The following is a 72,089-nucleotide window of genomic DNA, read 5'->3' on the forward strand; positions in this document are numbered from 1 at the left end:
ACCCGAAATAAAGTCAGGCAGGAGGGAAAACGAGGAGGAAGAAGGAGACCTCTTTTCCCCAGGGAAGGAATTTGTCAAGGCCACTCAAACGTTTCCCCGAGGCTGCGAAGAAGAAGAGGTTTGTTTTTCTTTTAAAAAAGACGGAGCCCTTTTCCCTACTGGGCTCGATTTCTAGTAGGGGAGACCCGCCTCTTGGGGCCCTTGATTGGCCCAAATGTTTTTCAGACCATTTATGCCAGCATCCTCTCCGCCCGATTGGCTCCCCTGCTCAATTCCTCTGGGAGTCGCATCCTACCTGGTGGGGAGGTGTATCTCCTTCTAACACTCTCCCTTCTGGTGGTACTCACTCACCCGGCTGCAGCTGAGGTGGGAGAAAAAGTCCTGGCTTGGAGAATTGAGCGGAAAAAGCGATTTCGATGGGTTCTTGGAAAGCTTTTCTCTTCTCCCCTTTTCTTCTGTGGAGTCAAAGTAGAGGGATGAGGCTGATGTTCCTGTTACTGACCCTGCATTTGGGAAACTGGTAAGTAAATGCTGGGACTTAAAACTACTCTTGGGTGTCTAACTCCTTCCTCCTCATTTCTCTTTCTTTCAAAAATCGTTCTAAGTTAAGTCATTTGCATTTCCCCAGGTACAGGTGCGATATTTTTACCATTACTTTCTTTTCTAATTAGGATTCTCCATTTTTGGATAGAATAAAATGAACCCATGTGTGAAGCATGGAGGTTAGTCCAGTTGTTTTTTACTTGAAGCACAGTCAAAACTAGTAAAGGCTCTGTTACAGGGAATGGGGAGGAGGAGTAGAAATGATTTTGCTACTAAATTTAGTGAATGAATGCCACTGATGAACTTTCCGATAATTCTGCATTTTAATGGAAAAGTTATCTCAGAAACTAACAAGTTTCTTAGCATGGTATGTATGATGCTTTTCCATATACTGATGTTATTTATCCCCCCCCCCCTGTTTTTGCTTTTCTGAAAAAAAAAAAATCCCGAAGTTTTACATCAAGAACAATGATAAATACGGCTAAAATCTATCCGGGTCATGTGTTATATTTATGTTATATATAACTATATTTTATTAAGACAAATTCCAATAAGTTTTATTTTAATTGTCTGTCTACAAGTGAATAAAAATTGTATGGTGATATAAATGATGTCCTGGTTGTGTGTGTGTGTGTGTGTGTGTGTGTGTGTGAGAGAGAGAGAGAGAGAGAGAGAGAGAGAGAAAGAGAGAGTGAGAGAGGGGGGGAGGAAGGAGGATTAACAGCCCCAAGTTGCCAATGTAATAAGAACAAGACTTGGTCTTCTTTGGTTGTGATATTTTTCAATAAAACTTTTAAATTATTCTGGAAATAAAATACATTGCTCAGGTATTGCATCTGTCTATAGGAGTAATTGATGAACAAAGTTAAGATATATTGATTAAGACATAGACTCTATAAAGGTCTTGAACACACTACTCATATCACATAACTGTGTTTCATATGAATGTATATTTAAAATTATATTAATGTATGATATGTTTATGCTTAGAACTCAACAGTAAATGCAGTTGTTATGTAGATGGAAACATGCCTTTATAATTATTGCATAATTGCTAAAATGGATTATTATTATGATCAATTTCAGTATATATCAAGAGTGAATATTTTTGTTAATACCAGCAGGTTTAACAACTATACTTTCTCTCTTAAAATAAAGAATAATTTAAAGTATGCTAAGTAATATTACACATGCCAGAAAGCTTTTTTAAAGTAATACAGTTTTAGTTTATTTACCCTCTTTCTTAAAAAACTTAAATGTTCTGCTTGCACACAAACATTATTTGATTAATTATTCTTGTTATATAAGTTGTGTCATAATGGCATAGTTCTTTGAATATGTTATAGAAAAAAATTATAGAAGAAATTTTGATAAAATTTGTGTCAGTAATCTCATGCATCTCATAATACTACAGGTGAATCTGTGTTCTCATAAATAAAAGCAGATTTTCCAGTGATTTTCTAAAATTACAACCTGTTTACTCCTTTATCATTGTTAAGTGCAAGTTTCCCTTGCAATTTAATAGGCAAGCTGCTTATTAAAGGCCAGAAAGAGACATTTTGTTTAAACAGAATCTTTTGTTTTTGACAATAAGTTATGCTCCAGAATTCTCTCCAAGCTGCTCTGAATTTAAAGAGTTGCATGGTGTAGGGGACAGAGATAGATTCTGACAATCTGGAGACATGGTTTTTATGAGAGTCTTTAACCTCTGAAGAGTTTCTTCATCTAATAAATGAAGGGCATTAGTAGATCGTTTATGATGGCTTCACCTTTTCACATGCATTGTGTCCAAGATTTAGACTGAAACATAAAGTAACTCAATAGTTGTTTCACTGGCTTTCTTTCCACAGTACTTTTCAAGACGAAAGTTCTAATGAAAAATTCTATATACTTTTTGTACCACATGTATGAGTGAGTGAGACAGAGGGGTTATGCAGTTCAAATTGATCATTCATTTTATCATAGTACTATAGATCATTTGAATTATTCTAGCCAGTGGAGATATACATATATTTTAAAGCTATATGCTGTTGTAATAATTAACTCCTAGAGCCTCAATTATGAGAGTTTATGTCTTTATTTTTTATTCTTTTTGAAGTTTTTTTATTTTTATTCATTTTAATATATTATGTTAACATTGATTCAAGTATCCGACTCAATATAACACCCTCACCCCCAATCCCATGTCCCTCACTACACCCTCTTTGCCCGCTTTCCCCTAACTCCCTCCCCCTTCCCTCTGGGATTTGCTGTCCTGTTTTCTGTATCTATGTGTTATGTATATATAATTTCACTAAACCCTTCACTTTCTCTGATCCCATCCCCTCATCCCCCTTCCCTCTGACTGCTGTCCCTCTGCTCCCTGTGACCCCACCTCTGCCTCTATTCCATTCCTCAGTTCACATGTCTTTACTTTTGAAAAGTCGCTACATCTTTTTAGTATTTAGTTAGAGATAACTGATGTCTACATGAATAAACCATATACATCTATATTTCTTTCTCCATTTCTTCTTTTGAGGAACCTTTTCAAAACGAAACATAGATGGTTTGTTTATATGAATTTTGTGTCTATTAATGGTTTCTATAGTAATTCAACAAAGTCATTTGTTTTGAGTTTTACCCACTTGGAAACTGTTATTGCTTATATCTCATTAGGGACAAGAGCTTGTTTACTCATTAGTTTCTACCAAGAATACAAAAGAGAGACAGAATATTGATTTTTATATTGCTGAACTGTGTAAACCTATCTCATGCTTTAACTAAAGCTATAGTCATGGCTCCGGTGTTTCATTCTCCACGAAGCTCTATGGCCTCTTGACAAGTTGCTTAAATTCTCTTTAACTTGATTTGACTTATTTTTAATGTTGGAAAAATATCAAATTATGATCATGTTTTTAAAAAGAGTTGAAAAATGATTTGATATTTTAGCTGTTTTAAAAGGTAATTTATAATAAGCTTTGACTAAGAAGTTTTGAGAGAGCTCAAGAAAAATAATTTTTTATTTTTAAAAATAATTTTATCAATCGGAATATACAATTTAGCACTCAGTTGCCCAAGTAAAAATATTCAAATACACTTGGTTTATAAAATGTATAATTTCAATTATATTTTGCATTTTGTGGAAGTATTTGTGAATGAATGAATTTTTTTAATCATCCAGATTTTTGTTTAATTTTCTAATATGAAGGAGAACTATGCAAGGTTAAGAACAAAATAGCTAAGTATGAGTCTTCACAAAAATTAGCTATTCAAAAGACTGAGAGAAAATGATTGTAAAGCTGAAATTCAAATGCTATAATTGATAAATCCCTTATGTATAAAGTCTTTTAGGTATACCTATTTTATTTTATTTCTTATGTACTACGAGACACACTTTTGACTAAACAATGAAAGAAAACATTTGACATTTCATTCAAATATTAAGTAGACTAATTTAATATTGTATTAAATTAGAGAAGTACCACAGTGGAAAACTAAAAACATGACTCAAGGTATCATTAAAATATGCTAAACCTCTGCTTTGGGGTAAGGAGATGAATGGGCATAAATTGAATGTACTGGGCTCAGGAGAATAATTCACATATATGCATAATGCCAGTAGAAAATCCTAGATTTTACAATGAGATTTTAAATTCTGGTTTGAGCTCTAGCATTTCTCAACAGGGTGATTTTAGATAAATATTTGAGGCAGAGAGTTCTCATTTGTAAAAAATAAAAATAACAACTATCTTTCCATATTGGTTCAAGATCAAGATAAAACATTTTTGAAAAAAACATATAACACTTAAAATTAAATATATAATAACAGCTACTTTATGGAATCACATTGATTCTAGTATAATTTATCCTAGTTACAGTAGTTTTAAGTGCAATAAAGTGAAATCTTTGGATTCCTGTATATTAATATCTTTTGGATTTCAGACAGATCATTCTTTTATAACAAATATTTATTGACTACTTGCAACATACTAGGTTTATAGTAGAGAATGGACTAGACATGAATTATATATATATATATATATATATATATATATATATATATATATTCACACTACAAAGACCTAGGAAAAAAATCTTGTAGTCAGAATAAGGAAATGCACCTTCATAACTTCAAATGTAAACAGAAGAGTCTAAATTTTTAAAGATGAGGGGTGCTGATAGAATAGATCACATATGATCAAGGAAAAAGAATTCGAGAGCCATGAGATTCCTCACAGTGGTACCAGAAGACTATGAGAAAAATGTCTCCAAATCTAAAGGCAAATGTTCAGCCTAAGATGTTATACTTAACAAAGTTACCAATCAAATATGAAGGGAGAATAACCCCTAGATACTATTAGTCTCTCTATTTTACAGATGGGAAAACTGAGGCACAGTTCTATCTAAGACTTTACTAAAGATCATCTTGCTGATTGGGTTCTGAGTCTAAGACTCAGATCCATATGTCCCCTGCCCAGAGTGTGCATTTTCAACCACCATACTTCTCAGCTTACAAATACTATATAAGTCAAACCAAAGAACATGACTGTGGATGAAGGGAGCAAAAAGAGAGGGAAAGAAGAAGGGAAAGGGAAGGAAGAGAGGACAGTGCAATGAGAGAAGCACAATAAATACACAAATTTACTGTGTATCTATCAAATAAACTGACATTATGTACACTCTTAGACTAATTGTTTTCTTAAAAACTAACAATCTGAAATACTTACTCTATTTTAAAAATCATAACATAAAGTGTACAAAGCAAGACTTTTAGAATTTAGGTAAGTTTGAGGAATCAGATAGCCACTTATTTTTAGAGATGTCATATAAAATCATAGTTAAAATTTTTGGCCTTTGTGAAAGAGACAAACCGTAACCAAGTAGTGAAAGCCATGTGAAGGATTTTTCTTTTCTTATAAACACTCTGTAACAAAATGAAGGATGCCTTTTCACTAGGCTTATTCATGCAGAAGTTTGGTAGAGTTATTGTACTCTGTGGGAGGCAAATGACAATATATGGCATATTTTTACTTTTAAATATCTCAGAACCTAATTCTATCAGTACTCAAATAGTTTAAAACTACCAAAGTCCCATGTTTCAGGGAATACTGTTAGCTATTTATTCATTCAGTAAACATTTATTGAGCATCGTCATTCATTTAGTATCACTATGTGGTAAGTATTAAGTAGAGTTCTGGGACCTGGAGAAACAAACAGTGGTAAGCAAGACATAACCCTTGCCCTAATAATGTTTGTGCAATGTATATAGATAGGACATATATATGAGTGTGTATATGCTAGATGCATAGGACAAAGAGGGCAGTGACTCTGCTCCCAGTGAACATAAATTCTAGAACTTTATGTTGAGACTTGTTTATTAACATAAACAAGTAAAGATGATAAAATGCTCTAATTTCTACCCAGAGTTCTAAATGAGCTATAGTGAGACACTCAAAAAGCTGGCAGTTGCAACTCTGAGAAAAATATAAATATTCTCAGCTTTCCTAGGGATAAGTTTGGGCCAGTGTTAGTGAAAATAGAAACAGAAAGATAATATTGCTATTATGTGACCAGAGTTCTGATCTCAAAATTTGGTAGACCTTTTGAAAACAATATACCTACATCTTTTAGGAGATCCTTTATTCTAGTCACCTAACTTGGGTATTAAAATGGCAGTAGCCACCTGACCAGGTGGTGGATCAGTGGATGGAGCATCAGACTGGGATGCAGACAACCTGGGTTCAAAACCCTGAGGTTGCCGGCTTGAGCACAGTTTTATCCGGCTTGAGCATAGGCTCACCAGCTTGAGCCCAAAGGTCACTGGCTAGAAGCCCAAGGTCATTGGCTTGAGCCCAAGGTCACAGGCTTGAGCAAGAGGTCACTCACTCTGCTGTGTTACCCCTTCTCCTGTCAAGGCACATATGAGAAAGCAGTAAAAAAAACAACTAAGGTGCCAGAACGAAGAATTGAAGCTTTGCATCTCTCTTCCTTCCTGTCTGTCCCTATCTATCCCTTTCTCTGTTTCTCTGTGTCGGAAAAAAAAAAAGAAAGAAACACTCTGTGAAAGGTTATAGTATACAGTTTAATGGTAAACTTCTAAAATGCAAAAAACCTTTCTCCCCAAATATAGTGCATTTACCGGTTTACCATTTCTCCTTATTTTCAACCAAATACCATATTCCCCATGTATAAGACGCACTTTAATCAAAAAGTTTGGAATCTAGCCTGACCAGGCGGTGGTGCAGTGGATAGAGCATCACACTAGGATGCGGATGACCCAGGTTCGAGACTCCGAGGTCGCCAGCTTGAGCGCGGGCTCATCTGGTTTGAGCAAAAAAAGCTCACCAGCTTGGACCCAAGGTTGCTGGCTCGAGGAAGGGGTTACTCGGTCTGCTGAAGGCTCGCGGTCAATGCACATATGAGAAGCAATCAATGAACAACTAAGGTGTCGCAAGAAAAAACTATGATGGATGCCTCTCATCTCTCTTCATTCCTGTCTGTCTGTCCCTATCTATCCCTCTCTCTGACTCTCTCTCTGTCCCTGTAAAAAAATAAAATAAATAAAATAAATAAAAAGTTTGGAGTCTAAAAACTGGGTGCATCTTATGCAGTGGTGGTAGATATTTTTACTTGCATTTTCCGCTTTTTCATGCTTACTTTTGCTCTCACTGTTGAAGACAATGATTCGTCATCAGACACAGATGAGGACAAGCTAATTGATGGAAGTTTTGACAGTGATGAAGAGTTGTATGAATTTTATGATGAATAAAACTTGAGTTCAATAACTTCATATAATATATATATTTTTAATTTTGGGCCCCAAAATTAAGGTGCATCTTATACATGGAAGTATCTTACCCATGGGGAAATCCGTTTTATACATGGGTGTAAAAAACCCTTTGAGTAGTAAGGTTTTTTCATATTTGCTGACTCCCGGGAGTGAGTTTTTTTTTTTTTTTAAATGAAATTAGTTCTAGTTACAGTTTCATTAAATTAAAATCATGTTTGTTTGATAACTAATTTATGGTAACAGAAGAACATACATTTGCCTTTTTTTAATGTTGCCTTACACATTTTTTAAATTAATCGATCGTACTCTGCATGGTCAGGAGGCATGAGAACGTACATGAATGTTCATACTACTCAAAGGGTTAAGTAAAACAGTGGAAGAGACTGTTTTAAGTAGTAGAGATATATAAGTAAAATTAATATGCACCTTGCTTTCAAATCTGTAACTGGATGAGCACATCAGAAAGTGTATGATTAGAATATAATGGTTGTTAAAAAATTCAAAAGTAATTTTGAAGATCTAATTGGCTTTATTCATTATTTATCAATTCAGCAGCATCCCATCTAGTAACTTAAAAGGTGTTCTGAGGGATTGCACAAATTGGAAGATTTTTATAGAAAGAGAGCTGGGGCAAGGGAGCTATTAAAACCGAAAAAGAGAGAATTATTTTTAGACCAAGGGGAAGGTGGGAAATACAAGGGATTTTTATCAGGCAGATTGTCTCTTCTTGCTGTGGGGCCATGATAAGCACCCATTTGACAGATTGACTGGTTGTGTTGACCAGAAAATTCAGACTGGTTGATTAAGCTTATATTTCACAAAAAGTTGAAACAGCAATAATCCAGAGATTGTATCTTAGTTTGATAAAATAAGCTTTAGCACAAGTAACACCATTATGGGTTTGTGGTTTTCTCTTTAACATGTGTTTAACATAATGATTATGTATAAGTATGCTCATATAATATGACCAGGGGTTTTCATGGTTCTCCAAATAGCTTCAAGTCTGCTAGAATCAGGCTCTGGCCAAAGAGTTAAATATTCTGGGCATGCTTTTAGAGCCATCACTATGGTTGCACAATTTGTGAATTGCTTAAGTACAAGGACATTATTCACTTCTCAGTCATCCTAAATGTATCTGATTAATAGAATAATTTTTCAACACTTGTAGTAGAGTGTATTGAACAAGGTTTACCTGTTCCACAAAACAGCCATAATAACTAGCAAGCACAAAGGAGTTCTTTCTCTGGATTAAATTTATGTTACCCAGACATGTGTTTTACAAACTAATTCATTGCTTTGTGCAGGTAGGTGGCTTATGAATGTGTATTTTTCTACTGTTTCCTTAATAATATTTTTTAAAAAATATTTTCAAATTATCATAACAAGGATTAATTAGAGTGTTTTGTTGTTTTTGTTCAACTCACTTGTATTCTCTCGGTTTTGAAATGAATGGTCTGAGGAGATCCCAATATTTTATCTCATTTTATAATTCCAAGATTTAGAGGAAAAGGTAGTTATTTACACATTTAGAGAATCTAATTCCTATTTCTATTAGTTAATTTTAAGATATTAAAATATGCTTTCTAAGCTAACAAGTCTCAAAATTATGCTTCCACCTTGTGAAAATTTTTAGCAGCTTTATAGAATTTACTTGATGCAGAAGAGCATTAAAAGCTTAGAGAATGTAATGTAATGAAGAGTTGTATTGTTTCTAAGTCCAATTTATGTTCAGTCAATTTCAATAGATATAAATTAGAAGAATAGGGAATTTGATGTTCATTTTAATATACTTTTAACCCATTGGTAATTTAATAAAATAGATTATGGTTTATTTATCTTCCTCAAAAGTACAAAAAAATGATCCCAATAGAAAATTTATAATTTTCGGATACTTATCACCTTCCTGGTGATTATTCACTAGACTCATAATTTCTCATTTCTAACTTTTGTAAAGAATAGAGTTGGCTTGCTTTAAAAAGTAAATAAAAAATAGAAACAATATTCTTAAATTTGACAAACTACATTGTCTTATTCCTGGTATTTGCTGTGATATTTAAGGTCAATTGGTAAACTACAGAAATTTCATACCTGTGATCAAAGATGTTAAGAAATAAAACCCTCCGTTTTATATTTTTATCTTTTCTAAAAATATATTACTATAATAACTATAATAATTAACTTTTTAAAATTCTATTCTGATATCAATTTGTCCTTTTTCTCATTAACTAATAGAATTGTACATTCTTACATTTAATAATAGTAGATCAAACTATGTTCTAATGGATTTAGGATTTGTATAGATCTATTTTCGAAACGAACAGTGAACCACTCTGTGGCAAAAGCAATCTTTATTGCCATTTATTTTCTAACTTTAATTTGAAAGTTTTTGTGTATTCTACCTACCAAGGAAACTACATAAAATTCAAAATGAATGAAGATGTCTCACTTTATGTTTTTCCTCCTAGATCAATGTTCTGCATCACAAATTATGGAATCTTTAATGTATAGCCTAATTCCGTGATGGCGAACCTTTTTATAAAAACCTCCCACTTTTGCCGAGCTGGTCAACCTGGCCCCTCCCGCCCACTAGTGGGCGGTCCAGCTTTCATGGCGGGCCAATCGCGGCGACGTTCGGTTGCTCTGCTACTGCCCACTTTTATAAAAGCTGGAACGCCCCTTTTTTAAAAAGCTGGAACCTTTTATAAAAAGGTTCGCCATCACGGGTCTAATTTGTGTTCTATTCTCTAAATATATTTTACATTCTAATTTTTCATCACAAATAGTTTAAACATTTTTTTTTTTAAGTGAGAGAAGGGGAGATAGTGAGGCAGACTCCTGCATGCGCCCTGACCGGTATACACTTGGTAACCCCATCTGGGGCCAATGCTCAGTACTGAGCTATTTTTTTTTTTTTTTGTATTTTTCTGAAGCTGGAAACAGGGAGAGACAGTCAGACAGACTCCCGCATGCGCCCCACCAGGATCCACCCGGCACGCCCACCAGGGTCCCCCCTCCTCTGCCCACCAGGGGGCGATGCTCTGCCCACCAGGGGGTGATGCTTTGCCCCTCCGGGGCGTCGTTCTGCCGCGACCAGAGCCACTCTAGCGCCTGGGGCAGAGGCCAAGGAGCCATCCCCAGCGCCAGGGCCATTTTTGCTCCAATGGAGCCTTGGCTGCGGAAGGGGTAGAGAGAGACAGAGAGGAAGGAGGGGGTGGGGGTGGAGAAGCAAATGGGCGCTTCTCCTATGTGCCCTGGCCGGGAATCGAACCGGGGTCCCCCACACGCCAGGCCGACGCTCTACCACTAAGTCAACTGGCCAGGGCTACTGAGCTATTTTTAGCAGCTGTAGCTGATGTACTCCGAACAACTGAGCTATGCTTAGAGCCCTGGGCTGACACTAGAACCAATCAGGCCACTAGCTACGGAAGGGGAAAAGGAAGAGAAGGGGGAAAGGGAGGCAAGGAGAAGCAGATGGTTGCTTCTTCTGTGTGCTCTGACCAGGAATCAAACCTGGGATGTTCATATGCCAGACTAATTCTCTATTCACTGAGCAACCAGCCATGGCCTTATTTTTTTGTTATTTGATTGAACAAATAATTTAATTATTTTTAAGTGATATATATTAATATCCAAATGTATGTATGTATCTGTTTTTGTTAACATATATAAGAAAAGAAAAACTGTTTTCTCCAATTCCATACTGTTTTTGATCCTATAATATAAGTAATATCTTTTATTCCATCCCACTCCTCATAATTAGTAAGTTGGAGCTTATCCTTCCAAAAGTTTTCCTAAGTTTAAGCAGGGATGTGCACACACATTTGTCTGTTTAATTTTACTGTATAGATGAAATCTAACACTTGTTTCTGTCACATACATAATATTAATGACGGCTTGGCTCCCTTTCTCTACTAGTTTTCAAGTCATTCTTCTCCATGTATGTTAAATGGTGGGTCCCATATTACTTTGTGTTAAAATTGTCACCAAATTGAGTGCACTGTTATTTTACCTCGCTGACATTCTGAGAGTTGAAGTGAATAACTCTGTCATGTATCAATTTTCACTTCTTTTACTTACCTACCAACATTTATGAGTAATACAAATGATTCAGAGCTAAAATGCCAGGAATAAGTTTTTGTACAAAAGAATTTAGTAACTCCAATATAAAGACAAAAAGAAAATTACAAAAATTCACTTTTCTTAAATTTCTTTTAATATTTTACTTTTATTTTCTTTTACTTCCAAATCTAAAGTCGTGCTTATACCTACTCTTTAAAAGCTAGCACTTATAAGTTTTGACATTAGGATATCTTCTACTCAGAAACATTCTAACAGGTATGTTTTTTTTTCCTGGAACTTGTTACTTGACTACTATGCTTATAAAAACTAATGTAAAAAATAAACGCAATTTGATTTGTCATGAGCAACAGATCACAGAAAAGGCCTTGCTTTGGAGTTTCATCTGCTTTTTCATAATAGATTAATGAAAGAGTCTTCCCCAGGTGTCAGAACCAGGACATTCACAGTCACCTTTATGTGAACTATATTCAAGGTGACTATATAATTTATCATTTAAATTAGGTCACTCTGCCAGTGAAAGAAGGTGATATTAAAATTATTCCAGGAAAACTGGCATAAACCAGGCCATAAACCTGGGTAAAACATGAATGTTTACAGTGTGAATGAAAAATAGTTTATATTACTTGACTGAAGTACTCTGGGTCTGGTGCAAGCATAAGAGCTATGTCCATCTGGCAGGATAATTGAGTTGCAAATTTCTTGATAGATTGTAAAGCTTTGCTTCTCTCTATAAAAGGCTCTATTGAATTATTTATTTTTATGAGTAGAAATTTATTTCAGAGTACTATCTGATAGTGTATAGAAAAAATAATGATTAATGCCAAATTAACTCATTTTGTGTATTTATATTACAAAATTATACAGAAAGATTATAGTATACCACTAATACACAGAAAAAATAAATTTTGTATGACTTCACTATTGTAGCAGACTTAGTGTATTTATTATACTGTATTTCTCATTAAATCTTTAACCATTTTATATGTCGCTTTTAATAAATGTAAATTTATATGTTATTTTTCATATAACTAAATTATTTAAAAAATTACTTTTGATGCTATTCATAATCAACAGACCCCACCTATTACATTATATGGATATATTATAATTTACTTAAACGTACTCTTAGTATAAGTTTAAAATTTAGCTACCATAGAAAATATCATGTTAAAAATCTTTGCATATAATGATTTTTCTGTATTATTTGATTAGTTTTCATCTTTATCAGAAAATAAGGTCATCTAGATCAGGAACATAATGTTAGTTATCTCTATATTTCAGCATTTAGCACATTTGTAGGACATAGTATTTTTGCTATAAGTGATTTAAAGCATTGGTTAGATATTAAACATACTTTAGAAAGTCTTTCTCATCAGAGGGAATGTGTGTGATTCCTTGAGATTTTTATTTTAAATTCTCAGAATTCAAAGGCAGAGACAAAGCACCCTACCCATGCATAATCCCAATGCACTTCAAATAAATGTTACATGTTTTTATGAATTAGAAAAGTCCAAATCCATCCACCCTGGTTTGTTTAATAAAGATAAAATGACACAACTAAGTGGATCAACTAAATGGAATAAAGAGTTGATGCTTTTCTTTCTCTCTCTCTCCCATCTTCTCCTCTTCCTTCCTCTACTCACATCAATGGAAGAATTTTAGAAAAAAGAAAGATTAAATGAAATGATATTGTAGAAACACCAAAGGAAAGAGAAAACAAGTCTTCAAATTATATCAACATAATCTTAAATCTTGGCTGTATTATTTAATATTGTATGTCTTGGGAATTCTATAAACCTATTTTCTTTTGTCTGTAAAATAGAAATATTAATATTTATTTCAAGGGATTACTCTGGAACAAATGATATAACATGTAAAGAACTTAGAACACGGTTCTATAAACACGCTAAGCACTTGATGTTGCATTGTAGGCATCAGTAACAGGTGATAACAATAACACATTAATCTTTGAAATAAACAATTAGTAAATGTATATACTAAAGAGCTTAAATGTATCTACACTAATGATAAAATTATAGTTATTCAAAATATTTCAAAGAAATTCTTGAGCATGTCTAGAATTTTTCAGAATATGACTTAATATCATGATTGTTTTCCCCAAATTAACACTCACTCACTCAACATATGTGTTTAAAATAAAAATCTGTCAGCCTAGAAAGGACATTGAAACTTCAAATATGTTACACAATATTTTAAAAATTATGACAAGGACATTTTAGTCACTAAAGTAATACCAATATGATATTCAAGGTACCGTAATTAATCAAGAGTTTGAAGATAATTTTAAAAGCTTGGAAAAAACATGTGGAAAAATTAACCTTAATAAATTTTTCCTGTTATTGCCAAAAATGAGGAAAGATACCTTTGTAGTGTCTTTGAGGTCAATTTTCATATTACCTCTGAGCTGGCTGAGAAAAGGGGAATATAAATCACTATAAGCATGTGCTTTTTGGAATACCAAGATTTTGCTACTATAAAAATACAAACATGTCAAAGAAAATTACACATACCACTGTATCAGTACTATATATTTTATGAAGTTAAACAAAACACAGCAATGAATATAAATGAACACTTCATTAAAATTTTGTTAACTAAATGTACCCTAGTAATTTACATAGAAATAAAAATTGTATATTGTGGTAATAAACTAACCCCAAATCTCAGCCGCTACATGTCCATGTGTGTGAACTATGGCTCTGTCCATGTTACCTTACTCTGGGAGTGAAGTAATGAAGTAACCTCTTTCTGAGCATGGATGGTCTTCTGGCAGAAGGACAAGAGATATATGGTGACCCATGCACTAACATTCAATGTTCTGCTTGGTAGTGACACATATCACCTATTTTCCATTAGTCAAAGCAAATCATAAGGCTGCATGAGCTCAATGGGACAATGATGTATAATCCTCTTGCAGGAAAGAGTATTTGAAGTCATATGTATAACTTGGATGTCAGTGGAGTGAAAGTATAAATTCTCTGATAGGAGAGAGAAGAAAAAAGTGGGGAAAAATAATTCATTCTATTATCTGTTGATAATAATTATCAAAAGATTTATTGTGAGGATAAAATAAGGTAGTAGAGAAAAAGAAGCCCTCATAGACACAGCCAACAGTATGAAGATTACAAAAAGGACAGGGGTTGAGGAGCGGTAGAAGAGGGTCAAGGGAGAGATCGTGTTGGAAGGAGACTTGACTTGGGGTACTAAACACACAATACAATATACAGATGATGTAGAATTATACAGCTGAAACCTATATCATTTTATTAACCAATGTTATTCCAAAAATTCAGTATAAACTTAAGAGGCTTTACTTATGTATGTATGTATTATGTATTTATTTATTTATTTTAGAGAGTAGCGAGAGAGAGGGAGAGAGAGAGAAAAACGGAGGGGAGGCAGGAAACATCAACTCCCATATGTGCCTTGACCAGGCAAGCCTAGGATTTTGAACCGGTGACCTCAGCGTTCCAGGTTGACGCTTTATCCACTGCACCACCATTGTAAAGCTAAAAAGAACAAATGAGGTAACAAATACTATAAAGGTTAAGTTTTAATTGGTAATAAATTTATAAAAATAAGGATGAGGAGAGTGAATGTTAACTAAACCTATTCTAGTAGTCATATTTTTCAATATATACATATATGGAATTATTATGTTATATACCTTAATTTTTGCAACCATATTATATGTCAACTATATCTCAATAAAACTTAAATTTTTTGAAGTATAAATGGGGTGAGGGCTGCATTAGCTAAGATAATTAGGTCCAAAACAAAATAGATTTGAATGGATATTGTAAAGGTTTAAAGATAACATAAACTTGAATATGCACTACTGGAGAGAAGCCAATCTTTGAAATATATGTAAATAAAAATTATATTATGAATTTACTAGTATAAGTGTTTAGTATTTTCACTCTTTTACTGTAGAACTAAGGTTTACTAAAGTAGAATGTTTTAAATGTAGAATGACCTTCCTTGAATGAAGATGGGTTTGCTTATGGGTAACAAAATAAGAGTAGCCTGTTAGTTTTAATTGTAGATGAATATCTATCTGTATTACTGGATTTTCTACTACGATTCAGAAATAAGCTGAATTCTTAGGGTTATTAAACACACTTCCTGTAGCAGGAAGCATTAACTGGAGAGTTAGAACTTGATTCTCAGTTTTGCTAATACTAGGGTTGTGCTTAGTTAAGTCCCTACGTCTTCAGTTTTTCTCATATGTATTATAAAGGGAGTGGGCTAACTGATTTTAAATTCTAACTTTTAGTCCTAAAACTTAACAGTTATATCCCCCCAAATATAAGAGGAAGGTGAGTCACCCACCATTGATTTGAGGATAAGACAATCTTTGACGGTGATTTTGGAATAAGAAGCCTGAGTTCTTTTGACTTAAAAAGAAAAAGCATATAGTACTTGTGTTCAATACTTATTTCTTCTTACTACAACCCTTTCTTTATTTTTCCTAATTTTTCTTTTGTATACATGCATTTTATACATTTTACCAAACTGATTGTTACAACTTTTCCTGTATTTATTTATCTTTTAATTTTTTTATTTTTGGGGTGTGGCAGTTTGGAATCACCACATATGGTTTTCTAGATTGTGCAGTGCACAAACCTATAGCCAGCTTCTATGGCAAGTGTGGGGGTGGCCAAGATTTATTTTATTTTAATATTATGTGTTATATTTCTTGTAATGAATTCTTAATTTGGGGGAGTTATTATATTAGGACAGTTCATATGAAAGACACTAGTCTTACTGAATATAAAATATTTCTAATACTTTTTCTCCTTCTTACTGTTCCCTAACAAAATTATAATAATCTTAAACTATTTTTTGAAATATACAATTTGGTTCAACTTTCTATCATCTTTTTTTTTTATTTTTGGAACTCTTTAGTGTTGATAAAGCAGATGATGAAGATGATGAGGATTTAACAGTGAACAAAACCTGGGTCTTGGCACCAAAGATTCATGAAGGAGATATAACACAAATTCTCAATTCTTTGCTTCAAGGCTATGACAATAAACTTCGTCCGGATATAGGAGGTATGTGTCAGTTTTCTTTCTGAGACTTGGGAACTATGAAAACCATAATTACTGATGTTATTTTGCTTATAAATCACATATTTCTTGACTGTCTGATGTATGTCAGATGGCTGGGTTTGACAATTATTAATTGGAATGACACTAATTTGAGAGGTTTGCAAGTCTGATGTGAGAATAAAGATATGTAAACATTTCTGATGTAACCATGTTACACCTGCTTCACTGAAGGACGCTACAGCAAAGTTTTGAGGAGCTGAGAGATATCTCATAAAAGAAATTTAATAATTAAGAAGGAATTCTAATTTTGTGTAAATATCACACTTTTTAAATTAATGTAGAATTATATTCCTTGTTATTATATTTGTGTAAGTAATCTTACTTTGTTTTTTTTATTAGGATTCTTCTCCTTGGTACTTCGCATTTATGTATAAAATTTATAAAATATTTTAACTTCTGAGTCTCCTCACCATGAATCTTTAAAACAAATAAAAATATACAAATCAGCAAAAAAATAAAGCTTTTTGAATATTGCATTTAATCTATGGCCCATTATAGGGAAATTAAAATCTTTACCTTATTAAATTTTTATCACATCAAAGTCATAAGCATTATATATGTATATAGTTGTTTTTTCTTGTTTCTTATGAAGTAGTGTAAATATATTTTACTAGATTTAATTTATATATTTGGAGTTTTGATTCAATTGTAAATATGTTTAAAAAATTCATTTTGGGCCTAACCTGTGGTAGCTCAGTGAATAAGGTATTGACCTGGAATGCTGAGGTAACCCTTTCAAAACCCTGGGCTTGCCAAGTCAAGGCACATGAGAGAAGTAAGTATTGTACTACTTCTTGATGCTTCTCACTCTTCCCTCCCTTCTCTCTCTCTCTCTCTTTCTCTTTTCTTTCTCTAAAATCAACAAATAAAATCTTTAAGAAAGGGAAAGAATTGTTTTCTAATTTTATGTTGGCAGCATACAAAAATGAAATAGATACCCTATTCTATATTTTTTCACATGTTCCCATCATATTCTTAGCACACATCCTTTCCTTCCAGCACATAAGACATTCCATGCTCATCCTGATCTAGCAAAGGAATTTACCATTTCTCCTAGGAGCCCTGCTTCATTTTCTTGTAGAATGTTGTTTAGAAACCATGATCTGGGAAGAAAGTGTATTCATTAATTTTGGATGTCTCTGCTTCATGACCCTCTCAGTGGGCAGAAGTAGAAAATATATGTTGTGTACACATTCACAAGCATCTATATTTCTGCATCTAGCTCTTCTTACATGAATTCATAAAGTATGAATTCATACTGAGAGCTCTGATTCTGATCTAAACACCACATTCAGTCTAGTTTTTCTCCTTATGTGTAACCTTTTTTTTGCAGCATTGAGACACCCAATTCTCATTTATTTGTAATGTATTTTCTTAAATTGTTCAATTCTAGTAAATACAGAGTTTTAGAATTTTAACACATCAATGAAAATAAATTAATTAGAATTAAATAATTACATAAAATTTTGATATTAGGTTTACAGTATGCAATCAAAATACTGATCCTCAATGTTGCGTAGGTGCCTAGGTTTTCATACCTGTTCTCTTCTGTGAGGTTATATTATTCATTTTCAATATAGTTTTGTTCAAGTGTTATTCATCCATGTTTACTTTTAGTACTCATATGGTTTTACTTTTTATATTTAATTCCATGATCCATTTGAAGTTTATTGTATGGTATGAAGTATGAATCTAATATTTTCCAAATAACTCTTTTCCAAATAACTCTTCTGTTTATTCAACATCATTTATTTAAAAATCATTCTTGGCCTCTGTTATTTTGATATAGCAACATTATAAAATATTACATTTTCATATGTAATTTAGTTATACTTGACCTTTCTGTTTCATTCTTTCATCTGGCTTTTTTATTTATTTGCCACTACATTTGACTAATAGTAGAGATTCTACAGTATATTGAAACTGAAATATTACTTATTAATATCTTGTAAGGCCAGTTCTTTCTCTTATTTTCTTTTTTTTTTCTTTTCAGTTTTTCTGGCTATTCTTCTATTTTTTAAAAATATTTATATGAGCTTTATTATCAACAAGTTTTGTTCCAATGAAGAAAAACTTGGTATTTTTATTAGAAATTATGTTAAATTTATAAATTAAGAGAACTAACATCTTTATTACATTGACTCATCTAATATAGAAATATGGTCTGACTTTCCAATTCTTCATGTATGTTTTGTAGCTTTTGGGAATATTTTAAGGATTTACCCATATAAATTTTTATATTTCTTACTTAGATTAAATACTACCTATTTTTTTTCTTGTGATAAATAGTATTTTTCAACCATAATGTCCTTTTAACTGGTTATTGTTTTTGTACATCAATGTTATTGATTTATAACATTCTCATTTTATATTCTATCTTTCTGTTACTTTACTGACTTTTTACTATTAATTTAAGCATTGAATATATTGGGGTTTCTAATATATGGTATTATGTCATGTACAACAAAATGATTTTATTTTTTCTTTGTCAATTTATATGCAACAGATTGGTATCTGTTATCTTATAATATTCACTGATATATATAACTAATCATGGTGATAGTGGGTAGGTTTGTTTTGTAGTTCTTAGTGGAAATGACTCTAGTGTTTCTTCATATGTATATTTACATTAAAATTATCTTCAGTTTTCTTTATTTTGTTTTTGAATCAGGAATTGTATTGAAATTTGTCAACATCTTTTTTAGCATTTCTGAAAATAATTATGAGTGTTTTCCTTCTTGAAATTATTAATATGGTGTATAATATATACTGAAAAAATATGCATACTTTAATATGCATATTGGTCAATGCATATTATATACTTAATGAGGTGTTGGATTCTGTTTACTGATATATTATTTAGTGTTACATTGGTATTCATAAATAATGTTCACCTTTCTTTTTATTTTTGAGTACTCTCTTCATCATTTTTAAGTATCATTTTTATGTTTGTTTCATGAAAGAGTAGTTTACTATCAAAGGTCCAGCAATTTATTGGGCATTAGCAACACCTGTCTTTTGGAAGTTCTGTAGAATTTCGTTGTAAAACCACTCATGTCTTAAATCTTGGGGGAATAATCACTTTGTTTTCCTATGGAAACATGTTTTTCAATGCTCTCTATTCTAACAGGGGGAATTTAGGTAATGTATTTCCCTAGGAAAATAAAACATCTTATCAAAGTTTTTAAGTTTACTTGTAAAATTAGTCTCTTAAGAGTTTTTAAAAAATTATTTTTTCAACATTTATTTCCCTTTTGTTTTTCTTATATTATACACAAGGACCCCTTGGATTATAACACAATTCCATGCCTATGACAGTGATGTAATCTGAATTTTCCTGAAAGTTGAAACACACCCTAGCATAAGTCACTTACTTATCCTAACACAGTTTAAAATTATAACCTAGAACATAAAAACCTGCAACCTTCGTATATCAGGATGTTGCTCTAACCAACTGACTTACTTGGCTAGGGCCAAAAAAAGTACCTTTGATTTCTGTGTGTATTGATGAATTAAACATAGTCTTGCCCACACTTTAAAAATCATCTAAAAATCCTGGAGTAACAATTTTCTGTTAGTTTCATTTTTGAATTGAAATATGATTTTTTTTTAAATTGCTAAAATTCTGCAATTGAACAAATTTTGGACTGAGAACTCTATAATGCTAAGAAATAGTATTGGCTCAATTACCAAGAAGCCTATATTTTAAGTGATTTTACCTACAAAGATTATTTATATTATGAATAATTGATAAGTAACAGTTACAGTTTCCTGTATATAAAATAGTTTTATTCACTTTTAGGTTAATTTTTTCCTTGTGTTTTGGAAAACCTTTAAAGAATTAGATGAAACACCAGCAACCCAAAGTTAAAAATAGGGTAAAAAAGAATTTTAAAAATACTTATAGTAAAGTGAAACTAAGAGACATTGATAAGAGTGTGGTGGTTACGGGGGGAGGGGGGAGAGGGAGAGGGAAAGGGGGGAGGGGCAAGGGCACAAAGAAAACTAGATAGAAGGTGACAGAGGACAATCTGACTTTGGGTGAAGGGTATGCAACGTAAGTGAATGACAAGATAACCTGGAGTTGTTATCTTTGAATATATGTATCCTGATTTATTGATGTCGCCCCATTAAAAATAAAATTATTTAAAAAATACTTATAGTGTGCAAATATGTATTTATTAAATTATTTTACCATATTTTTTATCAGTAGCAGTATTCTACATTGGGCTGGCTGATATGAGTCTTCATTTGTCCCGTCCTAGCTGACCCTGATTTAGGTTGAACATGAGATATCTCAGGGTAGCTCATACCCTTAAGTCAGAGTTAATACTTTTCTAACATACATATACTTGTCTTATAATTGCCTAAAGAAAGTTTAATATCAGAACACCAGGATACATCTTTCATATCTAAAACTTTCTTCTTATATATCCTACATATAAAAATGTCCTCAAAAATCATTAACTTCTTGGTGTAGAAGTGTTCAGTCCTTAGCATTATGAAATAAAGAACATATATTCAGTTTTTGTTGATTTATCAAATGAAGTGAAAATGTCTTATTAATAAGATTGGTATGCTGTACTTAGCTGCATATCAGTAGTAATAAATATATGTGGACAAGTCCTGCCGGGGGGTGAGGACGACAGAGACACAAAGACCCGACTCCGGGGACCAGGTTTAGTGATGTAGATCCACTTTATTCAGGAAGTAAGCTAGCTTATATACACAGGTTCAGCCTATAGGGTGTTACAGTATGTTTCCTCAAAGCCAATGGCTGAAAAGATCAGGGAGCTGCGTGGTTGGCGCTGAGTCACTTCCTTATAGTGGGCAGGCTTCCTTCCTGGGTATGCCCAGGAGGGTTCTGGGTGCTGGAGTATTCTCACAGCATTGCATCAGCCACAGCTGCTAGGAATGTGCTCCGCATTCCACCCACAAATATACTTATAAATGGAACCAATAAACCTATCATCTATTTATTAATTGGCTATCATAAAAACCATTCTGTAGATCTAGCCACAACTGGCTTAATTATATTACATTTATTGGCTACAACTCATAGTTAGTCAAAATGAATGGCATGTGGTTAAAGCAACTTGTCTCAGCAGTCATCAACCTAAGTTAAATTCTAAAATCTTCTTTGAATTATATGGCCTATTTTTATTTAAACAACCTGATTGTTGACTAGTAATTCAAATTACATTGTCATGCATAAGTCCCAAAATCTATAGTTTTGTTCTAAAACTATTATGAACAAATCTTGTTTTTTTCTAGCTAAGCAATATTTATACCTTGTAATTAAATCTTTGCTTGAAAAAAACAAAACAAACTATTTAAATGTTATGTATTCCTAAGTGATGTTTTTTTAATTGTAAAGGGTAAGATTAAATACTGTTATAAAATTATACAGACACTGTTTTTCCAAATGCTTCAAGTTTCCCATTAAAGCTCTAGCCTCGGAGCTCTGCCAGGTGGAAAGCAGGAAGAGAGGAAGACTGCAGACTGAACTGAGACTCAGGCTGGCAGACTCAGCTCAGCTAGGTGCTAGAGAAGCAGGTGTATCCTGACAGGTGGGATATAGTGTCTGAATAGGAGTGAGAAAAACTAGGCCAAGAAGAGGATCAGATAAAGTTTAGAAAGGAAAACTGAGTAAATATCCTGAAAACATGCTACTTTATAAAGGTCTACCCTTCGAGTTGTTTTTTCTGCTTTATTTTATTTGAATTATCTCTTTATAAAACTGTTATATATGTGTATGTGTATACATACATAGATATAATAGATTTTTTTGTTGGAATATTCTTTTACTTTTTATTTACTTTGTGAAACTTTTATACATATTCCGCAACAAGTATTGGGTAAGTGAAAAAATAAACCATTTATCTCTTATTTGGTCGGGAAGAGAATAAAAGAAACTATGTAAAATGTTTTTTATAGCAAACAGAATATCTTTTATTTTAATAATTTCATTTTTTTAATGGGGCGACATCAATAAATCAGGATACATATATTCAAAGATAACAACTCCAGGTTATCTTGTCATTCAATTATGTTGCATACCCATCACCCAAAGTCAGATTGTCCTCTGTCACCTTCTATCTAGTTTTCTTTGTGCCCCTCCCCTCCCCCTTTCCCTCTCCCTTTCCCCCTCCCCCCGTAACCACCACACTCTTATCAATGTCTCTTAGTTTCACTTTTATGTCCTACCTACGTATGAAATAATGCAGTTCCTGTTTTTTTCTGATTTACTTATTTCGCTTAGTATCATGTTATCAAGATCCCACCATTTTGCTGTAAATGATCCGATGTCATCATTTCTTATGGCTGAGTAGTATTCCATAGTGTATATGTGCCACATCTTCTTTATCCAGTCATCTATTGATGGGCTTTTTGGTTGTTTCCATGTCCTGGCCACTGTGAACAATGCTGCAATGAACATGGGGCTGCATGTGTCTTTATGTATCAATGTTTCTGAGTTTTGGGGGTATATACCCAGTAGAGGGATTGCTGGGCCATAAGGTAGTTCTATTTTCAGTTTTTTGAGGAACCACCATACTTTCTTCCATAATGGTTGTACTACTTTACATTCCCACCAACAGTGTATGAGGGTTCCTTTTTCTCCACAGCCTCTCCAACATTTGCTATTACCTGTCTTGCTAATAATAGCTAATCTAACAGGTGTGAGGTAGTATCTCATTGCAGTTTTGATTTGCATTTCTCTAATAGCTAAAGAAGATGAGCATCTTTTCATATATCTGTTGGCCATTTGTATTTCTTCCTGGGAGAAGTGTCTGTTCATGTCCTCTTCCCATTTTTTTATTGGATTGTTTGTTTGTTGTTGAGTTTTATGAGTTCTTTGTATATTTTGGATATTAGGCCCTTATCTGAGCTGTTGTTTGAAAATATCATTTCCCATTTAGTTGGCTTTCTGTTTATTTTGTTATCAGTTTCTCTTGCTGAGCAAAAACTTCTTAGTCTGATGTAGTCCCATTCATTAATTTTTGCCTTCACTTCTCTTGCCTGTGGAGTCAAATTCATAAAATGCTCTTTAAAACCCAGGTCCATGAGTTGAGTACCTATGTCTTCTTCTATGTACTTAATTGTTTCAGGTCTTATGTTTAGATCTTTGATCCATTTTGAGTTAATTTTAGTACAGGGGGACAAACTGTAGTCAAGTTTCATTCTTTTGCATGTGTCTTTCCAGTTTTCCCAACACCATTTATTGAAGAGGCTTTCTTTTCTCCATTGTGTGTTGTTGGCCCCTTTATCAAAAATTATTTGACTATATATATGTGGTTTTATTTCCGGACTTTCTATTCTGTTCCATTGGTCTGAGTGTCTATTTTTCTGCCAATACCATGCTGTTTTGATTGTCGTGGCCCTATAATATAGTTTGAAGTCAGGTATTGTAATGCCCCCAGCTTCATTCTTTTTCTTTAGGATTGCTTTGGCTATTCGGGGTTTTTTATAGTTCCATATAAATCTGATGATTTTTTGCTCTATTTCTTTAAAAAATCTCATAGGGATTTTGATGGGAATTGCATTAAATTTGTATATTGCTTTGGGTAATATGACCATCTTGATTATATTTATTCTTCCTAACCAAGAACAAGGTATATTCTTCCATCTCATTACAAAATATCTTATGAGTATAAATTATCATTATAATTATTATAGTAAATCTTATTATTAGAACCAAAAATACCTGGCAAAGGTTAAAAGCCTGAATCAGAATAAAATATGGTATGATTATAGATATGCAGTAATCATATCATCTGGTAAACATTTAAAATGCTTTTCTGGGCCCTGGCCGGTTGGCTCAGTGGTAGAGCGTTGGCCTGGCGTGCAGAAGTCCCGGGTTTTATTCCTGGCCAGGGCACACAAGAGAGGCACCCATCTGCTTCTCGACCCCTCCCCTTCTCCTTCCTCTCTGTCTCTCTCTTCCCCTCCCGCAGCCAAGGTTCCATTGGAGCAAAGATGGCCAGGGCGCTGGGGATGGCTCCTTGGCTTCTGCCCCAGGCGCTAGAGTGGCTCTGGTCGCAACAGAGCGACGTCCTGGATGGGCAGAGCATCGCCCCCTGGTGGGCAGAGCGTCGCCCCCTGGTGGGCGTGCTGGGTGGATCCTGGTCGGGCGCATGCGGGAGTCTATCTGACTGTCTCTCCCAGTTTCCAGCTTCAGAAAAATACAAAAAAAAAATGCTGTTCTGTGCTACACATTTTGATAAAATATATAAATACTTTATGTATCATTTAAAGACTTACTGGGAAACACAAATGGTATGTACATAACATGAAGTTCATAGTGATGTGCATGCCATATACTTTGTGAAAATAAGCAAAAATCCACCTTATACTGGAGCCAACTATAAACAATCTACAGGAATACTATTAACAAGGGAGAAGCAGGGTAAGAAAAAATAATAGGCTCTAAAAATCCATCTAAATTCTACATAGAGCAAATTATCTAGAAATTTTTATTGAATAAACTTTCTTAGTTTTAATGAATGATGTAGGTATATATATACATTTTTTAATTTTAGGTTGTACACTAGAATGTTTTCAGTCGAAAGTCTTAGTAACATGATCAATTTGTAAACTAAAATGGTGTTTATGGTTCTGTAGCATTTTATGTTTTTTTTTATTTCTTAATGAGGAATGTTGTATTACTGAAACAGTAAATATTATAATTCATTTAGGTTATTTTCAAAACTGAGTTCTATTTAACAGAATCTCTGTTCATAGCTCTGACCATTTTTGTTCCTCTTTTGCAGTGAGGCCGACAGTAATCGAAACTGATGTTTATGTAAACAGCATTGGACCAGTTGATCCTATAAATATGGTGAGTAATAAACAATAAAAAAAACTGGCATAAAATTCTTGAATAATTGGATGAATATATAAGTAATTTCTGATAGCTAATCCTGAATGAGTTGAGGGCAACATGTTCAATTACTATGTGCCAGGTTTTAGGAACTAGAGATAAAATATTCCTACATCTAAGAATGTGTAGCTTTTTCTTCTAACATGCTATATTTGGTAGGATCTATGCTAGGGAATTAAAACTTATCTGATCCATCAAAAGTGGTTCCCTGAAGAAATCTGGAAGATAACTAGAAGAACTGAAGGTAGAGGAGTTAGAGAAAGAAGGGGATTCACTGGCAGAGGAAGGAGCATGCTCACAGTCAGAGAGGAATCAAACAGCCTGATAAAATCAGGAGAAGTTCCAGGAATTTGATAACACTGCCACATAAATGCAAGGTAAGAAATTAAGGCTTGAAACAATGTTTAAGTGCCTTATTAAGGGTGAAGTCTGATTAGCATGAATTATAATACCTTGGATAAGAGAAATGATTGGATGTTTTCATCAGGAGTGTGCCATGGGCAAATTTTTATTTTTAATAGATCATTCTTAGAACAGTATTGAAAATGGATATAAGGAGCCAAGCCAGGGTTAGCGAGACCGGTTAGGAGGTTTTTGCATTAGTCTGAACAATAGATCTGGAAGATCTTACCTAGCACAGTAGCATTTGAGCTGGAGAACACACTAGTACATTTAAGAAATGCTAGATAAGTACGGTTGTCCCTTGCCATATATTGGTTCACTTTTCGCGGTCTCACTATATCGTGGATTTTTAAATTGTAAATATCTAATTTTGTATCATGGATTTTTCGCTGTATTGTGGGATTTTGTGTCATATTTATATATTTATTATTTTAATTATTTTGTGATAAAATAAACAAAATAAGTGTGGGAATGGTGAATAACAGTGGGAAAGGTTTATAGGAGTGTGGGGAGGGTTTAGAAAGCCTTAAAATATGTATAAATAATAAAATAAATATAAGGTCGCTACTTTGTGGATTTTTGCCTATCACGGGGGTGGGGTGGGGGGAAGGGCGGGTTCTGGAACCGAACCTCTGCGATAGATAGATGAGGGACTATTGTACATTTTTCAGAATTTAGAGATCGATCGATTGTGTATAGGATGAATATATTTTATAGAAATGAGAAAACTTGACAGAAGGTAGAGTTATGATTTAAAATAGGAAATATCGCCATAGCCCAAAGGGTAATGGCACATTCCAGAAAAGCTGTTCAGCAATAATTTGAAGTTTAAGCCAGAGCTGTTCAGGGAAGATGTCCTAACAGGGTATAGATTAAATGAGGAAAGGAAGAAGGACAAGCAGCAAAAAACTTAAGACCTCAACAATACATGAATGATCCAAGAGAAGATGGACATGAAATACACAGATCTAAGGACCAAATATTAAAATGAGATCAATGTATATAAAATACAAAGGAAAGACAAGAGAGGTGCAGAAATGAGACACACTCAGAAATGTCGGAGGGGTAAGAGAAGAACCAGGAATGACGATATAAAATAATCTGAGATATTAAAGAGCATGAAATAAAAGGAACAAATAATTAATTTGTAATATACATGAGAATCCAGTGAAAAATGGATTATACTGGGCCCACTGGTGTTGGCAATTAGACATGAATATCAGATTTTAAGGAATATGTACACTTAAGAACCTATAATTGAAGGTGATGTAGTAAAACAGCAAGGTTGGGAGGACAATTATGATAAAGCAGTAACAATGAAACCAAAGAACAAGATAGTTTCAATGAGATTTTAATATTAGCTCCCTCCGATTGAATTCCTATACAACTTGCTGATTTTTATAGAGACAAATCATCCCAATATCTATGTATATTACTTAACATGTACATATGAGATTTCATAAAATAATACATTACTAAAATGTTAATTTTCTTTTTAAAACATCCTTAAAATGTGTGTGTGTGTGTGTGTGTGTGTGTGTGTGTGTGTTTAAATTAGTCAGGGCTTAGAGAAGATAAGCTTGTTTGAGTATATGGAAGTCTCTTTTTCTGAAATGCATATTTTGTTTGTTTTGGGCTTTTGTTTGCAATTTGAATGAATTTATTAATGAAAATATATGGTCATTAAAATGAAGAGAAATAGAATTCAAAGCTGCATTAGTATTCCAGAGCTATTATGACAAGAATGGGTATTAAGAGGCTTTTATGATGATCTTATTCTATAAAATTTTCATGGTAGTGAAGATTTGTTTTCCCAATGACACAAATTATACTTATAACCTTGAACAGTGATTGTTTTCAAGAAACTAATTAACTGAAATTGCTATTAAATCTGGTGATACTAAAGCACACAGAGAAAAAAATTAAGCATATTTGATAATGTTTATTAAAAGAAGTTTTGTGATATTAAGGATTCATAAGGAGCAGTTTACATAAAAGACTTTTAACTAAACAATACAAAAAAATTAGAATTCAGCTTTCATAAATGAACAAAATCGATTTGAATGTGAGTACAATCAAGCAAGTTGGCTTGAGTGTAATTAGCAAGCAAGAGGGTAGATTTTTTAAGTGGAGTGGCCAAGTATAAAATGTCTGTGTGGGAGGATGCGTGGGTGTACAGTTAAATAATCTGTTTGAATATGGTGAGAACTGACTTTAAAGTCTTTACTACAGTATCTTGTTTTATCAGACTCATTTTTTTTTCTTGGTAGTAAACCCCCCAGACATTTAACTTGTGTTCAAACATTCTAAAGATTCTAGAAAAGCTGGTGCTCACAGAAAAAATTTTCTCCATGATTTTCTTTCACTTTTAAGATCACTTGTCTTCAACATGGTTTGTGCAGTTGGTCCTAATGTTCAAGAAGTTTATCTTTTTCTCTGCGTGTACCTCTCTTTCCTCCCCCCCTTTTTTTAAATCACTACTTCTAAATTTAAGAAAATAAAGTCTGAAACATAGCTTCTACATATTAAATAACTTGCTTATTCTTTTTACTATATTAACAGGAAACAGTCACTCCTTACCAGGTACATTATGTTGAGAATGAAGCAGCAAAAGCAGAAAAACAATAATGTCTTTTCTATCTGGATAGTTGACCTGCATATTCTAATAGAGAAGAAGGAGTTTAGTCCTCCCGGATGCGATGAGTTAAAGTAGCTGAAGAAATGAATTTATAATTAACAGTTTAACTTTATTTTCTTAGTTTGCACAATACTTTAAAGCTTATTACATAGTTTTAGTCTCCTTAGTTTTCTATATTGTTTTGATTTAATTTTTTTTACCTGACCAAGAGGTTGCACAGTGGATAGAGCATTGGACTCGGAGGCAGAGGACCCGGGTTCAAGACCCTGAGGTCACCAGCTTGAGCATGGGTTTATCTAGTTTGAACGAAGCTCACCAGCTTGGACCCAAGGTCATTGGCTTGAGCAAGGAGTCACTCGGTCTGCTGTAGCCCGCTAGTCAAGGCACATATGAGAAAGCAATCAATGAACAACTAAGGTGCCACAACAAAGATGCTTCTCATCTCTCTTCCTTCCTGTATGTCCTTCTCTCTTTCTTTGTCACACACACACACACACACACACAAAAAGATTTTATTTTTTGGCATTAGATACTCAAATCTATTTCTTTTCACAGGCTTTATTTTAAAAAAATATAAAATATAAGTTACATTTTTATTCAATACTAACAGATAAATTATAAATGAATTAAGTGTTGGTTTCATTTCTATACTCTTTGACTCAGTATGCTTACTTGTCCATATATATATATATTATTAATATGAAATCTTTTTCTTACTTTTGAATCATAAATTCATTTCTTCACAAATCTTTTTTTCTTTTTCTTTTTTTTTTTTACGAGAGAGAGAGAGGAACAGATAGAGATGAGAAGCATCAACTTGTAGTTGTGGCACTTTATTTGTTCATTGATTACTTTTTCATATGTGCCCTGGCTGGGAGGTTCTAATTGAGCCAGTGACCCCCTTGCTCAAACCAGCGGCCTTGGGCTTAAGTCAGCAAAAACTTAGGTTTCAAACCAGCTACCTTTAGGCTCAAGTCAGTGACCATCATGTTTATGTACCGCACTCAAACTGATGAGCCTGAGCTCAAGTATCCTGACCTCAGTGTTTCAAACCTGGAACCTCAACATCCTATGTTGACGCTTGATCTACTGTGCCACCACTGCTCAGGCTACATTAATGATATTAAATTTGAAAATTAAATTAACTTTTGATTTTCAAAAAATGTCAAAATAATTTTCTTTAGTGTAAACAAATACATTTCTATTTTATTTCATGTCTTTGTTTGTCTTATATGTGTTTACTACCTATATTGTTTTGTTGGTTTATTGGCCACTAAAAGATACTGCTTCCTTCCTTCAAAGCTAAAACCTAGTGGCAAGGTTAGCTAAAAAAATGAAAAATAGAGCAATACAGAAGAGTAAGGGCCAAGAAAAAGGTTCTGTATAACTACATATATATTTTAAGTTGCAAATGAGGATTTTAAGCTATTTTTTATTAAAACAAACTTTATCAAAATAGTTCATTTCCTTGTTATAAAAGAGAGAAAATTTAAATATTATAGATTATAATTATCCAGTACTTGCCATTGTTAATACCTTTTAAACAATTTTATGGATATAGTTGTAGTAAATACCATAATACTATTAGACATATAGTTTTATAACATTGTATCTTTTCACTCTTTTTATCACAACTGTTATTCCACTTAATTATTTTTTGGAAATAATTATTAAATGCTGTATAGTATTAGAAGATATCTTTGTACTATATATAATTTATAATCTATTATATTGCATTTGGGAGGTTTCCAGTTTGTTGTAAGAATAATGTTATCAAAATCCTTTTTTTTTTTTTTTACTTATAATTATTTTCTTAGGATATGGGAACAAACACTTCTGAAACCTCTGATCCATCTTAATCATATTTGGAGATGTCTATTTTGAAACATTTTCTAATTAGAGAGTGCTGGGTTGGTTACATGTTGAGTCTTCTATGGATTAGTAGGTAGAGAATGTTGTAGAACGGGCCTGTACTTCTTGGTAACTCTGGCCTCCAGCTTGGCTTGAGGAAAAAAGTCTGGCAGAATGAAGGGCTAGATAGTTTAATTCCTACCTTTTGTAAAAATTGGTTTTAGTCTTGCTTTCTACCTAGCTGCTCCAAGTCACTATTTCATTTGTTATAGTTGATTTTGAAAAGACCTTGTTATTTTTCATTTCTTACCTCCTCAAGATTGAATTATGTGGGTTATAGGGTACTTACCAAGGACTTTCAATGCTGAACTCAAAGTCATGAGGCAGCCTGTTTATTTCTTAATATAAAATTTATTTATGAGGAGTGTAATAATTTTAATGTTTTGCTAATATAAAAAAGAAAAGAAAAGAGTTTAATTCATGTGGTGATATTTAACATAGCATACGATAACTACAGGTCGTAAATATCTCACCATTTTAAAAGGTTACATTCTGAAATTATGTAGAGATTTATGTACATCTATATTGCAGTTAAATATAAAAAACAAATTTCTTTTAAATATACATGCACAACATGTACATGTTCTCACACAAGTATTGAATATACAGAATTTGTATTTGGAGAGCTGTTGGCCTACATTGTTCATTATGAAGAATTAATCTTCCCATCTATCTATGTTAACTCTAAAATGTGTTTAATTATTCTAAAATTCTGCATTTAGATATCTATTATTTTGTGTAGTGTTAATCTTACTTTCTTTATCTTTCTTTTCCTTTTCCTTTTTTTTTAGTCCAAAGTATAGTGAATATTGGATAGAAATACCTCAAGGAAGGGATAAGATATTAAGCCAAAATTACTAAACTTTTATAACTTGAATTATGTATAAAAATACATTTTTTTCTCTAAAAGTAAAATGCATATTCTCATGCATCTTTCCATAAGATTTTGATTCAGTAATTTGATATGGGGATCTGAAATCAGAATTTGGAAAATACTCTTCAGAAACTTTTTGTCAACCAGGTTTTGAAGCCACTGGCTTATGCTATTTTCAGCTATAAATTTATAAAGAATTAGGTGGAATTAAAGAAAGTAACAGACACTTATAAATCACAAATATTCTTATGAGCATATATCACTGGAATATACTAGTTCCATCTTAGCTTTTATCCTTGTTTATGTTTAAAACATTTTTTCAAATGTTAATTTCTATGTTTTATAATCACCAATTCTTACAGTTGGGAGAGATCTTGCCTAGTTTCCTCATTTTTCTAGTGAGACAGAGTAACTTGACTAACATTATATTCTATTGAGTCACAGATTTGAAATTATGACACAATTTATTTACTCCAACCAACCAGTATTTTTTCTATTACAGCATAACTTCTCATTACAACACATTCTCAACATATCAATATTGAGAATTGGTTTTGTTGTTTATCTAACATTTATTTAAAATTGTGTATATAACTAAAAGCAATGCAGAGGCTTAGCTATTAGTTTAGAAATTATTTTGAGGCCCTGACTGTTTGGCTCAGTGATAGAGCATTGGCCCAAAGTATGAATGTCTGGGTTTGATTCCTGGTCAGGGCATACAGGAGAAGTGCCAATTTGCTTCTCCACCCTCCCCTCTTTCTCTCTCTCTCTCTCTCTCTCTCTCTCTCTCTCTCTTTTCCATTCCTGCAATCATGGCTTGCTTGCAAAGAGTTTGCCCCAGGTGCTGAGGATGGCTCCATGGCCTCTGTCTCAGGTGCTAAGAAGAATTTGGTTATTGAAAAATGAAGCCTGCCCAGATGAGCAGATCACCACCTCTAGTGTGCTTGCTGGGTGGACCCTAGTTGGGTGCATGAGGGAGTCTTTCTGCCTCCCTTCCTCTGACTGAATAATAAAAAAATAATAATTTAAACTAACACCAGTTGTTCTGCAGTTTAATTAAAATGTGAAAGAAAACATGTTTTCTTGACTTTTAACATTTTGCCATCCTAGCAGCACACTGATAGTGTCGAATAATTCTTTATTTTTCTCCGCTAAGACTTTGGACAGTGGCAAGAATCTATAAAATGGTAATAAACAATTTAAAGGCAGTGGCAAGAATCTATAAAATGGTAATAAACAATTTAAAACATGAGGCAGTTGATCTTTCTAAATATATGACTTCCAAATATAGGATTGTGTCTTGCTTAGATGGGTTTCTCTTGACGATACGTCAGAGACATCAATTGACTGCTTTTTCTCCAAATCAATTGACTGAATTGTCTTGCCGTGTAGTCTTTGGTATGAATTGGGCATGATCTTGATGAAACTTCCCAAGACATACATAACTATGGGAAGTCAAATTCACAAATTTCTAAATATATATAAATATAAAACAATTTACAATATGTTACATTTACTCAACTAAGATACATGGAACAAACTTCACTAAGAGGTAGAATGAGACATAAAATAGGAGGTAAATATACTTGCATAGAAAACATGAGCTGGGTGAATGTTACTTTCTACCACAACAATTATTCATTTTAACTTGTCCAGCAAAGAAACACATGCATGAATTTTGTTTGATATTTCTGAAACTATGAAATGTCTATTCTTACTGTTATAGCTCTGCAATGGTTTATTCTATAGGTCCACTTGGCTGGGCTATGGTACCTACATATTTGTGTCAAACACAAACAAATCTGTTGCTGTAAAACATTTTTTAGATGTAATTTATTTTATATCACTAAACTGGGTAAATCAGATTTTTCTTATAAGGTAGATGGGCATTATCCAGTCAGATGAAAACTTTATGAAAAAAAGAGTCCCTTGAGGAAAAAGGGATTCTATCCCCAAACTGTCTTGACTCAAGGCTGAAAGATCAGTTTTCCCCTAGTTCTTCTACCTGCCCTGCAGATTACACTTGTATTTTCATACATATGTATACAGATTATACATATGTATATATCCAAAATTTTCATACATTTTCATACAGATTAACATATGTATATCCCTTAGATTTGATTTATCACTAACCATTACTTGGCTCACCATAATATTAGGTTATATGACTAGATATATCCAGATGGGAAGACCAAATCACAATCAACCAATGTCATAATAAAACTGGGCACCTACAATAATTACTGTGGATTTTCTTTCACTGTTAGAAAGACAGTAATATTGAATTAGCTAGTTAAGTGTGAGACACATTGCATAATTGGAAAGTTGACAGTGTAATATGAAGACTACACTACACAAACTTTCATCAATTATGATTTGATTTAATGAGTTTGAAATCAATCATCTTTATTTACCAATATTGTTTCCTAAGTTAACTTTCAAGGAGACAAATTAAGTCTTATAACGTACATTGGGCCTCAAATGTTAAATGCACTGTTTCTTATGTCCAAATGTTTATCCTAGAAGTTATTGCTCTTGTTCTGGGTAAATGGAAGTTTCTTTTGCTTAGTTATTATGCAGATTATATAACCTCTAAGTAGGAACATGAAGTACAAGAACACAGTTTGATTGTTTTCTGGAAATTACACTAATACAAATGAAAAAATCAAAATGGATTTTTCGATTGCATATAAAATAGCACAAACTTTAATGACCTTCTTATCTCAATGAAATGCTTAGTAAAGATTAGCAATTTAAAAGAATTTGGCATTTTTAATCTCTGTTAAGGATTTGGGGAGGAGAGATTATCAAGATATCTTTCTCTTTTTGATCCTAGATTGAACGATTAATTTTGAATAGAAAAAATGTTACATTTTCCCAAGACTCTCTGCTTGGAAGAGTTTAACCCTTTGAAAGTCATAACTTTTTCAATAGTGATTAACATTTTTATAAAGAGGTATTCTAAAGTAGATCTTGTCTGCTGCTACTAAGCGAGAAATATAGCTGCTTGCTAAATCTCACTCTTAGACAATTTAGTTCCCAAGTTCCACTTTTAATGCCCTGTTATTTTGAAGTACTGCAGCCATGTATACCTACTAAGTAGCGTGAGGTTCCCTTTACCCACCAAGGTTGGGTCTTTGCCTAGCTACAATCCTGGCATATATGTATGCTTCTTCCTTTATGTTAAACACTTTCTGCTTTCTGGACTATATAACAAAGTTCAAGGAAATTCTGTCATGTCATGTTGACTACTCTCCCCCAGATCTGCCATATCTACAAATGGTCTACTCATCAGAATGTGAGCTAACTTTCTGTTTGCATTTATTATTAAAATTACAAATCATGTCGTTAACACAGATAACACTGTTAGAGTGAAGGTTATTAATTTGTGTCAGTTGAAGAGGCTGCTTGGATAAAGCATCATTTAATTTGAAGAAGAAACATCTGGTTTGAGAAGCAGGAGGTCAGGATAGGCATGAACAAAAACTGTTGTGAAACAGCTGAAGAATAGGCATGTGTTTGTGGGTGTGTGTCTATGTGTGTTTGCTATAAAACATTTGAAAACAAATCTAAATAATTGCAGTTAATTTTTTGGACAAAGAACAATGCAAGAGAATTTAGGTAATTTGGTGAATATTTGCATCTTAATATTTTTACTTAGTGATTTTTTTTCTGTGACTTAAGCACCATGTGAATATTACCAAATTAATATAATTGTTAACATGAAAATAATTTGATTTTTTTAAAACTATGGCTAATATATTATAAAATCTTTAATAAAATTGACAAAAACTATAAAGCCATACTAAGCAGCAAGGATTACTAGAAATCTTTTCTTTATAACAAATTTTAAAAAAGAATTTAGATTATGGCTGAGTTTAAGTGCTATTAACTTACAGAAACTCTTTTAATATAAAAATCAAAACATCTAAAGAAAGCATGTAAATGTGTGGCTTTACTATTATGTCATTCTTCTTTTTTTTTATTTCAGGAATACACAATTGATATAATTTTTGCCCAAACCTGGTTTGATAGTCGTTTAAAATTCAATAGTACCATGAAAGTGCTTATGCTTAACAGTAACATGGTTGGAAAAATTTGGATTCCTGACACTTTCTTCAGAAACTCAAGGAAATCTGATGCTCATTGGATAACAACTCCTAATCGACTGCTTCGAATTTGGAATGATGGACGAGTTCTATACACTTTAAGGTAATGCTGTTTTAAAAAGTAGTTGCTCTAATTTATTTTTATACTAATGTTTGATCAACTCATAAATTTCCCTTTTTTTAAAGTTGCAAAGTAAGAAATGGACTCCTTTCATACACTAAATATACTATGATGCAACATTTTGGAAACAGTTGTTCAAGCTCTGAGTAACACTGTGATGTTCAATGATGTAATAAAACATCCTTAAGAAAGGATGTTATGGGCCCTGGCCGGTTGGCTCCGTGGTAGAGCGTCAGCCTGGCGTGCAGGAGTCCTGCGCTAGAATGACTCTGGTTGCAACAGGGCAACGCCCCAGATGGGCAGAGCATCGCCCCCTGGTGGGCATGCCGGGTGGATCCCAGTCGGGCGCATGTGGGAGTCTGTCTGACTGCCTCCCCGTTTCCAACTTCAGAAAAATACCAAATAATAATAATAATAATAATAATAATAATAAATAAGAAAGGATGTTATGATGCAGATGTGTAAGATTTAATTTTATGTAATTCATTGTCTTTAAAATATCTGCTTATTAAGAATAACCCAAAATGTAAAAATGTTCATGATAAATTAAGAGAAAAAATTACTGTAGTTTATAGTATGCACTTTGCTAAATGGTGTGTGTGTGCACGTGCACACAAGAGCCCACATGTATATATACTGGTCTTCTAGAATACAAATTTTTAACTATAAAAAGAGATTATACTAAATATATACAGAGTAGTTTAGTTGACTAAGGGGAAAATGTTAGAATTGTCTGACTCATCTATGAGTCAGTAGTATAATACTACCACTGAGGACTTTGAGATTTTAGAATTATTGTTTTTTAATATATCGAAGTCTATTATTGTGGGTCAAGCCATATTTGAAAATTAGAGAAAATATTTTCAATGCTTAAGATTATTTCTCATTTTTAATATTTATTTTCCCTTTTAAATAGATTGACAATTAATGCAGAATGTTATCTTCAGCTTCATAACTTTCCTATGGATGAACATTCCTGTCCACTGGAATTTTCAAGCTGTAAGTGATAGAATGCATGGTAATTTCATAGAACTTTAGGTTCTGAAACTGTTTATTTAAAATTATAAAATAAAATAATATAAAATTTATACAATTTACTGAAGTATGGTTTATGTTCAACTCTCTTAGATAAAATAATTACAATGACACATTACTTATTTTTAAATTTAAACTGACCATAAATGCTTAATGAATGTATATATTTTATTATATTATTGTTTGCAAATATTAGTTTTATCTTAGTGCCCTTTTTTGTATTTTTATTAAATAATGGAGTACTTAAGAAAGATTTAACATGTTTGGCATTACCATGAATAAAAGGTTGATTTAAATTTTACTTATCTTAGCCCTGGTCAGGTAGCTCATTTGGTTAGAGCATCATCGTACTATAATAAAGCGTCAGGCTCAATATTTGGTGAGGGCACATACAAGAATCAATCAATGACTACATAAATAAATGGAACAACAAATGATGTTTCTCCCTCTCTCTTTCTATTCCTCTCTCTAAAAAAAATTGAATTAAAAAAAATTATTCAACTTACTTAGGCAAGATAAAACTTTATTATATTGGATTTTAAAATACATTTCAAAGATTGCTTGAGTGAAGAGTATTTACTGCATGAAAAGCGAATATTTGCAAAGTCTTTAGTGAACTGGAAAAGCTAGATAGAAATAAGTTTATTTTTTTCAAAAAAAAAAAATGAAACACAGAAATGAGCAGAACTAAATAATTTTGATATAAAAGAAACCAAGTGTGGGCCCTGGCCGGCTGGCTCAGTGGTAGAGCGTCGGCCTGGTGTGCAGAAGTTCTGGGTTTGATTCCCGGCTAGGGCACACAGGAGAGGCGCCCATCTGCTTCTCCACCCCTCCCCCTCTCCTTCCTCTCTGTCTCTCTCTTCCCCTCCCGCAGCCGAAGCTCCATTGGAGTAAAAGATGGCCTGGGCGCTGGGGATGGCTCCTTGGCCTCTGCCCCAGGCGCTAGAGTGGCTCTGGTTGCGACAGAGCGATGCCCCAGATGGGCAGAGCATCACCCCCTGGTGGGTATGCCAGGTGGATCCTGGTCGGGCGCATGCGGGAGTCTGTCTGACTGCCTCCCCGTTTCTAGCTTCAGAAAAGTACAAAAACAAAAACAAAAACAAAAACAAAAACAAGTGTTCTTTTTTCAAAGAAATAATCAGAATCTTTTTATATAATATTAATTTTATTTCATATTTACTAATCTTTTTTCTTACATATATTTTATAAAAATATTTTTTCTAAATAATATATAATTAAATGAGTCTTGAAAACCATGTAAAATGTGTTTTAAAAGTTTTTTGTGTATATCCACAAATTGTCTAATGCTGACTTTATTCTTTTGAATTTTGATTTTTAATATATTACATTCTAGAATCTATTTACAATAGATTATAAGTATTAACTTGCTCCTTTATTTATGAAATTTTTAAAAAAAATTTAGCTACTGATTTTAGAGAGAAAGAGAAAATGGGGGAGTGAGAGAAATCTATTTGTTGTTTTATTTATTTAGGCATTCATTGGTTGATTCTTGTATATTTACTGACTAAAGATCAACCCAACAACCTTGGCATATTGGGATGACCCTCTAACTATTTGAGCAACTCAACCAAGGCATGAAATACTTAAATATTTGTTGCTGCTTTTGTTAATGATTTCCTTGACTTTTCTGAATGATTTTTGTTTCATTATAATATCCTTTTGAATTCATAATCTTGTGCCTCAATGCTTTGATTTTTTTAAACATTAACTTCTCAATAACAGCCAAATCACAGCAAAGACTCAATAAAAAAAAAACGCTCTCAAGGAATAGTTGACAAGCAAATTTTTAAAGTTATAGCACTTATTGTGTTCTACTCTATATGCCATGACTAAATTATTTTTATGATATCTCTTTGGATCTTATTTGCCATTACTGGGAAATAATAATCTATCCTTAATGCAATTGTGTACCACCTATATAAACACAATAATATTTTTTGCAGGCACTCTATAATGGATCCAGTAGAGACTTAAGTCCTCTACATTTTTCACAACAAATAAATTTGGAAGATTTCATTAAATCTCCCATTTTAAAAGTTATCACAAGATTTAAAGTATTTAAGTAACTAGCATACTGTTTTTGTTTGTGCCCACATATCTATGCACTGTAATTGCATTCTATTGCCTTTATAATTATAATAAAATGAAATAAAATTATGGAAAAGCACGAGAGATAGAGCTTTAAAGTACAAAAGAGAGAAGATGAAAAAAGAGAAGAGAAACATTCTTAAACAGGTCTTATCAAAAAATATAAGTGGCCTGGCTTGTGGTGGAGCAGTGGATAAACTGTCGACCTGGAACACTGAAATCGCCAGTTCAAAACCCTGGGCTTGCCTGGTCAAGGCACATAAAACAAGTGACCAATGAACAGCTAGAGTGAAGCAACTACTTCTCGTTTCCTACCCTCCTCTCTCTGTAAAATCAATAAATAAAATCTTAAACAAACAAACAAACAAAGATATAAGTGATTACAAGAAAGAAATTTTTAGCCACAAAACTCCACATAAGAGATTGAATCCAGAAAAATAAGTATGTTTGGAGTCATTTTGACCTGTGGACATTTGCCAAACAAGATATATTTGAGCATTGATTTTGACAGCTTTATGGGTTGCATATCTAATAGAACATAATCTCTATATAAAGTGCAGCAGATTGGATCAAAAAACAAAGTCCAATCATATGCTCCCTTTAGAAGACACATCTGAACCACAAAGACAAAAATAGATTTAGTTTGAATGGGTTGAAAATGATGTTACAAGCAAATAGTGTCCACAGTTAAACAGGTGTAGCTATACTTATATCTGACAAAACAGACTTCAAAATAACAAAGTAATAAGGAAGGAAGATGAACAGTTTATAGTGATAAAGGGGATCCTACATCAAAAAGACAACACTTCTCAGTAAATATACACTGAAAATCAGGAGGCACCAAAGGATATAAAACAACTATACTGATCACAAAAATTTGGGGATATTTAATCACTTCCTATTCATTTTGAAATATGCCCTGATTTTTGAGAGCAGTATGCTAACAGAACCAAAGAGAGAAACTGACTAAAAACACATAGTTGGGGATCTAAGTACTCCATTGTGAGCTGTAGATATAGTATTAAAACAGAAAACCAATAAAGAAATATTGGCCTTAAATCACACGTTATGCCACATGGAAGTAATTGACATTTACAGAGCCTTCATCCCAGAATATCAGATCATACCTTCTTCCCCAACGCTTATGGGGCATTCCCAAGGATAGACAATATGTTGGGTCACAAAACTAGATCAACAAATTTAAGAAGATTGAAATCATACCAAGCGTATTCTCTGACAACCCTGTTTTGAAATTAGAAATCAACTTCAAAAAGGAAGTAAAAAACAAACAAATACATGGAGATTAAACAGCATACTACTGTTTAATGACTAGCTCACAGAAGAAATATGAGGTAAGATCAAAAGATATATAGACAAATGAGAATCACAGTATGGCATATAAAAATTTCTGGGATATAATGAAAGCAGTAATAAGAGGGAAGTTTTTAACATTACAAGCCTATCTCAAGTACTAAGGGAAATCCCATGAAAACACAATAACATTGTATCTTAAAAAACTTAATAAAGAAGAACAGAAGCAGCCCAAAGTCAGTAGAAAAAAGAAAATAGCAAAAAATTAGAGCAGAATTGAATAAAACAGAGATCAAAAGGACTATGCAAAAAATTAATACAACACAGTTTGTTCTTTAAAAATATTAATAAAATTGACAAATCCCTTGCTCGCGAAGATGAAAAAATCACTTATAAATGAAATCAGAAATGAAAGTTACTATGGACATTACATATATACAAAAGATCATACTAGAATAATATGAAAAACTAGTACTCAATCCAATATGCTAGAAAAGATGAATAGGCTCTAAGAAATATCTAACCTTTTAAAATTGAACCTGGGACATCCATAGACCAGGCTTTCACTCTACCACTGAACCAACTGGCCAGCGCCTATTATTTTCTATTTTTGATACAGAATGCAAAAGTGAGGAAGAATTTCAGAAATTTGTCTTTGGATAATGTTGGTATTGCAACAGTAACAGATTTGGATCTTACTAATCTATATATTTTATTTTAATTTATAATCTAGATGGATACCCTAAAAATGAAATTGAGTATAAGTGGAAAAAGCCTTCTGTAGAAGTGGCTGATCCTAAATATTGGAGATTATATCAGTTTGCATTTGTAGGGCTTCGGAACTCAACTGAAATTTCTCATACAATCTCTGGTAAGAAGGAAACAAAAATTAGTGAAATAGCATTTGTATTTTAGTCTATGGGTTAAAATCTATACTGTTCTACTTTTCAAGCCAAACTAAAACTTTTTTTTTTCTCTTACAGGTGATTATGTTATCATGACAATTTTTTTTGATCTGAGCAGACGGATGGGATATTTCACTATTCAGACCTACATTCCTTGTATTTTGACAGTTGTCCTTTCCTGGGTGTCTTTTTGGATCAATAAAGATGCAGTACCCGCAAGAACATCATTGGGTATGACGTAATATAATGTTATAGTGTCCTGGGATTCTTACAATAGAAGTTTTCAGTAAAATATATTACAATATTTCTTTATACTACAATCTAGCAAAATAGATACTCTTTTGCAATATTGTTTAAAAATACACATATGAGAAACAAGAATGACAGAATTGTAAGGAACTTGAAATTTCAGAAAAAAATTTTATTGTTTCCCAGTAATAGAGGTCAAGGAGAACCTTCATACACAGCAAGAATTAATACATGAAAATCATACATAATTGCTGAATTTAATTTAGTTAACATTTTCAATTACTTTTCATAAAGATTTAATTTTCTTTTTTGGTGGAATCATTAATAGCCAACATATATTGACTGGTGTGTGTTTAGAAGGCTTTGCAGTGTCTTGCTCTTAACAGTGTTGCTAATGAATAGTCAACTACTCTAAAGGGCAGGTTGCTGAAAAAAACAAGGAGCTTTTAGGCTTCTGTAATGTATAAATATGTACATAGTTTGTAAGTATTTTGAGTGTCCTGTATAATGACACTTTTAAAAGGTACTTTATAATTTGTACTTGATAAAGTAGACTTTTGCTTTTTTTAGTTATTTCAATAACATCATATAAGAAAATGTGTCTAATTGCTATACATTTATTTTTAAAATTATAACATGTATCCATGTATTGATAAACAAAGACAACTCATTGATCAATTGATTCATTCCTACGAATAGTGCAGGAAGTGAATCACATTATTGAAAATTGTGTCTCACAAAACAAAGAAAGTTAGGGCCACTGCTCTTTTCAATAGCAGGAGGGAATTATTTGGTTTCTATGATAACTGGTGAATAACTTCACTTCATAAATAGAGTAAAATGCAAATGACATAAAAGTAGCAATATAAAGCCTGAGGCATCTAGCTCTATACTTTGAAATGCAGTTCCTTTGAGAGCCTGAACAAAAGTATGGACATAGTTAGTGGTACAATGCATTGATACCTGAGTTTTCTTTTTTGTTCAAACAATTATATCAAATTACATTTTATGCCAAGATAAATAAATGGCATTGTATTATTTATACACTACTTTGAATATGACTTAAATATTATATATCTGTTTTTAAACATTATTTTTCATATTTTTTCCAAAGAGAATTTGGATTATTTCTACCTCTACATTTGAATGAAGTCAAAATTCAAAGCATAGTGTCATGAAATAGGGTAGTCAATTGTGAAATTGTGTTTTTGTGTGAATTGTATTTTTATTATTAGAATATCAACTGCAAAGTTAAGTGATAGATTTAACTTGAACAATATTTTTCATAATTGTGTCTCATATAGTTAGATACAAAGTTTTATATATGTGTATATATATAATTGAAGAAAAATTCTCTGAGCTCATTTATTTAGCATCGCATTTCAATCAACTTTTATAAAATGTTTTTTGTGAAAGAGACAGTGTTCTAGGTGACTTTGTATTAGCAATTAATTATACTTATAAATCCTTGTGTTCATGTCATTTTTGCTTTGGTGGCATAATACAGGTAATGTATAAATATAGAACGCATAGAATAAAATGTCAATGAGAATAAGAGTTATAAATAGATAAAAAATTTCCAGAGTACATTTTTCAACAAAAGTAGAAGTAAATTAAACATTACCTATATATATATATATATAATAATGACTTGATATATTTATAAATTAAAACATGACATTTTTTGTAACCCTTGGGTAAAAAAGGAAATTAGAAAATATTTCAAACTAAATTGTAATAGGTATTTAATATATAAATATTTGCAAGATACAAGTAAAGCATTGCTCAAAGGGGGGATTACAACTTTATAATACTAAATATTAGAAAAGAAGAAAGATTTAAATCAGTATTCTTATTTAATTAAATAACTGTGCAGGTGGGGCAAAAGTAGGTTTATAGTCAGCCTCATGACAGTTAAAAATTGGATGATTTATCAAAATAAAGAAAGAAAGGATGGGTACAGGGAGCAGTCCACAGAGTTTAGGTAATTAAAACACGCAGACTCAAAGAACACATTGAACATAATATACCTGTGATTACTGGGATTTTTTTCTGGAAATCACAGAATCATACTCTTTTGTGCCCATTGTTTAGTCTGCTCACAATATTGCTGTAACAAGTGAAAGTAGAAAAAAAACAGGTCTCTTAGATGATTTTTCATCTGCTCTTATTGTTTCCCTCCCTCCACAGGTATTACTACAGTTCTGACTATGACCACACTGAGCACAATAGCCAGGAAGTCATTACCTAAGGTGTCATATGTGACAGCGATGGATCTCTTTGTTTCTGTGTGTTTCATTTTTGTGTTTGCAGCCTTGATGGAGTATGGCACCCTGCATTATTTTACCAGCAACAAAAAAGCAAACACTACTAGAGACAGAAAGCCAAAAAACAAGGCTTCGGTATGTTAAAAGTCTACATTTTATGAATAGCCATGTACTATTAGGGATACTGTTTTGAATACTTATATTTACTTAGACTAATATGGGTGCTTGAGGTACCTAGACAAAAAACAAATATAATTAAAAATGAAAACGGAGTACCTAGCATTGGCCACCAAAGGCAGTGTATTATTTCCCTGAGCAAAGACCCTTGCATCACCTTTCTAAAGACTAGTTTTATTTGCTGTGATTTCCCCCCAAGTAGTAGACTCTTGTACATAAACAAATTATTTAAGATCATTCTTTAAAGAGAGTCTGTGTTTGTGTGAGGATTTGGAATTTGCACAAAAGGTGACTTACAAAATTACTTACCTTTCAGAGATAAAGATCCCTCTTTAATGTTAGTATCCTGCTGTGTTTGAAAGTCATGGCTATACAGTTCTGTTTTGGTTTCCATATATTTTCTCCTTCTTACTCCCTATTCCTAATCGTGTATCTATCTTAACGTACATCGTATCAAGTTGATATATTAGAATTGAAATTGATTCTAAGATACTCAGGTGTGGAATGCTTTACTATAATTTTTGTTACAATAGCAATTATAAAACCTTAAAGTGATATGTAACAGAGATCATGCCAGACACTCTTCTAAGTATTTTACATGCATGGTTTCATTTATGCTTAGATGAGTACAAATTCAGTAATTTGCACAAGGACTGACTTAGGAAATGAAGAGTCTACCTCAAACCCAGGTCATTTTTACTGCCAGAGCTCAAGTTTGTAATCCTTCCTTTATATTAATTTTCCTCCAAGAAATTAGAAAATAAACATTCATGTCACCAATAATTAATTTAAAATATTTCAAAGCAGATTTGTTCTAAAATACCCAAATAAATGAGAATTGTATAAAAACAGCTAAGCAAGATGGAAAGCTTGTAAGCCTACCATAGTGTTTATATAATAGAGCATAGAGTTTTCCTCATTGTCTCCTAACCTTGTAAATTCTAGGATTCAGTGCATTATAAATGTTTCCTATACTTATCAATTATATTTTATGTTATACTCCAAGGAACATATATTTATGAATTTGCTTTCAGATTCCCACAATATTTCAAGAAAGCAGAGCATATTACTGGCAGTACACATTTGAGAACTTATAGAATTAGCCTGTGAGTTTCTGAAGTTAAAGTTAATATTATTTTAACTTATGCCTAAGACATATTATGGCCCCTGAATGAACAAACCATCAAACAACAATGATGTAAACTTTATTGTTGATTTGTTAAATTGTAGGTAAAGAGAAGTACAGATTTTTCTATCATTTTCCTTTTATCAAAGCCGAGCATCCTCTCTGCATTTTACATTTCATCATTTACTCATCCACAGCTATGGTCGGTTACTACTTTGAAAATTTCATTCATGAAAATTATGAATGAAATGAAAAGCAGGCAGTGTACAATCCCACATAGATTCTCTAAGTTTATTCTAAGACTATAAATTATAGGGACTTAACCAATAAGTGGCTGCAGCGAATCACTCTGACTGCAGAGAATGTACTCTCAATCACTTGCAGGTCACATTTTCTCAGGAAGCTAAAAACTAGAGTGCAGACTTTAAGATTAAAATGTTTACCTGACCAGGCAGTGGTGCAGTGGATAGAGCGTCAGACTGGAATGCAGAGGACCCAGGTTCGAAACTCCGAGGTTGCCAGCTTGAGGGCGGGCTCAACCGGTTTGAGCAAAGATCACCAGCTTGAGCCCAAGGTTACTGGCTTGAGCAAGGGGTCACTAAGTCTGCTGTAGTCCCCCGGTCAATGCACATGTGAGAAAGCAATCAATGAACAACTAGGGTGCCACAATGAAGAATTGATGCCTCTCATCTCTCTCCATTCCTGTCTGTCTGTCCCTCTCTCTGACTCTCTCTGTCTCTGTCACAAAAAAAGTTTATAATGTTTATTTAACTATTCATTCACCAAATATTTATTAAAAGTACTCAAGTTCTAGGCATTGTTATTAGAGTAGGTATTTAAGAAAAGAATCTACATGTTGACTATTTACAATAGTCAAAATACTAAAGATAGAAATCAAATATACTAAAGATAGAAAAATAAGGAATATAATGAAAGTTTTGAAGCACTATCAAAAGTTAAATTTGACATATCATAATTGACTACCTGGGCACAAAAAGTATTTTGTTTAGAGTAATCCAAATTAAATTTCTATAGTCTTTCTCTTCAGTTATGTGATTAGTGAGCTCTTTTAATATTAAATGACCCTTGGATTGAAAAATTGGGATCAGTAATAAATTCTGACTCCCTGCCTGGTTCAGTCATAAATTCTTGCTAATCAGTTAAGTCAATCTGAGTGCACTTTTATAAAGAATAGACACTTCCACTTGCTGTTCTCTCAAAAAACCTATATACAGGCTTTGTAGAATATTTTTCATTTGTTTCAGCCAGTGTAATCAAATACACAACCTAGACAAAGAAATTTTGCCTCTCTCTCTCTCTTCCTTCTTCTTCTCTCCTTCCCTCCCTTCTCCCTCCTTATTTCACCTTCCTTCCATATCTCTACTTTTTTTTTAATAAGCTCAACATTCTGAGTAGTTTAAAATGCAATATTTTCCCCCTCCTTTTTTTTTGTTTCTTAAATTACTACAACACTAGTCAGGCCAGGACCAAAGACTTTGACTAGAGTCAATGAAAGATAAATATATCTCTTATTAAAGAAAACTAAAATCCCTTTGTTGATGTCTCTTTGACAATTTAACTGAGAATCCCAGAATACCTCAATTGATTTTAATTAGAAGCCAATGATATTTGAACACAATAGTTTTTAGCTTCAATGAATCCTCTTAGAAAAATATAAATCAATTAAGATGCTTTCTGCCTTTCCTTCCACATGATATATTAAGCTGTTTTTTCTTCCTTCCTTCCCTCCCTCCTTCCCTCTTTCCTTTCCTTTCCTTTCCTTTTTTCTTCTTCAGTTCTTCCTTTTTTATTTCAAAATTTTTCATCTTCTTTATTTTTTAATGTGAATGTCAATGACATTTTGATTTGGTCCATAATCCAATCCAATATGCATTATTGTGTTCTTATTTCTGTTAATTAACAATATGCCTCTAGTATGTTTATGTCAATATCTATTTTTAAACAAAAAAATAAAAAGTTAACTCTGTTAGAAAATATAGTTAAAAGCATTTACGAAAGGAAAGGTCACAGAAGTATATACAATAGCAGTAAACTAGTCTTATTTACTTAAGAGAAGTTTATTTTGAAACTAGAATATTCATCCTACAGATGATTAGAAATCTCAGGCAACTGTGTTATATCCACACCAGTGACCTGATATATCCATTTGAAGATAGAAAAAACTTAGTAGTTCCCAAATTTGAAAATGTAAAATAATAGATATTTAATTACCCATCATGAACAAGGCATTTTGGAGAAAAAATATGATAAAAATGTGTTCTCTGCTTGCAGGGATCTTTAAATCTAGTTGTAAAAAAATACATTAGGCTTGCAAGGTAATAAAGTGCAATACAACTAACAGTCCAGTGTAAAAATTAAAAGTACACAAAGATACTACAAGGGAGTTAGCAATTAGATGACTGGTTTCAACTACTTTTTTCAGAGCAAAATATTTTCTACATTGTATGTAACTAAAAGATATTTTTGAAGACGATGTTCTTAATGAAATCTCTTGCTTTCGTGCTCTAACATAGTGAAACACTGACTTCACAAATGTATAGTGCTGAGGAGAAGCTATGTCTGTGTGAGCCACAGCAGAAAGGAGTGATTTCCTTCCATTTCAAGTATAAATAATTTATTCAAAAAGCTGTAAGCTATTTCTTTTAAGAGTAATTTGACAGAGAAAATTATGAAGAAAGTGTGATATTGCTGAAGTTGTTCTCTGAAGAATAAGTTGCAGTTTACAGGAAATTAAAAAGAACATTTAAGACAAAGAAAAATTTGGCCTGACTTGTAGTGGCACTGTAGATAAACCATTGACCCGGAATGCTGTTGTCGCTGGTTCGAAATCCTGGGCTTACCAGGTTAAGGCACATGCAAGAAGCAACAAGTTGATGTTTTTTGTTCCTCCTCTCTGCTTCTTTCTCTCTTTCCCTTGTCTCTCTCCTTCTTCTTTCTAAAATAGTCAATAAATAAAATCTTAACAAAAAACAAACAGAGGGAAATTTGAAACAAGTTGAGGCTTATATGTGAAAATAAAAAGTAGACTGATATAAGCCCAGGCTAAGCTGCCCAATACAGTAGTAGCACTAGCCATATATGTAGATACCTTGACTCAAATCAATTAAAATTAACCAAAATTTAAAATTCAATAGTTTAGAATTATTTGTCACATTTCAAGTGACTAGTGGCTACCTTATTAGATAGTGCAGATAAATAACATTTTTATTATTGCTGAAAGTTCTGTTAGTCAGTGCTGGTATAGAAATAGGAATCTTAGGAAAGAAAATAAGCTAGGCTGAAGATAGTGGTTTAAGGCCAAGTTGTGAAAAACCTCTAAGATCATGGTAAGAATATTAGCCCTGGTAAACCATGAATGTTTTTAAGTAAGATGGCATATTTGCATCTATGTTTCTGGAAGATAATTAGTAGTAGTATAGAATATACTCTTGTATGGTAAAACAGACAGGGAGACAAATTTGGAGACTGTTGCAATAGTTCAAGATGTAATATATTAGAATAGCTGAACCTAGGGTATTAGATTAGAAATAAGTTTAGGACAGTTTTTTTGTAGTTGTTTTTGTTCATTTATTTTTGCCCACAATTGCTACCTACCCCACAGGCCCTTCTCTGCAAAGAAAAGATCTTATTTTTGGTCATTAGCTATCTATATAAATAAATATTTGTCTATCTTTTGGAGTATTAAAATAGTAAAAAACTATAGTAATAAACAGTTTCACAAATTGTAAACCTTCTTTCTTGAATGGTATTCGACATAGCTCCCAAAAGCGTCATTTCATCTTGGTGATATGTGAAATACAGCAAGATGGTTATTTAAATAATTATCAAGAGTCAGTGGATGTGGGATGTTTCATCATATAGAGTTACCATTTAATATCAGTTGTGAGAGTTGACATGTAATGTTCTGGAAGTATATAAATACTACCTCCAGTAGCTCTTTTTCTACCCTGATTTCCAAGCAACATTCTTTCATATATCTTTTTACTAAAATCACCATAGATTATTACAGCTGAAAGAGACCAGATTAATCCTGAGTAACAGTTTTCTTTAAAAAATCAAATTTTAATAGTAATAATGTGCTAGGTTAAAATACATGAACAAATTAAACAATGTAAAATATACAAATAAGGAATGAAATTCTATCTCTGGTACCCTTGTTCCCAACCTTCAGAATTAAGCACATTTTAATCATTTCTGTATTTATTTTCTTCCAATTTTTTAATTATACTTCTAATTCCTGAAGAACCATATTTCAGAGCAGTTATAACTCTTTGGTATAAATAATTAAAATATGGTATCTTTCTCATGTCTTCTTCCTATTCTCCCCTTCAATATTTTATCTTAGCATTAATAGTTATTTTATTGGTTAATTTAAAACCAATTTTATTGGTTAATTTAATACACTTAAATCCCTACTTGTTAATTTGATTATCATGAGTAATTCTAATGCTGATATGCCTGTTATTTCTTTTTCATATACATAGTATTTTTATTTTTTCCCTGAAATTTTATTATCACCTTTTTTCCATGGTTTAAAAAATATTTAAGGATTAGTACACTTTTTTGATCTCCTTCATTTCCTTGTTGATTAATATTCTTATCCTTTATATCTAAGAAGTTTTGATTCTTTACTGCAATCGATTTCTATTTTTTTATCTAAATCTATTGTTATATGGATTTAGACTTTGTAAGTTAATTATACATGTATTTAAGATTTTCCTTTTATTATAGTTTTCATTGAAGTATTTTATTTTTCTATAGATTGTGGTCAGCTTCCTCAATATTATATTTTATAATGCTCTAGGTATTTTTTTAATTACAGGTACTAAAATTTTTCAGATTTTGTATTTTTTTAATTGTTCTTCTTCCTTTTTGACTAAAATTGATGCACTATCTCTTCAAGTATTTTGGAGTGATCTAATTAGAAAGTTTAATGTTCTCTTAGGTTTCCTGAATTATTAGAATCAGTAATTGATACTGTTCATCATTAGTTTTTTCCTTTGTATTATTGGTTTACTTCGAAATTTCTTACCAGTTTCTCACAGACTCTCGGGTGTGGAATATACCTGTTAGGTTTGCTACTGTCAGGTTTCTCTTTCTTGTGTGTGATGACAAACATGGCATCTGATTGCTTCCAAACATACACGCATATACTCTGCATAGTGATAAGGGTTTTATAGGACATTCCAATATCAACTCCAAGAGCCCTACTCCTCCCTGGGGTGGCATGAGATTACCTATTTATTTAGTTATTTTTAGAAGTTGCAGAAGCAAACACCAATCTGTCAGCACCTCTAGTTCTCTGCATGTATAGTGGAAGAGCGGTAGTTCAAACAGATACAGCTGTTCTGGAAATGAACATTTAAAACATTTAATGCCATGTGTCCCATATGTTTATTATTACCATTCTTCTACCCCAGAGTGAGTGTCTCTGAAGCTTTGATGCAAAGAACAACTATCACATTTGTGTTCCTATTTCTTGAGCCTCTTCTGAAATGTGGCTTCCATTGGTCTACTTTAACAAGTGGCCTATTTCCAAACTTTTGTCTTTTAGAAACTCATTACAAATTCTGACATGCTGGTGGGCAGCTCAGCATCACCAACACTCAATATTTTGTGTGTTCAACACAGATGTGCATTTTGTAATTTTTAAAATTTAGACATTTTGTGAAAGTGGAGTGGAGAAAACCTATGCTTAAGTTGGCATTTTCATGTGCAACAGTTTAAATGGAAAATTTAATAATAGTAATATTAATCAGTATTACATAATATCAATAACATGACCTAATGTTTTCTATTCATATTACTACATTTAATAGTATATAATTAATGATGTTAGTATATGATGAACTAATTATAGTATGTAAATTAATATATAAATATTATTTGTATAAAAATGTTTTATTTGCTACTTAATAATTTCAGTTGCTATTAGTATGTCTTAGTACTTAAAATATATTTTGTATATTTAAATATATTATTAATATATGTAATATAGTATTTAATATACATATACATATATAATAGGAAGAATATAATTAATTTTTCAAAATGTTACATTTAACTATATCCTTAGTGACTTTTTGAAATAACAAAAATATGATATGTTTCAAAACACTATCATTTGAAGTAAAAGAAAATGTTATTCAATTCTGTTGTTTCTTTTCATATCACTTAAATTTATTTATTTTTATTTTTTCACTGCTTGCTGTTTGAGAGGGGCACAGGATCCTTACCTGAAAAGTTATAAGATGGGTAATATAGTTAAACTTCAGCTATATAATGCGTGGAATATTTATTATATTCTTCAAATTAATCTTTCAGTGGTTTCCTGGTGACAAATCTGTCAGTCAAAATATTTATTTTGTTGATACTGTATCAGCTCTTTGACTATTTTTCTCAGCACTTATAAGGTCTGTTTCTGTTTACATTTATAATTCATTAAAGTGTAGTGTTCTTCAATTTCTGAGTTTTTGGTGTTTTGGGGAGTAGGCAGCAGGAAACTGGAATATTGTCACTGTAAGATGTTACTGTACTCTGCATGATTTGACCGTGAGCGATTAGTCTATTTTTTAAATGACCCACTTGCAGTTTTCCTCTGTTTTTATGCACGGTAGTGTTTAATCATCCCTCTCATACACAATTGATATTTTCCAGGAAATACTTTATATTTCCATTTATGGCAGCTCTGAGTGATATATGAGTGTGTTTTATGCCATATAACCTTGAAATTGCCAAATAATGAACTTGTATTTTAATCACTTTTCACTTTGATTAGCCTTTGAACTATGCAATTTAAGTATTAAGTGACAAGAAAATGAATACCAATTTGTCTCATTTTTGTACATAATTTTAGTGCTCCACTAAAATTTAGGAGTCTGGTAAAGTATCCCCAAGTGTCAACCTCAAAAGATCTGTCATTAACATTTAATAATTCACTGCTTTTGCCTTTTATGATACATCTAAGTCAGTGGAGTCATGAATTTATTTGTGGTTAGGGCATTTCTCCTTATCTCCAGGATGCACATTTTGTTTCTAACATGGATATTATGACTTGTCTGATGCATTTATTATTTTAAAATATCAAAAAATGTGATTATTTGCTTTTTTTTGTATATACTAAACTTTTAATAGTTAGTGGTTTGGAATCTATGTTCCTTTTTATAAAAAAAATTATTTAAATTCAAGAAGGTCTAATTTTTGTCTTTAATTTTTAAAATCTTTTCTATAAAATATTTAATTGTTATGGTTTTGTGATATATTTATATCAGATTAAAAATTATGAACATTTTCACTAGAAAAATTATGTTAGATTAAAACAAATTTTATAATTTCAGCACTGTATTTACTGTTTAAATAATAAAACCACTGATTATATAATAAGCTGTAAAGTCACACCTTAAATAACTCTGAAAAATGCAGAAGTTCTCAAGGATAAGAGTGACTAAACCTGCAAACTTCATTCATATTTTACTTGCAATTTTATTCACAGGTTCATTAATATTTTTATTCTGGTAACAGTTTCGATGAGGTGCAGGTTTTTGTTGTTATTTTGTTGCTGCTTCTTTTAATACATCCTTTATAACCATTTCAGATATATCCTCTTCAGTAATCAATACAAGCAACATTTTATAGTATCCTGATTAATTTTCATATTTAAAATTTTATTTCTACTATTTAACTATTATTCTGAACATGTTATAAAAAATTGATATGTATCCCAAAAAATCCTGATAATAATAGTGGCTATTTTCTCTGGGAAAAATGAAGCACTGATAATTATATTAAGTTATTAAATATACTCATTACAGCCATAACAAAAATAAGGTGCTAATATAATCTTAGCCTTGAGGATACCTACCTTGGTAAATGAGACAAAGTTTGAACTCCAGTTTTTCTGAAACCTGAGGTTTTAACTCCTGTCTATTCTATCTTCCAAGTCTGATATCTTGAGTTTATTCACTGCTACAATCCTTTATCGTTTTTACTCATCTACAGCTTCTTAAAAACTTCTTTGCCTTATCACAATGTCATCTTTGCGCCTGACCAGGTGGTGGCTCAGTGGACTGGTATGCAGAAGACCCAGGTTCAAAACCCTGAGGTCACGGGCTTGAGTGTGGGCTCATCGGTCTTGAGCGCAGGCTCACCAGCTTGAGCGAGGGTTCTCTGGCTTGAGCATAGGATCATAGACATGAAAACATGGTCACTGGCTTGAGCCCAAGACTGCTGTCTTGAGCAAGAGATCACTCGCTCTGCAGTAGTCCCCCGTCCCGGTCAAGGCACAAATGAGAAAGCAATCAATGAACAACTTTTTTTCTCATTATTATTAAAATGAATAACATAGGTAAGATAACATAATAGCAAACAAACATGACATTGTAAATGTTTTAGTGAAATATACAGTTTGTTTTTGTTTTAGAATTAGAATTGCTTTAGAATTAGAATCATAGTATTTTATTAGATCATCTTCCTAAAGGTTTGGCATATATTTTATTTTTGAGGAGTGTTTTATTCTAAGTGGTCTTTGAATTGAAAAATAATATTAAGTTGTGTATTACAAAGTAAATTATAACTAAAAACACATTAAGATTGAATACCTCTTTTGAGTTTTGGAAACCAAGGTTATTTTTACTGCCTTCTTTTAGAGTTTGCCTTAAGGGGGCATAGGAAAGTTTTAAACACTGTTTTCTTTCTGATATTTTATTTTACACAGATCTCTCCTGGACTCCATCCTGGATCCACTCTGATCCCAATGAATAGCATTTCTTTGCCTCAAGGAGAAGACGATTACGGTTATCAGTGTTTGGAGGGCAAAGACTGTGCCAGCTTCTTCTGTTGCTTTGAAGACTGCAGAACAGGGTCATGGAGAGAAGGAAGGATCCACATACGCATTGCCAAGATTGATTCCTATTCTCGAATATTTTTCCCAACAGCTTTTGCCCTTTTCAATCTGGTTTATTGGGTTGCCTATCTTTATTTATAAATTCTACTTACTAGGAATAATCATAACATGTTTGACTAAATCCAGTATAATTTATTGCATTTCAGTAACACAAAGTTAAAATTTAAAATTTAGAGAAACCAATGACTTACGTGTGAATAGTATTATAACCATTTTAAGGCTTTCATAGGTAAGTAAAGTAACCATTTGCATATTAATTTACTTAAATTTATGTAAAAGATTATTTGTAAAATTCAGTCTATCAAAATACTATTATATATTTTTACTTGAATTTTATTTATTTTACTTAAATTATATTAAGATTTTGAACTAAGTTATTTGACTCATATTTTAAAGAAGGAATAATTTTAATATATACCTTATATATAAGAGCCAAATCTAATACCTAATATTTATGTAGTAATTTCTCTGGAAAATATTGTTAATTGGATATTTTTCTTGGTTTTTATTTGTACCCCCTGTTTGAAATAGAGCAAGTTAAAAACATAAAACCATAATTTTATGGGATTTATTTTCAAGATGTTTTACTCTGATGAAAAAAATTAATTTATTTTTAAAGTCTTTATTAATTAAAGAAGAAAATGAGAGTTTTTACATAATTTAAAGGCCAATTTTTATCTGTTTCAATCAAGTCAATAGAACTCATTACCTTTAGTTTTTTAAATTAAATTTATTGAGGTGACATTAGTTAATAAGATTATGCAAGTTTTTTTGATGATTTATAAACTAGGCTGGAAGCCACCAAAATCATTTTTTTAAAAAACAAGTTAAAAAAATAGAATGTTACATTTATGTAGTACTTACTTCTACCAACACTGGAATTAAATGGAGACAGAACTGATTTTCTTTTCTGTATGTTCTACAAAAGTGTTACATTCCCTAAATTAACCAAAACACTGAGGAACTGTGATTTGTGGTTAAAGAATTATTACCTAGCAAATTGAGTAACTTCATATTGAGGGTAAGTTCCTAACTATGAACTGTTAACATTTTTCAGACTAGAAATATTTTGGAAACCTAGTTTTAGGCATTTGTCATATATTGTGCTTCTCATTTGAGTTTCAACCCTGTCAGTTTTACAACTTCATTATAAATTGTTATGAAGTTCTGTTTTCTAGGAAATGATAGCAGGCCCCAAAGCCATGTTAAAGGTGATGGGGTGTTAGAAACATCTTTCATAAACCTAAATATGGGAACTCTTTACCTTGTTGGGGACAGAAATAGAGAAAGTTTCACTATAATATAAAGCCTGTTGGTTAATAGTTTTCCAAATTTATCTGTTAAGAGGAAGTTAATTTAGATTTTAATGATTATATTCTTGTAACTAAGTTTGGTGTATCAATTGTTTATAAGAAAATTATACTCATTCATTATCACCTAATTTTCTAGAAAATCTCGACTGATCTTGGAATTTAAAAATTGTTTCTTTTGCCAAGAGCAACTACCAGGGTCAAGTTTTTGATAAAAGCCTATCTTATATTAAGTGGATAAAGCTAACACCTGTGCATTTGACACTCTGGTTTTTAACATAGTAATTCCTTCATGTGCTTAGTGAATATATGAGTGAGGGTTTGGCATGCTTATATTTAATGTTTTTCAAAAATCTAAATGTATTTTATTGTGTGCTCCACAGTTGTGTCTGAATATTTTTCAATGCTTATAAACCTCTGAAAAAAGTAAGCATAAATTGAATAATAATGCCCAGTTATCCACCGACACTGCTTTATTTGAATGGAGAGCCAAATTGAACTTTGGCTATGTAATATATTCATTTAAAAATTATTCATGCATTCATTTTTATAACATTGAATACTGAAAGATATTCTTTAGGTAACATTAATTTGAGGATAAAAAAGTACCTATGAAGAAGAAAACACTCACTAAAATGTATTATGACTATTTCCATAATACATTTTCAAAGGGAATGCAGTTTTAAGCTATAACCTGTTCATTATCATGGGTGCAAAGCTAATTCTGGGATTCTTTCAAGGCTATCTGTGCATGACTATTTTTAAAAATACTTAAAAATGCTTAGTATAAATAACTTTTATTTTCTCATTGGTATTTTATTAATATGGCTTTAAATGTTGGAAATATTTACAAGTGGATATAAGATTGATAAAAGTATAAAAGATGTTTTCCTATATACATTCATTGTATATACCATCAAAACAAGTTTGTTTTCAAAGCCAGTAGTATTTTGAACAGTTTTATTTAAATATGTACATCAGACATAGAGATATACAAATATTATTCTAAAAGTTAGGATAAAACGGTGAAAGTGAAGGTTGACTTTTTTATTGGAAATCAAGTAGAGCTTATTTTCAAAAGAAATGTAGTCAAATTACTGCTCCCCTCTTTAAAAAAAAAAGTTTGCCATTTTGAGATAGTATTTTTTTAATTTTTCTCTTTTTCCAGTGGGTTATGTTTTAATTTATTGGATTCTGGAACTTCTGTTTCCTAACTGCTCTAAAGATGGATTCAAAAGATAGGAAGGATAATTGAACAGGAGGATGTAGAATCATTTGGAAAAATATTAATTCATATAGACCATCTTCTAAATAAGTGACCAGAACTAGAAGTTCTGAGAAGGCATATTATGACAGGGACATTATTCTCTTGGATTTACAATTATACAATAATATTTTATTTATTCTTCAATTGCATATATAAACTTTGGCTTACTTGAAATTAACTTCTTTAAAAAACAAGATTATTTGGAAATTCAGTACAGTAAAGGAAAAAATCCTCAGTAAATTTATTTAAATAGAAAGTTATAATTAAATAGGAATTAGACAATTTATTGAATTTATTCTAAGCTAAGAATATATTTTATTGAGTTTTAAAAATTGATTAACACTGACTAACTCTAGGTTGAGTAACAGTAAATTTATGTAAATAAATGGACATTCACTAGGTTTTCTTTTTTTTAATATTAATTTTTTTTATTAAATTTAATGCAGTGACATTGATAAATCAGGGTACATATGTTGAGGGAAAATATCTCTAGATTATTTTGACATTTGATTGTGCTGTATACCCCTCCCGCAAAGTTAAATTGTCTTCTGTCACCTTCTATCTGGTTTTCTTTGTGCCCCTCCCCTCCCCTAACCCCTCTCTCCTTCTTCACCCCCTCCGCCCTCCCCCAACCCCCCCACCCCTGTTGCCATCACCTTCTTGTTCATGTCTCTGAGTCTCATTTTTATGTCCCTTCTATGTATGGATTCATCTCAGTTTTTTTTCTGATTTACTTATTTCACTCTGTATAATGTTATCAAGGTCCATCCATGCTATTGTAAATGATCCGATGTCATCATTTCTTATGGCTGAGTAGTATTCCATAGTATATATGTACCAAAGTTTTTTAATCCACTCCTCCTCTGACGGACACTTGGGCTGTTTCCAGATCTTCGCTATTGTGAACAATGCTGCCACAAACATGCGGGTGCATTTCTCCTTTTCGAGCCGTTCTATGGTGTCCTTGGGGTATATTCCTAAAAGTGGGATAGCTGGGTCAAAAGGCGGTTCGATTTTCAGTTTTTTGAGGAATCTCCATACTGTTTTCCACAGTGGCTGCACCAGTCTGCATTCCCACCAGCAGTGCAGGAGGGTCCCCTTTTCTCCACATCCTCGCCAGCACTTATTCTGTGTTGTTTTGTTGATAAGCGCCATTCTGACTGGTGTAAGGTGATATCTCATTGTGGTTTTAATTTGCATTTCTCTAATGATTAGTGATGTTGAGCATTTTTTCATATGCCTATTGGCCATCTGTATGTCCTCTTTGGAGAAGTGTCTATTCATCTCTTTTGCCCATTTTTGGATTGGGTTGTTTGTCTTCCTGGTGTTGAGTTTTACAAGTTCTTCATAAATTTTGGTTATTAACCCCTTATCAGACGTATTGTCAAATATGTTCTCCCATTGTGTAGTTTGTCTTTTTATTCTGTTCTTGTTGTCTTTAGCTGTGCAAAAGCTTTTTAGTTTGATATAGTCCCATTTGTTTATCCTGTCTTTTATTTCACTTCCCCGTGGAGATAAATCAGCAAATATATTGCTCCGAGAGATGTCGGAGAGATTACTGCCTATGTTTTCTTCTAAGATGCTTATGGTTTCACGGCCTACATTCAAGTCTTTTATCCATTTTGAGTTTATTTTTGTGAGTGGTGTAAGCTGGTGATCTAGTTTCATTTTTTTGCAGGTAGCTGTCCAATTTTCCCAACACCATTTGTTAAAGAGGCTATCTTTACTCCATTGTATTTCCTTACTTCCTTTGTCAAATATCAGTTGTCCATAGAACTGTGGGTTTATTTCTGGGTTCTCTGTTCTATTCCATTGATCTATATGCCTGTTCTTATGCCAGTACCAGGCTGTTTTGAGTACAATGGCCTTGTAGTATAACTTGATATCAGGAAGTGTGATACCTCCCACTTTATTCTTCTTTTTTAAGATTGCTGAGGCTATTCGTGTCCTTTTTTGGTTCCATATAAATTCTTGGAATATGTGTTCTATATCTTTGAAGTATGTCATTGGTATTTTAATTGGTATTGCATTGAATTTATAAATTGCTTTGGGTAATATAGACATTTTAATGATGTTTATTCTTCCCAACCATGAGCACGGTATATGCTTCCACTTGTTAGTATCTTCCTTGATTTCTTTTATCAATGTTTTGTAATTTTCCGAGTACAAGTCTTTAGTCTCCTTGGTTAAGTTTACTCTTAGGTACTTTATTTTTTTGGTTGTAATTGTGAAGGGGATTGTTTCCTTAATTTCTCTTTCTGACTGTTCATTGTTGGTGTATAAAAATGCTTCTGATTTCTGAGTATTGATTTTATATCCTGCCACTTTGCTGAATTTATTTATCAGGTCCAGTAGTTTTTTGACTGAGACTTTAGGGTTTTCTATATACAATATCATATCATCTGCAAATAATGATAGTTTTACTTCTTCTTTTCCAACTTGAATGTCTTTTATTTCTTCTTCTTGTCTGAATGCTGTGGCTAGGACTTCCAGGACTATGTTAAATAAGAGTGGTGAAAGGGGGCACCCCTGCCTTGTTCCTGATCTTAAGGGTATTGCTTTTAATTTTTGCCCATTGAGTATGATGTTGGCTGTGGGTTTCTCATAGATGGCTTTTATCATGTTGAGGTATGTTCCCTGTATTCCCACTTTGCTGAGAGTTTTGATCATGAATGGGTGCTGGATTTTATCAAATGCTTTTTCTGCATCTATTGAAATTATCATATGGTTTTTCTCCTTCTTTTTGTTTATGTGATGAATCACAATGATTGATTTACGAATATTGTACCAGCCTTGCCTCCCCAGAATAAATCCCACTTGATCATGGTGTATGATTTTTTCCATATATTGTTGGATCCGGTTTGCTAATATTTTGTTGAGGATTTTAGCATCTATATTCATCAGAGATATTGGCCTATAATTTTCTTTCTTTGTGTGGTCTTTGCCTGGTTTTGGAATCAGAATTATGCTCGCCTCATAAAAGGAGTTTGGAAGTCTTCCTTCCTCTTGAATTTTTTGAAATAGTTTGAGAAGGATAGGAGTTAGTTCTTCTTTGAATATTTGGTAGAATTCCGTTGTGAAGCCATTGGGCCCCGGACTTTTCTTTGTTGGGAGTTTTTTGATAACTGTTTCAATCTCCTTTGGTGTAATTGGTCTGTTTAAGTTTTCTGATTCTTCCAGATTGATTTTTGGAAGATTGTACATTTCAAGGAATTTGTCCATTTCATCTAGGTTGTCTAGTTTTTTGGCATACAGTTCTTCATAGTATTTTCTTACAATATTTTGTATTTCTGTTGTGTCAGTTGTTATTTCTCCTCTCTCATTTCTAATTTTATTTATTTGAGTCCTCTCTCTCTTTTTCTTGGTGAGTCTACTTAAAGGTGCATCAATCTTGTTTACCTTTTCAAAGAACCAGCTCCAAGTTTCATTGATCTTCTGTATTGTTTCTTTAGCCTCTATGTCATTTATTTCTGCTCTGATCTTTATTTTTTCCTTCCTTCTACTACATTTGGGCTTTACTTGCTGTTCTTTTTCTAATTCTTTTAGATGCAGGGTTAAGTTGTTTATTTGAGCTTTTTCTAGCTTCTGAAAGTGTGCCTGTAGTGCTATGAACTTCCCTCTCAGCACTGCTTTCGCTGTGTCCCATAAATTTTGAGTTGTTGTATGCTCATTGTCATTCGTTTCTAGGAATTTCTTTATTTCTTCTTTGATCTCATTCTTAATCCATTCATTATTTAACACCCTGCTATTTAGTTTCCATGTGTTTGAGAATTTTTGAGCTTTTCTGCTGTGATTCATTTCTAGTTTCATGCCGTTGTGATCGGAGAAAGTGCTTGATATGATTTCAGTCTTCTTAAATTTGTTGAGAGCACTTTTGTGCCCTAACATATGGTCTATCCTAGAGAATGTACCATGAGCACTTGAAAAGAATGTATATTCTGCTGCTTTAGGGTGAAAGGTTCTGAAGATATCTATTAAATTGAGTTGATCTAGTGTTTCCAATAAGTCTGCTGTTTCTTTGTTAATTTTCTTTCTTGAGGATCTATCTAGTGATGTTAGTGGGGTATTGAAATCCCCTACTATTATAGTATTGCTGTTGATCTCGCCCTTTAAATCCATCAAAGTCTGTTTTATATATTTGGGTGCTCCTATATTAGGTGCATAGATATTTATAATAGTTATATCTTCCTGTTGGATTACTCCCTTTATCATTATGTAGTGGCCTTCTTTATCTCTTACTATATCCTTTGTTTTAAAGTCCAATTTGTCTGATATAAGTATTGCTACCCTGCTTTTTTTTCATTTCCGTTTGCATGAAACGTTTTTTTCCATCCTTTTACCTTCAATCTGTGTGTGTCTTTTGTTCTAAGGTGTGTCTCTTGTAGACAACATATGTATGGGTCCTGTTTTCTTATCCACGTAGCTACCCTATGTCTTTTGATTGGATCATTTAATCCATTTACATTTAAGGTTATTATTGATATGTAGTTGTTTATTGCCATTTTCTTCTTTAAAGGTGTATTCCTTTTTCTTTTTTTTTTTCTGTATTCTTTTCCCACTTTATCTGTTTACACCAGGCCCCTTAATATTTCCTGCAGCATTGGTTTGGTTGTAATGAATTCCTTGAGTTGTTTTTTGTCTGGGAAGCTTTTTATTTCTCCTTCGATTTTAAATGATAGCCTTGCTGGATAAAGTAGTCTTGGTTGTAGGTTCTTGTTCTGCATTACTTTGAATATTTCTTGCCATTCCCTTCTGGCCTCAAGTGTTTCTGTTGAGAAGTCAGATGTCATCCTTATGGGGGCTCCTTTGTAGGTGATAACTTTTTTTTCTCTTGCAGCTTTTAATATTTTCTCTTTATCGCTTAGCTTTGGTATTTTAATTATGATGTGTCTTGGTGTAGGTTTCTTTGGGTTTCTCTTTAATGGAGTCCTCTGTGCTTCTTGGATTTGTGAGAGTTTCTCTTGCATTAATTTAGGGAAGTTTTCAGCTATGATATGATTGAACAAAGTCTCTATCCCTTGTTCTTTTTCTTCTTCTTCAGGAACCCCTATGATGCGGATGTTATTTCTCTTCATGTTGTCACAGAGCTCTCTAAGAGTTTCCTCTGACTTTTTGAGTCTTTTTTCTCTTTTCTTCTCTGCTTTCATGCCTTCATTCCAGTTGTCTTCTAACTCGCTGATTTGATCCTCTGCTCTATCTATCCTGTTTTTAATTCCTTCCATTGTGGTCTTTATTTCTGATATTGTATTTGTCGTCTCCAACTGATTCTTTTTTATACTTGCTATTTCTTTATTTAGGTTTTCAAACTGCCCCTCCATTGTTGTTCTAAGATCCCTAAGCATCCTTACAATCATTATTTTGAACTCTGCATCTGGAAGTTTGATTATTTCCATATCACTCAGTTCATCTCTTGACGGGGTCTCTTGTGGTTTCATTTGGATTGCACTCCTTTGTCTTCTCATCTTCTTTTTTTTTAATTTTTTTTTTATTTGTAGAGTTGGTTGAGTGTAGGCTTGGTGTTGTCTGCCTCCAGTTTTCAGTTGTGTTATTTTTAGGTCTTCGTGGGTTGGTATCAGCTATTATTTGTAATCCACTTTCGGATTTGGGCAGCTTTGAAGTCTTGATTTGTTTGTTTTCGTAACAGGTGATAGTCTTGTTAACTGATCTCAGCAGGGGGCTTCCTTGAAACTGTATCCAGGAATGCTGTGGGTGTAACCTGAGACGCTAAAGGTCTCTTCCTCCAACTAATCTCACTGGGGGCAGGGTTTTTTCTCTCAGCTTCAGTAGGGGGAGGTGTATCTCAGATCTCCATGGAGACCTGAGTTACTGCCCCTCCTCCCCACTTCTTGTTTTCAGCTGTGTCTTGTTGTGCTGATTGGAGCTGGATAGATGTCTGGAGATCTCTGATCCGGAAGCACTTCAGCTCTGTTTTGTGAAAGGTTCAGTCCCTCCCCCAGCTATGGCCGCCTCCAGCACGAATGAGTCAGCTTTTTTATTTTGTTTCTTGCATACCTTAGCCCCTCACAGTCTGTCCCTCTCCCTGTCTTTTCCACTTGGGAGATAAGCTGGTCTTTTCAACCCACCTTGCTCCCTGGTCGCCAGGTAAGTGGCTGTGAGCAGTAGTTTCTGCTCTTTTTCCTCTGTGAAATCCTCTCTGGGCTCTCAGCCTCACCCCCCTCCTTCCGTTCCTGTAAGCAGAGGAGATTCAGGCACTCCTTACCAGGATTATTGTGGCTTCCTCTTTGCTCCTTGGTTTTTGAGAGCTGTTCTTGCAGTTCAGTGTTGGTTTTTCATGCTGATTTTTTCTAAATTGATTTGTATTCCAGTTTGGTGTTGAGAGCTGGGTGTCTGTGCATCCGCCTACTCCGCTGCCATCTTCTCTCTCCCGGTTTTCTTTTTTTTTTAATGTGTTCCCATATTTGGACATCAACACATTGCCATTAATTATGCTATATTTTTGGTTCAGAGCAAGGCCAAAACTGAAGGTAGCATGCTTGTCAATAATTTAGCATCAAAAAAGAATGATTGATAGTACTTTCACGTGAAAGGGCCCATAATCATAAAATGTGAAATTGTATTTCAAGTCAATATGGTGTAACAAGATGCATCTTGTATTCTGATAACACAATTGAATATTTGATACTCATATAATAAATTAATAAATACATATATACAATTATCAAAATCCTATACCAGTGACTATTTTCACTTTTGCAAAATTTTCCTGTAGCAGGATATAACATTGGCAGTTATTTCATTGATCATATTGCCGGAGTTCAAGTGATCCAACAGATATTTAATGATTTAACATTTGTCCCTACAAAAAAAATTTGGAAATAATTTATGATGAAGTAATTTTTCTTTATATCATCCAATTTATGTCACTCCTTCATGTCATACCATATAAAGTCCAGACATACTTGGTAGTATGATTCTGTTGATCATTATTGTTTTCACCATTAGGAAACCCTTGATAGGTCACTATAGAATCACAGAAATCTTTGCCAAGTCTTTATAAAATCAAAACAAAACAACCAAATAAGAACAACAAAAACACCTTCCCAAATGGAGTTTTCAAACACTCTTGACTAAATTACTTGACTAAATGTAAGGTCAAGTTCTGCCCCTTTTGTGTTTGCATTTTGAAAGTGACATAACCTAATTCAAATATTATACACTTTTTATGTATAAGTACATGGATATAATTGGGAATACACAAAGATGAACTTTCAAGAAACATATAATGAGATAATTATCTATACAATTTAAGGGAAAAAGGATAACTCTGGGAAATTTTCTTGGAGGATATGTGTATAGATAGAGATGGGAGCTTGAGATTCAGTCTGTCAGTAGGTGAGGTTAACAGAGATCACACTTTCTATTGATAGATGAGCGAAGAGCTTGAATAAAGAAACAGAAGCATGAGCTTAAAAATTTTTTATTTTAATTGAAGGCTAAGATTCATATGGAGACAATCAAAGATGATTCTGGAAAGATAGTTTGAGCCCTGTCATAGAGAGAAGAAATATTAACTTCATGAGGTTGGGTAATACTATAAATTTGATGAGTTTACCAAGATGTACAAAAGAGCCATTATCAATACTTCAGAAGTTTCATTTTATCAGTGTATCACGTTTAGAGTAAGAAAAGGCAGTTGGAAAGCTATTGTAATATATATTGGTAGGAGAGGATAAAGGTCAGTACTCTGAGGATAGAAGTTCAATGGAAAAGGCAGAAAGATTACTGTGAATGAGAAGGTATATGTGACACACATGCAGCTATGATTAATAGAGAACATTAGGTGAGTGACATGGAGTGTGTGAGGAGAGAGGAAGTGCTGTGTTGTTGAACATATTTGTGTGTAAATAGATGCTAAAACACAACAAGGAAATTATGGATATATTACAATCTTTTCCATTATTTTGAACATTCTAAATCAAATGCGAATTTTTTCTATTGCTCTTTGTTTTCCCCACATTAGAAATTAATAAAAAGATTAATATCCTAAAGTACAAATCATAAGATAGGTGTGTCCAGGTTACTATTTTTTAAATAATGTTACTTATTAAAAGGTCTTTCTCTTCAAATAACTTTTTTTTTTTTGTTTCTAACTGGGGAGGGGGTGAAATTAGGACAAAGAAAAGAAAGGAAACTATGAATAACAATAGGCTGTTGTAGAACCAGAAAAATCCAGGAAGTTGATTCCTGATTCTCAGACAATTTCTGAAATATTTGCCTCAAAATAAATAAAATTTTATTGTTGGACAATAAAATGTACCTTGAACCTTTGAGTTTGTGAATAAGAGCCTGGTTAACTGCAGTGCAGTTAAGCAGAAAGGGCTAATTAAGAATTTTTAAAGACATGGTTCACTTAAGTGGGAATAGTCTAGGTCTTAATAAATCTCTATAATAACAGTTGTTTGCGTTCAGTAAGAGTATGTTGTCACTTTGTACAATAAAGTTTTATGGCTTGTGATTGTAATGGCTTCTGTTGCTTGTGGGAGCACTTTATGAGTCTGTGTCAGAGGTATCTCAAATTTTCAAAGTATTCTGTACCTTCATGATTTTAAGTGAAAAATAAACTCAGTAACATTATGAAATAAAGGGTTCCACTCTTAAAATGTGTTTTTTATAGTTTTATACGGATAGATTTTTTTTTATTCTTTGAGTATGTAATCAAAACATTTACATTGAATTTTTAAACAGTGTTATTTCATATTTTTACAATTACAAAAATAAATTCAGAGTGTATCTTTGTTAAACAGTTCTGAAAATAAATTGAACTATACAAGGTTATGTAAAGATAATTAATGTTTATATATTATTTTCACTGCAAAGACTATGAAATTCTGTATTATTTTAACAACCCATGATTTTATCTTAATCTAACTGCCAGAAACTCTTTACCAGGTATCAGTGAGGGCAATATATATCAGCTGAAATCAATACTCAGACCATTCCAATACCCTGCATTATGAAAATAGCTTATTTCACTTGAAAAAAGTGAAAAAAAAGTAAAAAAAAAAATAAAGAAAGAAGCTATTTACCTTATCTTTTTAGTTCTCCCTCTTGGCCATGAAAGCACAGTACAGTAAAAAAAAAAATTGTGGTTCTTTCACCAAGTCCAATGCTGTTTTTATAGAGAGCTGAAGAAAATAGGGGAGAATTTGTTTTTTGAGAACCTGCATTGTGTCTGGAACTTTAAATGCATCATGTATTAATGATTTTCTGTTACCATGGAGAGGAGGTGGGGGAAGGGGATATGAAGGAAAAGGTGTGGGGAAGGGTGTAAAGAGGGACAAATATAAGGTGACAGAAAATGATTCGACTTTGAATGATGGGTATACAAATAATCAACAGTTCAAATGCTATAGAAATGTCTACCTGAAACCTATGTACTCTTATTGATCAATATCACCCTGTTAAATTTAATTTTCTAAATAAAATTTTTAAAAAATTTACTCTGCAAAGTAGGGGTTCTATTTAACAGATGGAAAAACTAAGTCTCCGTATATTAAATACATTCTCCAAGCTCATATACCTACTTATAACTTGAAATTAAACATAAGTACTTCTAACTGCAGAGATCATTACGTTTATATTCCATGAAACTATTCTGATTATAAACCAATTCTTCATATTTCAACACTACAGCAGGGTTGTTTTTTCACAAAAGAGTAGTTTAGACTATTTAAACAACCTACTCAATTCTGTTTAAAGCAGAGAAACACTAAATTATTCAGTAAGAGTATAATCTTTATTACCTCATTTCCAATGTAAAATTTATTTCAGCTGAAACAATTTAAACATGTACTTAAAGTGTTCTGAAAATTTATTCTTGCTGTCCATCAAATATAATATAGAACTGACCTTTTAAAATTAATTTTTTTGTGTGTGTGACAGAGACAGAGAGAAACAAAGAGATGGACAGATAGGGACAGACAGGCAGAAAGGGAAAGAGATGAGAAGCATCAATTCTTTGTCATGGCACCTTAGTTGTTCATTGATTGCTTTCTCATATGTGCCTTGACCAGGGGGCTACAGCAGACCGAGTGAGCCCTTACTCAAGCCAGCAACCTTTGGCTCAAGCTGGTGAGCCTTGCACAAACCAGATGAGCCCACGCTCAAGCTGACGACCTCAGGGTTTTGAACCTGGGTCCTCCACAGCCAAGTCAGATGCTCTATCCACTGCACTACCGCCTGGTCAGGCTAAAATTAAATTTATTGGGAGAACGTTGATTAACAAAATTATATAGGTTTCAGGTGTCCAACTCTATGTTACATCATCTGTATTTTTATTTTGAATCCACCACCTATAATCAAATGACTGTCACCTTACCGTTTACTGCCCCCTCATCCCTTCCCCTTTGGTAACAACCATGCTATTGGCTGTGTCTATGAGTTTTCTTTTTCTATTTTTTTGTTTGTTTGTTTGTTCATGTGTTGATTTTAATTTTATCTCCAGCACATGAATGAAGTACCACCTCACATCTGTTAGAATAGCTATTGTCAACAAGACAAGTAAAGTCTTGGAGATGTGAAGAAAAAGATACCTTCATTCTCTGATGGTGGGAAAGGAAACTGGTACAGCCACTATTAAAAACAGTATGAAGGTTACTCAAAAAATTAAGAATAGAGTTACCATACGACCCAGAAATCCATCTTCTGGGTATCTACTTTAAATTTTAAAAACATTTATATGCACCCTTATGTTCAGTGCAGCATTATTCATGGTGGCCAAGACATGGAAATAACCTAAGTGCTCTTTGATAGATGATTGTATAAAGGAGATGCAGTACATATATACGATAGAATACCATCGAGCCCTAGATAAAATACTGCCATTTGCAACAACATGAAAGGATCTTGAGAATTTCATGCTAAGTAAAATAAGTCAGAAAGTTAAGTATTGTATTAACATTTTAGAAAGAGAACTGACAAACTGGCTACAGGAGTGGTTATCAGACACAGTTCCACCCATTTACTTACATATATTTATGGCTGCTTTCGCATTATAGCAGTAGAACTAAGTAGGTGCAACAGAAATCAAGCTTAAATATTTATTCTCTGGCACTTTCCAAAAAAATTTTGCCAACACTTGTTTTAGGATAACTTTACTGTGCCATTTAAAAAGACAACATTTAAAAAATCAGTTTTCTTAATATTTAAAAATTTTATTTAAAAAGAAAAAAAAATCTTGGTTGAAAAGAGTTTTATGTGAGATAATGCAAGTAATTATTCTCCACTGTACTTTACAGTCTCAACTCTTCTCACAGACACATTAATCTACACTATGTTGAATTTTTAGAATCTGTAAAAAGTTATTGAAATGTGTTTTATGAATGAACATAATGCTCCATAACTATTTCAATGTTATTTAAAATGTTTAGCCTAGAGGGAGTATTATTGTTATCTCTAAAATTGACACGTTTTAAATAAAAAAGTAATAAATACAAACATTAAGATATTTTCAATGGTTTTATCCTTGAGACAGCCAAAAGTATGTTTTGTTAAACTTGTTTGTTTCAATAAGAAATCTTACTTTTAACATTTTTCACAGTACTAAAGTTCACACAAGACTTTCTGAATTATTTCATTGGAATAAATATTTAAATCACTTTGCACATTACTCATGTGCTTTCCCTCTGAATCAGAGGATTTGCATTTAATTATTAAAATTTATTTTTCAAATAGTCACAAAAAGTAGTTTGTTAAAAATTTCATACTGAATAAAATAGGGAAGTGTGTTTATGATAATACTATGCAGTAGGTAACTTTTGTAATGATACACTCAACATTTACTATAAATCAGATCTCTAAATGCTGATTCAAGTAAACTACTGCACTTATATTCATGCTAAGATTTAAATTTAAAATTTTTTAGCTGTTGATCTTCCAACTATTTTGCTAAGATTTCAGTTATTTATTCTGACTTGTCTATTTAGAAGATTAATATTTAAAATTTTTAAACAATGAAAACCTCTCTTTTCATTAATATTAATAAATAATATCAGCATATCATTTACCTATACAAGCAATTTTGTATTAATAATCTCAGTTGACAAATAGCAATGACTTGGGCATAGGAGAGACTGAAAGTAAACAACTTCACTTAACAAACAAAAAATAGTGAACCAGAGAGCTGTGGGTGATTTATACAACATACCACATCTCAAGCTCAAGTTTTTTTTGCTTAAAAATTCTGTTTACAACACAGACTCCGGGTTTTAAGGCATGTTATAAAAAATGTTTGAATCATTTTTCATGCACAACTAATCCCTCCTATCTTCTCTGACTTTGTCTTCTCAAGGACAAGTAAGGAAGGTAAGAATATATATTCTCTCCATAAAGTGTTTTTGATGATTTTCAGTCATGATCCCGGGAGGAGAATGATGAGATAATCAAATTGTGTATTATGAGAAGGGTTGGATTGACGGTGAGTCTGCAAAAGTATAGGAAAGAGTTAGAAAAGCCTCCAAGTTTTTACCAGAATGCTGTAAATAATTCCAGTGGTAGGAGCTAACAGTAGAGGGCCAAATAAGGAGTGGTTATAGGAAGCTATTAAAAAATAGCTGTGGGTCAAAGGAAATTTGACAAGCACTTTAACTTTCAGTTGAAGGGCACATAGATTGAGGCAGCCTTGCAGCAGGCAACCTGTGGAGTAAATACCAAATGACATTGCTTCTCTTATTTTCTCTGATCCCCTTCTGCTTGTGCTCTCCACTGGCGAACACAACCTGGAAGCCAGAGGTGAGGAGACCTTGGATATAATCCATATGGGTCAGTTTTCTAGGCCACAGAGCAGAAAACAGAAGAGTGGCAAGATTTGGAGAAAAATATAGAAAATACCCAGAAAAAAATGTTTGAGGACACTACTGTGAGATTCAGAATTGATTAAATTTAATGCACTTTATGGTCTCATATATTCCTTCTCCTGCCTGGCAAACAAAAGCTAGAGGCAGCTTCTGGCAACTCTGAGCTCTGTGCCTCTCGTTGCAGGGTTTAGAGCAACGGTTGGGCCAAGATACCTTGGTAAGGTTTGATCTATGTATTAATCTATGTATTAAAAAAGCTTCTTTGTCTCTCTAGCTTCATTTTTTCTTCTTCTGATACTGGCAGGTAAAATTTTGGCACATTGTTGCACTAAATTTCGGGGCAAAAGTTTATTCTAAGAGCCAAAGGCTAATATACTAGAATTGGTGATAATTGACCATTGTTGCTATACTACCGGTGAGTACAATATAATTGTTCTTCTTTTTTATGGAACCTATTGTACTCCTCTTTTCTTTGACAATTTAATGGAGGAAGCAAATCTAAAACCAAGAAAGTTAACTTCTAGGTTTTTCTAGCTCTTCCTTTTTTGCTAGCATTACAATAGTAAATATGGCATACTTTGATTTCAATAATTCTTATAAACTAGAGTAAAATGATGTATACTGAGCTTTTACCACGTGCCCAGAATTATTTACAAAAGTTCAATCAAGCACGAGGGTGAAACTTTAAAATGTGTTAATAGTATTGCCGGTCAGCAATTGAATATTTGTGGTACAACATGAGCACACCATAGTTCAGTTCTAATTTAATCACCTTTCACAAGTAACTGTAATACTATAGAAAATTTCAGGTGACACAGTAAATGAACTACAGTGGGAAGAAAATCCATGTTTTCCTATGAGTACTTGTGAGAAGGAATGATTTTTGAGAATGAAAACATGAGTGGGCAATAAAATTAGACAAAAATAAAGAAAAGTAACTATGGCAAGTGTATAATATGCACTCAACATTTTCCTAAGACCTCTAATCATAATAATTAGTTTAATACTTATAGCATTCCTATGTATTAACTGCTGTTATTCTCCCCAATTTAAACAAAAAGAAGCTGAGGCACAGAGCTGTTGAGATACTTGCCTAAGGACACAGAAAAAGTGAATGGTACAACTTGACTGATCCCAGGCACACCAGCCTGAAAGCCTTTTCTCTAGTCTAGATCACTCTGCAAAACTGCCTCTCCATGATCTAGGCTTCATATACATAATCTAAGCCCAAAATAATTACTATGAATGTCTTTTCTGTTGTAACCGATATTGGAGGATAGTCAGCAGAACACGCATGTCCATAATGGGATTAAAACAGAATATTTTATTATCGGTCTGACAAATGGGAGAAATAAGATTATATATATATTAATCTGTATAACTGAAAAGTCAAAGGTTACAGGATAATTGCCCTGGTTTGAGACTGTAGATATAAAAGGGGATTTTAAAAAAGATAAATCTAAATGAAATCTACAGATTTAATGTTTTAAATTTTTTTGTTAATAAAAATTACTTCTACAATAATCTAGCAATCTTATACATATATCCAAAAGTTTGAAAGCAAGATCTCAAAGGGATATTTTTCACACCCACATTCATTGCAGCACTGTAGCCAAATGGTGGAAGCATCCCAATAGTCAGTGATAGATGAATGAATGAAGAAAATATTGTCTATATATACAATGGAATATTCTTCAGCTTTTAAAAAAAGAAGGTAATTCTTTCACATGCTACAACAAGGATAAAACTTGAGGACAGTATATAAAGTAAAATAAGTGAGTCTCAAAAAATATATACTTTAGATTCCACTTAATATGAGATACTGAGAGTGGTCAAATTCATAGAAACAAAGCAGAATGTTAGTGTCAAGGGCTGGGGAAAGAGTGAAATAGGGAGTTGTTTAATGACTATACAGTTTCAGATTTTGCAAGATTATTTGTGTTTTTTAACCACATTTAAGGTCTATATATATATTAAGTGTCTAAGATATAGATATCGATCTATATACAGTTAGCCCTTGAGCAACATGGGTTTGAACTACATGGGTTCAACTATATGTAAATTTTTTCAATAAATATACAGTTGTCTCTCTGTATTCCCAGGTTTTGTACCTGCAGATTCAACCAACCACAGATGGCAAAGAGTACTTTCAACCTGTGCTTGGAAATTTATGAATGCAGAGAGCAAACAGTATGCATTTTTCTAAGCCATTTTGTATAAGTGATGTGAGAATCTGCAGATTTGGGTATCCATTAAGGTCCTAGAACCAATCTCTCATGGATACTGAAGGAAGGCTGAATTTGGGGGAAGTCAAAAGTTATATACAAATTTTTTACTGTGTTGGTTAGTGCTCTCAGGTTTTCATGGATCAACTATAATTACTTCTACAATCATTTTTGCAAACTGAGCATGGAAGGCTGGCCTGAGGAATAACCATTACATTTGGGAAAGTTACAAGCTTTTTATAGCACAAACAAGAAACAGTTTTAAAATTATGCAGAATTAAAATCAAATCCTAGCTCTCCTTTATTTTTGTGTGGCCATAGATAAATACTTAAATTTATAAACCTTGGTGTGTTTTTTTTTTTAAATCTAAAACTTGGGCCTAACATATACTTCAGAGGATTTAACAAAGATAACTTTTATGAGAATATTTAGCATCTTGTAGACACTCTAAAATTGCCCATATCTGCCTCTTATATGTATGTAAAGGAAAATGCTTATGAAAGGGAGATTTCTTGAGACAAAGACTTTTTGATCCAAGTAGGGTTATATAGTAGGGAGCAGCATTGTATCACAGTTGAAGGTGTGACTGAATTCAGATGTCCACTTTTTTTTGCTCAGCTCCATATGGCATTGGGAAACCTACTTAATTCTCCACACCATATTTATGTCAGTCGTAAAATGTGGATGACAATAAACACACAGACCCTAGGATGTTCAGCAAACACTAAAGCAGGTGATTTAGAAGAAAACATATATGTGTGTGTGTGTGTGCGCGCGTGCGCACGCGCGCGTGTAATTTGCATATATATTTACATATATATGTACATAATTTGCAGCCCTTTTCTTTCACTTTCTACTACAGAGGCAAAAAAAGAAATTAAATACTTGTGTTTCAAATCTTTT

The 72,089-nt window shown here is 32.7% G+C and overlaps 1 protein-coding gene across 1 annotated transcript; it reads left to right on the forward strand.

The window, feature by feature from the left end:
- The first annotated feature begins 348 nt into the window (after window positions 1-348).
- GABRG1 (gamma-aminobutyric acid type A receptor subunit gamma1) lies at window positions 349-53,649 on the forward strand. Its single transcript, XM_066280039.1, has 9 exons — window positions 349-520; window positions 16,322-16,470; window positions 25,299-25,366; window positions 35,228-35,448; window positions 36,383-36,465; window positions 40,655-40,792; window positions 40,905-41,057; window positions 43,266-43,477; window positions 53,380-53,649. The coding sequence occupies exons 1-9, from the start codon at window positions 417-419 to the stop codon at window positions 53,647-53,649; spliced, it is 1,398 nt and encodes a 465-aa protein (XP_066136136.1). The 5' UTR covers window positions 349-416.
- The last annotated feature ends 18,440 nt before the right edge of the window (window positions 53,650-72,089 follow it).

Source organism: Saccopteryx bilineata, chromosome 5, assembly GCF_036850765.1.
Source record: "Saccopteryx bilineata isolate mSacBil1 chromosome 5, mSacBil1_pri_phased_curated, whole genome shotgun sequence".
Lineage (NCBI taxonomy): Eukaryota > Metazoa > Chordata > Mammalia > Chiroptera > Emballonuridae > Saccopteryx > Saccopteryx bilineata.

Bases quoted from the DNA above. Each gene is read 5' to 3' on its own strand.
- GABRG1 (XM_066280039.1), top strand. From the start codon at position 417: ATGGGTTCTTGGAAAGCTTTTCTCTTCTCCCCTTTTCTTCTGTGGAGT. The intron at 16,471-25,298 runs GTATGTGTCAGT...CCTCTTTTGCAG, and splicing joins ACTTCGTCCGGATATAGGAG to TGAGGCCGACAGTAATCGAA. The intron at 43,478-53,379 runs GTATGTTAAAAG...TATTTTACACAG, and splicing joins AGCCAAAAAACAAGGCTTCG to ATCTCTCCTGGACTCCATCC.